At 37.1% G+C, this 72,089-nt stretch overlaps 2 protein-coding genes across 4 annotated transcripts in view; both read right to left on the reverse strand.

Annotated features, from left to right (window-relative positions):
* Positions 1–6,226: 6,226 nt before the first annotated feature.
* LOC106867305 (aquaporin-7) lies at positions 6,227–48,906 on the reverse strand. Of its 2 annotated transcripts, none has more exons than XM_089339809.1 (7): positions 48,286–48,906; positions 30,576–30,702; positions 24,072–24,209; positions 20,399–20,517; positions 15,251–15,468; positions 11,366–11,541; positions 6,227–6,769 (listed from the first exon to the last, which is right to left on the reverse strand). In XM_089339809.1, the coding sequence occupies exons 1-7, from the start codon at positions 48,361–48,363 to the stop codon at positions 6,711–6,713; spliced, it is 915 nt and encodes a 304-aa protein (XP_089195935.1). In that variant the 5' UTR covers positions 48,364–48,906; the 3' UTR covers positions 6,227–6,710. The 2 variants fall into 2 exon arrangements, with proteins under 2 accessions (XP_089195935.1, XP_089195934.1); XM_089339808.1 differs by lacking the exon at positions 48,286–48,906 and adding an exon at positions 38,816–39,114.
* A 19,099-nt stretch (positions 48,907–68,005) lies between these two features.
* The window catches only part of LOC106868002 (transmembrane protein 39A), a 58,295-nt gene continuing 54,211 nt past the window's right edge, over positions 68,006–72,089 (reverse strand). For both annotated transcript variants that reach the window (XM_052975713.2, XM_052975712.2), the window contains 2 exons: positions 70,382–70,502; positions 68,006–68,670 (listed from right to left, as the gene is read on the reverse strand). In XM_052975713.2, coding sequence (XP_052831673.1) covers positions 68,440–68,670; positions 70,382–70,502 — 352 coding nt within the window. In that variant the 3' untranslated portion in view covers positions 68,006–68,439. The remainder of the gene's footprint in view (positions 68,671–70,381; positions 70,503–72,089) is intronic.

Raw genomic sequence — 72,089 nt, forward strand, 5'->3', positions numbered from 1 at the left:
TAATTTCTCATATATGTATATATAGCCATTCAAGTGAGAAGTCACTTGAATGCTTAGCTGTATAGATGACTTGTCACTTGAATGGCTATATAGACTTTCCGTATTCCTGAGCGTCATACTAATACATCCTTTTGTTGTTTACACCACCTGTCCTCGTCTGTTGTTGTTTTTTGTACATTCTCCCATACATATATATACATACATACATACACACACACACACACACATATATATTGTAGTAGGACCAGTCAAGTGATCATGATGAAGCACAGTTGATTAGTTCAGCATAAATATAACTTGTACAAAAAATACAAACGACTCAATAGTTGATCAATAACATTTATTAATCAATGCATCAAATACAGTTAATCACACATCGAGATTAGACAAAAAATTCTGATTACAAGTGCTATACAACTCCATTTTAAAAGCAACAGATGTTGCTTATAATGTGATAATCAAATCTGTAAATAAAAGGGATGGAGGAGATAGTGCATCTTATGTAACATTACAAATGTTTGTAGCATTCTGGCATATTTTTTCACTAAGTATGAATGTTTAGTTGGAAATAGTCTGCTATAATGGAGAATGCAACAGAAAGCCAAGCAGGTAGAAAGAATAAAAAAACATGAGAGTGGAAATTGGAATTTTATTACTCATATATTTCTCTATGCTAAGCAATAATCATCCCAGCTTTCGGCACACCAACTGTCTCTTCTTGATGCCACACATATATATTAATGAGATTATAATCTACTGCAACCTCTAAAATAATTTGAGTATGCTGATAACAAAATGAAACCACATTCTTATCTATCTCGCTAAGGTAATTGGTGAGTAGGGTATGCCATTAGTTCATTACCAACTCCAATCTCCACTTCTGTTTCTAAAAAGTTTTTTTCTGCTGGTCATCTTCTCCATTACAGCAACTATTTTCAATTAAATAATTCATTTGTACTTGATGAAAAGACATTTGCAATATTATGTGAGATGCACTTAATGTGCTTTTATCTCTTCCATCCCTTTTATTCATACACATGTGCACGCATGCACGTGCACACACACACACACACACACACACACAGAGGCAGACAGATACAAAAGAATTTGTGTTACACATACAAAATAATTATCTTCGTTACACATAAGAGACAATAATTTTGAATTCTATAATTGGCACAAGGCCACATTTAAAAAAAATTATTTATTTATTGAAGGACAGTCAGTTAAATTGACTTCATTGCATCACTGATATTTATTTTATCAACTCTTGCAGAATGAAAATCAAAAGCTGAGTTTCAGTAGGATTTGAACTCAAAATGCAAAGAAATAGGTGCAGGTACAGTTGTTGTGTGCTTAAAAAGTTCTTTTCACACACACACACATAGTAGACTTCTTTCAGTTTCTGTCTTCTAAATCCACTCACAATGTTTTTGGTCTGCTCATTGAGCTGAAGACACTTGCCCAAGGTGCCATACAAAGAGGTCAAACCTCAAACTGTGTATTTAGTAAGTGAACTTTTTAACCATACAGCCATGTCAGCTTGTGGGGAAAAAATTCTTACACTAGAATTAGATATTTCATAACAAGTGTTTAAACAGTATTATTTACAATTTTTTTCTTTTTTTTTAACCCAGTTTTTAATAATTTAAGCCTCCCAATACCACCAGTTCCAAGTTATATTTGATCTCTCACTAAAACTGGAACCATACTGTTGAAGGGTATGAAGTCTGAAATATGTTAGCAACAACCACCAGCAGCAGGTATCTACAATCTATTGAAGGGGACACTATGCAATTGCCTGGTCAGCTAAAAATAGCAACCAAATTTCTTAAATCACAACCTATTTCTTTGAAAAAGGAAAGCTACATTAGATAGTTATATAGTTATGGATGCCTTAGAAAAAAGCAGCATATTCATGGCTGGAATGCATATGATCAGATAGAAAATAGTAGCTGTTTGTGGGAATAAAATGAAACAGTAGATATATAGATAGAGATACATTTTTTAACACACTCCTATATAGTACATGAAAGACATTCACTGCAGGACTCAGTCATGGAGAAAAATTTTTGTCTCTATAAAATTTCTTTGAGACTGAGTTCTGCAGAAAATGCCTTGAATGCTTTAGAATGTAGGGGCATGTTTAAAATAAATGTACAGATACTTATTTTGACCTTTAGTGCTTTGTGTGCTTCTATTGAAAGGAAAAATAAAAAGCAGAAGTGTAACAAACAGATTTGTTTTAGTGAAAGGCGAAACTTTCCTGAAGTGAAACTGAACTTATATCAAGTGTTCAAGGTACATGTAGTATTTGCTTTTCATGCAGGCATGGGTTAGATGGTTTGACTGGAACTGGTAAGCTGGAAGGCTACACCAGGTTCGAATCTGATGGCTGGATGCTCTTCCTTATGCCAAACACTCCAAGACTGTAATGGATGCTTTTTACATGCCACTGACATGGGTGCCACTTACATGACACCAGTATCGGCCATGACTACAATTTCATATGACTTGATGGGTCTTCTCAAGCATGGTATATTGCCAAAGGTCTTGGTCACTTATCATTGCCTCCGTGAGGCCCAGTGTTTAAAAGGTGCTTTTACGTGCTACTGGCACATGACACCAGCATTGACCATGACTACAATTTCACTTGGCTTGACTGGTCTTCTCAAGCATGGCATATCACCAAAGGTCTTGGTCACTTGCCATTGCTTCTTGAAATGTAAATGGATAACATGTTTAGACTTGAATCCCATCTCCAAGCTGTCCCATTTTATAAATGTTAATATTGCTAGCTTCCCAACCATGTAGTCCCAGTTCAGTTCTACTGTGTGACATCTTGAGTAAATGTCTTCTATTTTAGCCCCTGGCTGATGAAAGCCTTGTGAGTGAATTTTGATGATGGAAAATGAAAAGAAACACATACATACATAAAGTAGGGGTGCTTGTGTTTTGATATTGCTTTATAGTTGTAAATGGGTGTTACTATTGTACAAGCAATGTCGTTGTTTCCAATATTCCATGAAAACCTGTTTGGCCATGAGGAGTTACCTTGCTGGGAAACAGGAAGGGTATCTGGCTGTAGAAAGTCTGCTTCAAAAAATTCTATCTGGCCCATGCAACCATGGAAAAATAAACCTTAAAATGATGATAAATGTCAAAAATCAGGAAAATTTTCAAAACACTTCTGGATCCAAACATTTTAAACAAAAGATTACCAAGTGTATAATAGCATCAATTAAGTCTAATATATAATAAAATAGATTCCATTAAGATTATAATAGATTCAATTAAGTCTGGTATATTTACAATGTTTATTACAACAATACTGAAAAGTAAAATCAAGTTTGGTAGAATTATACCAGAAACTGGAACAATGATGCAATAAAATTTATCAAAACCATAATCCCTGTCTCTTAACTGTCATGCTTCTTTTCAGATAGAGTTCTTTACAAAAGCTGCTGAATATATATTTGGACAATGGAACATTTGAGCAATCACTTTAGTTATAAAGTGTTACCATGTTGCAGAATTATCAGTAATCATACTATCACAGAACTAACACATATTTATCAGAATGTAATGAAAAAAACCACAGGAAATGATGATGAGCAAATGAAATTTAATGAAACATTTCATGACATAATTGTTTAAATACATCGTACAAACTACTAATCTGGTTCATTGCTAACCATTAATTTTGAAAAAAATCCTTCCAAAGCACAGAATATCACTAAGTAAATGCTACATACTTATAAGAGATTTAACCCTTTTCTTCCCATATTTCTGCTGAAACACTTCTTTCATTTCGGTTAATTTTGAAATTTTTATGTTTGAAATAATATGAAATTCTGATAGAAGGTTTAAATTCAGATCACTTTAAAATAGGAAGTTTGTATAGAGCCAGGGGTGATCTCAAACAGTTTGGTATCAAAATGGTTAAAGTACCTCACAATTATTGGTGAGAATTACAAGATGTTACTGACAAACACTGCAACTCATATCCAAATTCTAGTTGACTCTATTTCACTTCACTTATGCAACTAATTACTTCTCTTGAAATAGACACAATTTCCATCTTTGGATTAGATTGAAACACCAATATATATAGATGTATATATATATGTATATATATATATATATATCATCATCATCATCATCATCGTTTAATGTCCGCTTTCCATGCTAGCATGGGTTGGACGATTTGACTGAGGACTGGTGAAACCGGATGGCAACACCAGGCTCCAATCTAAATTTGGCAGAGTTTCTACAGCTGGATGCCCTTCCTAACGCCAACCAATATATATATATATATATATATATATATATATATATATATATAGATATATAGTTTTAAAATAATAATAATTTACTGTAAAAAGAAAACAAATCCTGAAATTGTTTTATATACTCTTTTACTTGTTTCAGTCATTTGACTGTGGCCATGCTGGAGCACCGCCTTTAGTTGAGCAAATCGACCCCAGGACTTTGGAAGCCTAGTACTTATTCTATTGGTCTCTTTTGCCGAAGCGCTAAGTTACAAAGACGTAAACACACCAGCATCGGTTGTCAAGCGATGTTGGGGGGACAAACACAGACACACAAACATACACACACACACACACACACACACACACACACATATATATATATATATATATATATATATATATATATATATATATACACATATGTACGACGGGCTTCTTTCAGTTTCCGTCTACCAAATCCACTCACAAGGCTTTGGTCAGCCCGAGGCTATAGTAGAAGACACTTGCACAAGGTACCACGCAGTGGGACTGAACCCGGAACCATGTGGTTGGTAAGCAAGCTACTTACCACACAGCCACTCCTACGCCTATATGTGTGTATGTGTGTGTGTGTGTATATATATATATATATATATATATATCCTAATATTTTGTTTAGGCATAGTGATACTAATAATAATAATTTGGTGTTAGAACTTGATATACATATGCTAAAAAAAAAACATTAGTTGAGTACAGAGCATAAGAGATTTAACTGACGAGGGAACAAGAATTATGTGATTATGATGTTTACCATATAATTTCTTGTTCCCTTGTCATTTATATAATCTCATATATATGTGTGTGTGTATATATATGTATATATGTATTATATATATTCTAGTACAGAAAGAGAACAGGGTAACACCGTTAGTAGGAGAGGTTGGGGAGGTGAAAAGACGAGTGAAGTATTGCAACAGAATAAAAACAGGGGACACCAAGTAAAGTTAAGAGAAGCTAATAGACATTAAAAGCACTTATGAATAAGACATGAGAAAAATTTAGAAATTATTTATCCCTTTCTGATAAATTCAGTTAATATATAATTGCCACTGTTTGCTTCTACTTGACTTAAATTTTATAACTTTAAATTTTTTGTATCGCATAACTATAGATAAGTATGATATTATATGGCATTATTATATATTTATATATACATGCGTTTCTCTTCTTCCTTTTCTTTTTCTCCTTCTCAATACCCTATGATATTATATTAATCTCTTCTTTCCTTTCATTAAGATACAAAATATACACTACACCCCCCCCCCCCCCATGTTGGATTGAGGCCTTCTATAACCGGCTCTTTTTGTATACATGCTATCAGTTAACAGTTTATAGCTATTATCTCAACATGTATTTCTAATCGGTATATCTTTAACTCTGAAGAGATTCATTTTATAATAATCTTAATTTTATAAATTAATTATCTAAAGATTACTGAATTGAACCAGCTGTCAGAGATGTCATAGTCTCCTTATCTTTTATATATATATGTGTGTGTGTGTGTGTGTGTGTGTGTGTGTGTGTGTGTGTTTCTATCCATACCATTGCTTGAGAACTGTATTTATATCCCCTTAACTTAGTCGTTTGGCAAAACAAACCAATAGAATAAGTACTAGGCTTACAAAGAATAAATCCTGGGGTAGATTTCTTTGACTAAAGGTGGTGCTCCAGCATGGCCACAATCACATGATCAAAACAGGTAATACAATAACAAACTATGCCACTTTAATCTCGTTAGAGAAACCAGAAGTAAATATGTTCTGAAACATGGTTAAGGGGATAAAGGAATTGTTAAGAAAATAAACATTATGTAAGAGGAAATACTTATATGTAAATAAATTGAAAATAAAATAATATATATATATATATATATTAATAATAATAAAGGAGTTACGACGCAAAAACGTATATAATTAAATGAACATATTTATCTTCTTCAATATATATTTCAGTATAAAGAATTCATTAAGAGACTTAATAAATCAAAATTCTTTTACACATCTTCAGGAAAAAACACCAGAAAACTACATTCGGTTTAAAAATACAAACCGTTCATGGCGAAAAAATTTCACAATTACAAAAACCGAAAAAAATTTTTTTTAATTCTTGCAAAAAGAATGCTATTACTTACATGCATGCACCCGCACACACGCACACACACGTTCATGCGCGCGCACACACGCACACACACGTTCATGCGCGCGCACACGTTCACGCTCACATCCATATGCATGCATACACAAACAAACAAAATTCACAAGCCATAAACACACACACAAAAACACACATACACACACACACACATACATATATATATATATATGCGATGTTTCCAAACTTTCAGAATTATTTATAGGAATTCTCTTGATGCTAACCATTTTCAGACAATATTCTTCAATTTCTGTCCGTAAGATTCGATTCCATAAGACGCTGGCTGGATGCTGTGGCAGCAACTGAAAATATATTTCAGAAATGTTTTCTCGTTATAGTTAATAACTAAAAAATTAAGGAAAAGTTAGAGATTTGTTTATCTCTGTCCACAAACCATTTAATAGTAGATTTTCAGTGAAATAAAATGAAATATAGCATTTTTGTCATACATTAATTACTGAAATCATCAGGTAACAAAAAAGTTTTAAAAAAAAATATTCAATTTGACCCACCATCTGTTTGGAAGTCAAATTCATCAGGCAATTCTGAAAGAACTAAATCATCAAAATCTTGAACAATCACTGAATTCAATTGCAAGCATCATTTTTAATTCAAAAAGTCAGATCAAGTTTGGCAAGAATTTTAAGTGTTACATCCTCCTTCTAACTCAGATTCTAATATTCTCAAGAATGAAAAGATCAAAAAAAAAAAAAATTAATTCAATGAAGACCACTTCTAAGAAACCTGTGCTCCTTGTTAACATTTAAATGATATTTTGGTAGTTATAAAGACAAAGTTGCCAGGGGCTGTGTATTTATTTAGCAATTTTTAACTGTCATTCTGAGAAATGTTTTGTGTTTCCCATGCAGATGATTTCATTTCTAAGTTTTAAAAGAGCAATCTGGGCAAGTGTCTTCTACTATAGCCCTGGGTCAACTAAAACTTTGAGTGTATTTGATAGACAGAATCTGGAAGAAGCCTGTCATATATATTACATATGTGTGCTTCCTTGTCTTGGCATAGCTCATTAGTTGTAAATGAGCATGATCGTTATAATAATGGTGTTGTTCATTTCCTATCTTCCATGGAACATGTTTGACCATGGGAAAATATTACCTTGCTTGAAAACAGGTGAGGGTTACAACAAAAAGGAATCTGGCCACAGAAAATCTGCCACAGAAAATCTGCCACAGAAAATCCCATGAAACTCATGCAGGAAAAGTGGACATTAAAATGATGATGATAATGATGCTGTTAAAAAGAAGAATAAAAAAAACTTGGGCTGTAGAGAGTTCTAGAACCAAAGGAGCTAGATTAAAGTAATTGATCGATATAAGGGTTTGAATAAATAAAAACAAGTGGGATGACAGATGGAAAGAAGAAAATGCATTAAAGTGAATGGGGGAAGAGCAGTAGTGCTACATGTTAGTTATATACTAAATATAAGCAATATTGTTTGTATTTTTAGCATGAGCAATTTTATTTATGATAGAAAACAAAAAAAGTAATTTGGAAATGAAAATTTTAAAATCCTTTTTTTGTTTTGTTTCTCTTTTCGTCCATAAAATCATGAATTCTATGGTTAAAGGTTTACAGAAGATGACTAATTTATTTGTTAAATAGATTTCTTTTAATAACTTATTCAACATAAATTTTTTGCTTTCCCCACTTAAAATGTCTATCAATGCAAAACACATTTTTCAGTTTACTGAGTTTAAAACTACTTCAGTTGTCTGCCCATTAACCCTTTTGTTACTATATTTCTTATTTTTTTATTGCCCACAAGGGTCTAAACATAGAGGAGGCAAACAAAGACAGACAAAGGGATTAAGTCGATTACATCGACCCCAGTGTGTAACTGGTACTTAATTTATCAACCCCGAAAGGATGAAAGGCAAAGTCGACCTTGGCGGAATTTGAACTCAGAATGTAATGGCAGATGAAATACTTATTTCGTTATTGCCCACAAGGGGCTAAACATAGAGGGAACAAACAAGAACAGACGAACGGATTAAGTTGATTACATCGACCCCAGTGCGTAACTGGTACTTAATTTATTGACCCCGAAAAGATGAAAGGCAAAGTCGACCTCGGCGGAATTTGAACTCAGAACGTAACGGCAGACGAAATACCGCTAAGCATTTCGCCCGACGTGCTAACGATTCTGCCAGCTCTCTGCCTTGTTACTATATTTCTGTTGAACTACACTGCCTTTGTTTCATTTATTTTAGAAAATAATGAAGAATTTAGTGAAATAACTATCATTATTGAACATAAACTAACATGGAATTTTAATGTAAAGGTTTAATTAAGATAACTTGAAAATAGGAAATTTGTATTAAAGAATGTAGGGACAGTCCCAGATAAATTGACATCAAAAGCATTATAACAGGGGAAATCTTAGTTAAAATGTAGTTCAAAAACCAAGACTTCACAATTGTTTTCAACACTTTTACACACCTCCTGTTCAAGTGTTTCATCTTTGCTTTATGTACAACATTGAGCTGTTACTTCATGAGTCAATTTGGCAAGTGAACTATTATTCACTCATGTAGTGTATTGTCAAGCAATGCTCATAAAACTGCTGCTTGTTGACTGTGACAGGCAGTATTATGTGCCTCGTCCAGAAATGTAACAGTGGCAGTAGTGGTGTAGTGATGTGATGGTGGTGGCAACTTTGTTAGTGGTGTTGGTGATGGTCATTGTCATAAGTTGGTATTACAGTCAGAAACACAATGATTTAACTGTTATTACACTCTAAATAACTTATTTCAATCAGTTCAAATTTAGTCTTCACACGTATCAAATTTAGTCCTCACCTAATTATCTCTATGGGAATCTACTTTGGTTTAATTTCATTTTCAATACATCTAATTATTAATGGCCACTCTTATCCAAAAACCAATATTTGGGTTATTATCAACTTTCAGTTTGTAATGCAATTTCGTAAATAATTTCTTGCATTTCAAAGACATCTGGAAACTAATTTCTCTAGAAATTCATTGAATCTTGACCATAATTGCTCATTACAATGTCTTAATTGTATTGTTGCATTTAAAACCCCTTACAAGATAACCCCTTATAAGACTCAAACTATCATTCTGCTACATTTGTGCTAAGAAAGAAAAGAGTTGTTCCCTTTTTTTTAAAAAAATGGGTCTTTCAAAGTTCATAATTTTTGGAGTTTCCTTTTTATTCTTTTACTTGTTTCAGTCATTTGACTGTGGCCATGCTGGAGCACCACCTTTAGTCAAATAAATCGACCCCAGGACTTATTCTTTGTAAGCCTAATACTTATTCTATCTGTCTCTTTTGCTGAACTGCTAAGTGATGGAGATGGAGATGGTTGTCAAGTGATGGTGGGGGGACAAACACAGACACAAACAACAAACACATAACACATACATACATACATACATACATACATACATACATACATACATCATCATCATCGTTTAACGTCCGCTTTCCATGCTAGCATGGGTTGGACGATTTGACTGAGGACTGGTGAAACCGGATGGCAACACCAGGCTCCAATCTAATTTGGCAGAGTTTATACAGCTGGATGCCCTTCCTAACGCCAACCACTCAGAGAGTGTAGTGGGTGCTTTTACGTGTCACCCGCACGAAAACGGCCACGCTCGAAATGGTGTCTTTTATGTGCCACCTGCACAAGCCAGTCCAGGGGCACTGGCAACGATCTCACTCGAAAATCCTACGGGAGCCAGTCAGGCGGTACTGGCAACGGCCACGCTCAAAATGGTGCATCTCATGTGCCACCCGCACAAGAGCCAGTCCAGGGGCACTGGCAACGATCTTACTTGGCTTGCCGGGTCTTCTCACGCACAGCACATTTCCAAAGGTCTCGGTCAGTAGTCATCGCCTCGGTGAGGCCCAATGTACGAAGGTCTTGCCTCACCATCTCAGCCCAGGTCTTCCTGGGCCTACCTCTTCCACGGGTTCCCTCAACTGTTAGGGTGTGGCACTTTTTCACGCAGCTATCCTCATCCATTCTCACCACATGTCCATACCAGTGCAATCGTCTCTCTTGCATACCACAACTGATGCTTCTAATGCTCAGCTTTTCTCTCAAGATACTTACACTCTGACGGGTATTCACATTGACATTACACATCCAACGGAGCATACTGGCTTCATTCCTTGCGAGCTTACGTATGTCCTCAGCAGTTACAGCCCATGTTTCACTGCCATGTAGCATGGCTGTTCGTACGCATGCGTCATACAGTCTGCCTTTTACTCTGAGTGAGAGTCCCTTTGTCGCCAACAGGGGTAAGAGCTCTCTAAACTTTGCCCAGGCTATTCTTATTCTAGCAGCTACACTTTCAGCGCACCCACCCCCACTACTAACTTGGTCGCCCACACACAACAGGCTTCTTTAAGTTTCCATCTACCAAATCCACTCACAAAGCTTTGGTTGGCCCAAGGCTATAGTAGAAGACACTTCCCCAAGGTGACACACAGTGGGACTGAATCCAGAACCATGTGGTTCGGAAGCAAGCTTCTTACTACACAGCCACTCTTGTGCATATATAGTGAAATTATATTACTACATTTCTGCTGATATATGCTGTTTCATTACAATTGTTGAAAAATCTTGTAAAATAACTTTGTCATTATTAAGTTGGTGTGTGGTTCATAAATTTACATGAAATTTTGGTGAAAGTTTTAAATTTAGATCACTTTAAAATGCAAGACATTTGCTCAAGATACCACAGAGTGGACTTGAACCTAAAACCATGTGGCTGAGAAAGAAGTCATATAGTAAATATTTCAGAGCAGCTGTTGAAGATAAGATAATCTCATTGTAAACATATCAGTAGATTTAATAGAATAGTTTTGATTGAACTTTGCAGTTGAAAACTGGATCATATACATACCTTTTTCTAAAGTCATAGAAGCAAATTCACCATCTTTAAGATTTTTAGCTTCATCAATCTCTGGTTCAGCACTTTCCCAGTGAAAACCAACAGTGACGTCATAGATCAATATTCCTAATATTGCACCAATGTGAGGCCCTAAAATTGGAACCCAAAACCAGTTGTAGTCTCTGAAACTGGGAAAAATAAAAGAAAAACAGTAATAACACTACCAGCAACAACAACAATATCAATATCAATAATAATAATAATAATAATAGGGCTGCTAACAACTGTTAAAGTGTTCAGCAATGACATCAGAATGGATTTTGTAAGCAACTTTTGTAAGAGGAAAGCTCAGTCAAACAGCTTCCATTAAATTAGATGCCGATGCTGCCATCAAGGAGCTTGACCCACAAGAAAGTTATAAATACCTGGGGATAAATGAAGGAAATGGTATACAACATGCTACTATGAAGGAAAAAATAAGAAAGGAGTATTACAAGAGGCTAAGACTCATACTAAAAACTGAACACAACTCAAAAAATTGCATCAAAGCCATTAACACTCTGGCATTTCAGTAGTCTAATATAGTTTTAACATCATTAACTGGAATCTTACAGAGCTCCAATGCCTGGATAGGAAGTCAAGAAAACTACTAACATCTAAGAACATGCACCACCCAAAAGCAGATGTTGATTTCTGTACCTACCTGGAAGTAATGGAGCGAAAGGAATGATGCATGTAGAACTGTGCTGTAAGACCTCCACAGGTATATATCTAGTCCAGAGGACTGGATGCTGCAGCTTGTGTGCAAATATGAATGCAGTAAAAAATCACATTCTATTGTCAAGGAAGCTTGCAATTTCACAATTAGATGAAGGACCTGAAACCACTGCCACAAAACAAGCAAAACAGATCAAGTAAACTGCTAAAAAGAATGGGCAGAAACAAATTGAGGAGTGGTGGAGCCAGAAGCCTCTCCATGGACAGTATATACTTTGAAGTCGAAATACTGATGTAGACCAAGCAACAACCCATCAGTGGCTGAGAAGCTCAGGACTGAAAGCAGAGACGGAAAGTTTCATATTGGCGACATAATATCAAAGCTTGCTTACCAAAAACTACCAGGTTAATGTTCTTCAAAATGGTTCAGACCCTAAATGCAGATTCTGAAACACATTTGACGAAACAATAGACCATCTCATCTTGGAATATCCTGTGCTGATACCAAACAAATATAAAAATCACCACAATAGGGCAGGACAGTATTTACATTGGAAAATATGTTAGTACTACAAAATCAGCACTCCTGCTTACTGGTATGAACAACATCCTGAGCCAGTCATTGAAGGTAAAAATGTCACTATCCTCTGGAATTTTCCAGTCAACACTGACAGAACGATCCAGGCTAATCAACCAAATATCATTATTAAAGACAGGGAAGAAAATACTTGTAGATTAATAGATGTAAGTGTTCCCACAGTTAAAAATCTATCTGTAAAGGAATTTGATAAATTAAGTAAATATAATGACCTGGAAATTGAAATACAAAAGATGTGGCATCTTAAAGTGAGACACGTTCCTGTTATTGTAGGTGCCCTACGTATGATTAAAAAAAAGGGATGTCAGAAACATCTAAATAATATCCCAGGAGAGCCATGTCTCGAAGAAATCCCAAAGATTGTGCTGACAAGTACTGCCCACATCCTTAGAAAAACCCCTTCAATTTAAATGTATGTGTTGTATGACATGAAGATATTTTGTTACTGCTCCTGCCACTGCTCCTCCCCAAGCCTTTAGTCATATTGTAACATCTTTTATCCTTCACTTGCCCTAGGATGCTGGGTGTATCTTGGCAAGTGATTGTAACAAATATGCAGATTAAAAGTAAAAAATAATGTTTCTAAATTGAAAGCACTTACCAAAATCATCATCATTTCATTCAATCTACCTCCTCCTCAGTTTAATATTAATTTTTTTAAACTAGAGGTAGTCGATAGCTTCCGCTATCTGGGCGACCAAGTTAGTAGTGGGGGTGGGTGCGCTGAAAGTGTAGCTGCTAGAATAAGAATAGCCTGGGCAAAGTTTAGAGAGCTCTTACCCCTGCTGGCGACAAAGGGACTCTCACTCAGAGTAAAAGGCAGACTGTATGACGCATGCGTACGAACAACCATGCTACATGGCAGTGAAACATGGGCTGTAACTGCTGAGGACATACGTAAGCTCGCAAGGAATGAAGCCAGTATGCTCCGTTGGATGTGTAATGTCAATGTGAATACCCGTCAGAGTGTAAGTATCTTGAGAGAAAAGCTGAACATTAGAAGCATCAGTTGTGGTGTGCAAGAGAGACGATTGCGCTGGTATGGACATGTGGTGAGAATGGAGGAGGATAGCTGCGTGAAAAAGTGCCACACCCTAACAGTTGAGGGAACCCGTGGAAGAGGTAGGCCCAGGAAGACCTGGGCTGAGGTGGTGAGGCAAGACCTTCGTACATTGGGCCTCACCGAGGCGATGACTACGGACCGAGACCTTTGGAAATGGGCTGTGCGTGAGAAGACCCGGCAAGCCAAGTAAGATCGTTGCCAGTGCCCCTGGACTGGTTCTTGTGCGGGTGGCACATGAGATGCACCATTTTGAGCGTGGCCGTTGCCAGTACCGCCTGACTGGCTCCTGTAGGATTTTCGAGCGAGATCGTTGCCAGTGCCCCTGGACTGGCTTGTGCGGGTGGCACATAAAAGACACCATTTCGAGCGTGGCCGTTTTCGTGCGGGTGACACGTAAAAGCACCCACTACACTCTCTGAGTGGTTGGCGTTAGGAAGGGCATCCAGCTGTAGAAACTCTGCCAAATCAGACTGGAGCCTGGTGTTGCCATCCGGTTTCACCAGTCCTCAGTCAAATCGTCCAACCCATGCTAGCATGGAAAGCGGACGTTAAACGATGATGATGATGATACCAGCCTAAGTCCAAAAGTACAATTGGAAAAACCTATACACACCCAAAATCCAGCATCTCTTATATGATATCTGATTGTTAAAATTCACGTTGATGTACTTAAATTTTACAAAATACATCAACCCAAATCTCTATTTTCAATAACTTAGTTACAGAAGCAAAGCAGTACTCCTGATCCTTTTCAGGGCTTCTGTGATTGGTGGAAGTTATTCTCAAACCAGGGACCTACTCTGAATGTTTATAACAAAGTAGACACTGCTAAAGACATCCAAAAGTCAGCAGTGGTGTTAGTTTATGTGACAAATTAAGTCTACCAAACAAGAACAGAAAAGGTTCATCCAATGATCTTCCACATTGTTTCCCCCTACCAAATTACACTCACAGAGTTTTGGTTAGTCTGAAGTTATAATAGAAGACACTTTGGTACTGTGCAATGGGATCAAACCACATAGTTGGGAAGCAAATTTCTTAACTGTACAGCCATAACTGCTTTCTCTGTCTCAAACACCTTTCCGCTTGTATCATCTGATTCAAATCATACATTTGTAAAAGAAAATAAATTTTTTATCACATCTATTGGTCAGGCTCATTTTGTCAGTTTGCTTGTAGCCAGACAATCACAAAATTCCAGGAGCTTATATCCAATGAATGATACTCTGATACTCTCCTCAGACACTACCATAAGTAACCTGTCTTTACTTTTCTGACAAATGTATACAATAACTTCTATCTCTCTGTATCTTTCTTTTCTTCAGAGATAAAGACATTTTGTCAACCATAAAATCAATCACATTCAAGCTGATACACATTAACATTATCTCTTGGACACAGTAACCAGCAGAGTCCCTCAACTTTGTGCTCTATTGTATTTGTACAAAACTATAATAAACAAAACTGTAACTCCTGCAATATTATCTCAACATAATTTCAAGACTTATGGAATACACACCTAAAGACTTCAGTGCCCCAGCCAGCCATCAGGGTAAATAAGCGAGGTGACAAGTCCCTTGCAGGGTTGATAGCATATCCACAATTGAAACCAAAAGTTACACCAATTATAAACACAATACTTCCTATAGAAAATGGTAGGAGGCCTTTTTGAGGTTTCATATTTTTGCCATCCGTTATTGCAGCAATGCATAAAGTCAGCAACCCAGTGCCAACAATCTAAAGAAAGAGAAAAACAAAACTTTTACAGAAATAAGAATAAAATAAAACATGCATTTGCATCTTGAAAATACATTACAAATTGCTTTCTGAATTTATTACAAAATCATCAAGTCTTGTAGATCATGTCATTAATAAATTGTTTGTGGGAGAGAAAGAGAACGCAAGATATTTGACTACTGCTTCTACTTTAGGAACTAAATGTTTTCTTTTACCATCACTAATCCCCTTTAATCACCACCACTAAACTCCTTCAATCACCACAACTTATCTCCTTTAGTCACCATCGCTAATCTCCTTTAATCACCACCACTAATCTCCTTCAATCACCACCAATAATCTTCTATAATTCCTTATAAACAGACAGAACAGTAAAACAACTTCAGCCTTTCATTTCACATCCAACTGATTAACATATTTAATTCTTCATTGCTTTAGGTCTCTGAGCTGTTGAGGATATGTATTGATCATTCCTCCTATGAATGCCATTTGGTTTGTGATTGGTCCTAGGTGTCGTGGAGGCGCAATGGCCCAGTGGTTAGGGCAGCGGACTTGCGGTCATAGGATTGCGATTTCGGTTCCCAGACCGGGCGTTGTGAGTGTTTATTGAGCGAAAACTCCTAAAGCTCCACGAGGCTCTGGCAGGGGATGGTGGCGAACCCTGCTGTACTCTTTCACCACAACTTTCTCTCACACTTACTTCCTGTTTCTGTTGTGCCTGTAATTCAAAGGGTCAGCCTTGTCACACTGTGTCATGCTGAATATCCCCGAGAACTACGTTAAGGGTACACGTGTCTGTGGAGTGCTCAGCCACTTGCACGTTAATTTCACGAGCAGGCTGTTCCGTTGATTGGATCAACTGGAACCCTTGACGTCATAAGCAACAGAGTGCCAAACAACGGTCCTAGGTGTGAAGCTGACTATGAAAGGTTAGAAAAAATTATAGGAAGACTGAGTTAATGAACTATCTTAATTCTAACAAAGAATAAGCAGTAAACATTTAAGACATTGAAGCCAAGTGAAGAGTAAAATGGAAAACATGTGAAAGTTGCCTATCGGGATTCAGAGTAAACTAAATCTGTTTATATCAATGGCAAAATGTGTTTATGAATTGATGTTGATATTTGTACTATTGTATGTTTGCAAAAATATGTGCAGATTCAGTGTGTGTGTGTGTGTGTGTGTGTGCGTGTGGTGTGTGTGTGTGTACTTGTGTGTGCTTGTATGATAAACTAATGGAAGAGACTTTATTCCAGGAGTGTTAAGCAATGATCAGTGGGTTGGATGTGCCCTGTAGCAAGGTTTTGTTCAGTCCTGGCTCAGTTTTATAATGAAAAAAATTAATTTTATTTTTTTAATTTAAAAAAAATTTAAACGGCGGTGCATCAGCATGGCCGCAGCTCTCAGCTGAAACTATAGGAAAAAAAAAAGTCAAAGCTCAACAAGAGTTTTGATGAACAGTGGTTCTGGTTGGTCAAATCAGTGCACCTTAAGGAATCTTTTCTTATCTTAACCAATTAAAATGAAATTTATGAATCCATGTACTAAACGATGTGACTTATTTCCTCTTCACTTTGTCTATATATGTGAAATCAAAAGGAAGCTTTTGGTGTTTTTGTCAAATTTATATGTGTTCATCCAAATGGATTCTACTGATATGAATGATATTGAAAGGTGAAATGGTACAAGCTTTCTATCAAGCATTGGTCTTCTCAAGAACTACATGCATTCATTTGGACAACTTCTAACTCTGTTCTCACTCTAAACTCTGAAGTTTTTCCCATGCATCTCTGCATAAAGACTTCACTAACACCTCATATTCTTTCCTCTATTGTTGATAAAGTTGTTATAATTCATATTGGCTCTTATCCATATATTTTGATTAATGTTATGAATAAGGTTTTTATGAATAATTGTCTCTCACAAGATTTAGCTAATGCATCAATCCAAACAGTAAAACCAAACAAGTTTAAAAGCCCTGCTTTACACAATGCTTGACCTGTTAGAAATAGCAATTAAATTTCTATCATATCACTCCCTACTAAAGGAAAAAATGCACATGGTATAATGCAGTTCTGAATGTATACTGCCTGAAGATGATAGAAGTCACAACTAGTGTTGTATGTAAGCTGTGTGCTTGTGTGTGTGTGTGCACATATTTTATAACAAGTGCACACAAGAAAACAAATTGTGTGCACACTGGATTTCCAAGACGAAATCAAATTTCTTTAATTGAAGTAATTTGAGTGAAGGTTACTCATATGATTGCACACAAACTTTGAGGAAAAAGGCAAAATATGCACAGAATACAAATTTCTGCACACAGACACCCAAAGCCAAAAAATAGGAACATTGATCATAACTGGAATAATTTTTATTAAAGATTTTGTCAGTGAGCACTGACCTGTCATTGAAGTAGGTTCATCTTTGAAAAAGGCAAGTCCCTCAGTGAAAAGAACCCTTTAGTAGAATTTTATAGCTTAATATGCTTGGATGTGATTTGATGCAATTGTGGTTGTCTCTTCAGACCATATTTGATTGTTGCAAAAAGGTTTTATCTATAATATTGTTCTATGCATTCCTGCATTACTGCCTGTTTGTCTATGTGTCATGCTTACACCAAAGGAGGTAATAACTTGAAGGGAGAACTATATATATATATTTAGAGAGGGGGGAGGAGAAGAGGAGACAGAGAGAGGGGGGAAGGGGAGAAGAGGAGACAGAGAGAGGGGGAAGGGGGGAAGAGGAAACAGAGAGAGAGAGAGAGGAGAAGGTCTTTATTATTCTGCATTTTTGTTTTCAAATTGCAGGCACATAGTAAACATAGTAAAAAGATGTCATGAAGATTTAGAAATTTATGCATTAAACGATATACCGATAGATAGTTACACTAAAGTGAAATAACCTTAGTTAACAAATAGCTGTGGATTTATCTTTTACATGTTCTAAAGCAAAGGCTGAGGCACTGCTATTATTCATTTTTTTTTTTGTTATTTGGTTTAAAAACTTATTGGTATTATGAGAGTAGACAGACACAGAAGGGAATACAGATATGATTGGTAATTAGCTAGATCGATAGATGGGTATGTAGGTGAGTTTACAGCTATATTAACAGGTATGCAGATGGATATATACATTAATAGATATACAAGTAGATATGTAGCTGAACTGAACTGAAATGAAAAGAAACAAAAATAATCTCAAGTGATAAATAATTTTGATTGAGCCTTGGTTGGACAGTGGTCAGACAAAATGACAAAGGTCCGAGATACCTGGTGCCTTGCTGTACTCAAGAAGACCCATCTTCCACAGCAGAAGTGTGAAAGCCACATCCCTGTGGTGAAGAGGACTGGCCTGCAAGAGTCCTGTGCTGGTGTCACATAAAAAGCACTTGTGCTGGTGCCATGTAAAAGTGCTCATGCCGGTGCCACATTAAAAGCACCCAGTACACTCTAAAGTGGTTGGCATTAGGAAGGGCATGCAGCTGTAGAAAATCAGACTGGAACCTAGTGCAGCTATCTGGCTTGCTAGCTCTGCTCAAACCATCCAACCCATGCCAGCATGGAAAATGGATGTTAAAGAATGATGATGATGATGATATATATATATATATATATAAAAGGCGGCGAGCTGGCAGAAACGTTAGCACGCCGGGCGAAATGCTTAGTGGTATTTCGTCTGCCGCTACGTTCTGAGTTCAAATTCCGCCGAGGTCGACTTTGCCTTTCATCCTTTCGAGGTAGATTAAATAAGTACCAGCTAAACACTGGGGATCGATATAATCGACTTAATCCGTTTTTCTGTCCTTGTTTGTCCCCTCTGTGTGTAGCCCCTTGTGGGTAGTAAAGAAATTATATATATATATATATATATATATATATATATATATATATTCTATTATACGTTTCAGCCTAAAGGCTGTGGCCATGCTGGGGTTCCGTCAGTGTAATCACTTTTTCAATGGCCAATTTTATGTGATTGGCTTTTGGTGAAGGAAGGAATTCGACACTGCTGCCCTCTTATTTTATCATTTTAATTAATCTTTTATTTCTTTAAACTATAAAGCACAACATATTTGTCAAACATTAAAAGAATGAGAATAAGCAATACCTTCGAAGTTCATTTTGATTATACTTGAAAGTACAGTTTTGATTAAATGATAGGATTTCAAAAGGATTTTTGGAAATTCTTTTCTTGTGTTTAATATAAAATAATGTTTTCTAATATAATGACTTACACTGTGGAATTTCTACAGATCCTGCTAGTTTGAAATGATACTGGAATATGGTCAATAAAAATTTGCAGTTAAGTTTTCATAGCAGATATGATTTACTAGAATTTTAAAATTATCTCTTTACTTTTGCAGAACTAATAGTTTGTCTGTTTGTTGCTTCTAAAATTGCCTGCAGTTTATGACACTTTATCCTGGAGGTGATTCACCCCTCAACCAGTTAAGAAACAAACACACCAAAACACTATGTTATATATAAACGATATAAGGTGGTGAGGATCAGACCAAATCCCAACACATCCAAGATGACAGGACTGTGGTTCATGCCAAGCTATTCAACATCAACTACTACTACTACTACTACTACTACTACTACTACTACTACTACTACTACTATTACTACTACTACTACTAGTGGAGGTGCATGGCTTAGTGGTTAAGGTGTTGGACACATGATTGTAAGATTGTGGTTTTAATTCTTAGACCAAGCAATCCATTGTGTTCTTGAGCAAAACACTTCATTTCATGTTGTTCCAGTCCACTCAACTGGCAAAAATGAGTAATCCTGCAACAGACCAGCGTTGTGTCCAGGTGGTGAATTTATATGCCATGGAAACCAGGAAACCGCCCTACTACTACTACTACTACTACATGTTAATGCAAATTCATAAATAAATTATTCAATGTTTGGGTCCCTACCTGATCTACAAAGCACCTGCCTGTAGAGACAAAGCTTTTAGGATATGTAGCAAAGACACCAGCTGAAGCATTCTCCCCAGTCACCTGCCTTATTCCACCATCAAAATTGTCAAGGCCATCTAAAAGAAGCAGAAGTGCACATTTGGAGTTACTGCATGCACAAAATTTTCAAACATTAAACCTTTTGTTACAATATTTCTCTTGAATTACATTACTTTTGTTTCAATTGATTTTGAAAATAATGAAGTATTAAGTAAAATAACTTTGTCATTATTAAGTTGGTATTATCATAAATTAACATGGAATTTTGATGGAAATTTTAACTGAGATTACTTTAAAATATGTAGCTTCTGTCATAAACCAGGAGCTGTCACAGGAGGGTGGTATAAAAAAAGCCAAAACAATTTACCATTAGGTAATTTGTTACCAGATTGGGAGTTATTAGTTTAAAGAATGGTATTAATAGTGAGCTGCTAACTTTTTATGAAAGCATCTATTAAATCACTTGCTAAATTGACTGTAAAAACAGACAGGTTAATGTTGTACCAAAAACAAACATTTTAGCTTTAAATTATTATCTATCATTATCATTTATTGTTACTAGACACTGGAAGGCAGCAAGCCGGCAGAATCATTAGCATGCTGAAGAGAATGCTCAGTAGCATTTCATCCTTCATTGCATTCTGAGCTGAAATTCTGCCAAGGTTGACTGTCTTACGTCTCTTTGGAATCAATAAAAAAAGTACCGGTTAAACACTGGGTCACCAGCAAAATATGGTTTTTGGTATTTGTTGCAACTCTTTACATTCTGAGTTCAAATCCTGCTGAGGTCAATTTTGCTTTCTTTCCTTGCAGGGTCAATAAAATAAAGTACCAGTCTTGTATTGGGGGCAGTGGTATTGACTAAATCCCTCCCCTCAAAATTGCTGGTTTTGTACCACAGTCAGAAACCATTATTTCTAGAGATTATCTCATTGCCAATTACTAGATTCATTTCACATTCCTTACAATAACAGCTTTTTATTTCCCACTCTGGAGTTTTCTTCAATGATAGGCTTTATAGAGTAACAAAACATTCATTTTATACCAAAGTATGATAAAAAGAAAAACACTGCAATCAAGAAGTGTCAACAATAATTAGAACCAAGTAACTTATATTTCTAATTAGTGCTCAATGTAATTAGTGTTTAGCCTAATTCCCAGCCACAACCGTGAGCTGGTTTTCATACATGAGTTTCTAAGCTCCGTGACTAAGCCAATATTACAGCAACCATGTTTCAGCTGATGAGATAGCGAGTGCAAGATTATATTATCAGTCTTACAGCAGTTGACCAGGGATGCATCTAATGAGAAGTTGCATTGACCAGGTGCTATCCTGTAAACTGAATGGTCAGAAATTTATACCTCTTACTTCTACCCTTGTACTGTTCAGTTTGCCTAACAATAACATGGCACACCAAAGTTGGGACTGGTTAATAATTTGATAATTTACAGTATTAGGGGTAATTCTTAAAAAAATTTTTGGTTTAATCAGAAGGTAAAGAACAACCTCCACAATCATTTGTAGAGTTTCTGAGACTAATAAGAGTCTGGTAATAATGAGGATTCTATAATATTGGGTTGGAAAGAAGGTAATTTCGGTTTTTCAGTGTGAAATGAAAGTAATTTCTTTTTTTTTCATACAAAGAATGAACTTTAATCAATTATGTATTTTCCTTTTTGTTCGATGACCTTTTGCCATCTTTCTGGCAACTTCATGATTCTGTGCAAATGTAATTTCAGGTCATCATCATTATTGAAAGTTTTACCATTCAAAGAATTTTGTAAACTTTGAAATAAATGGTACTCAGATGGTGCAAAGTCAGAGCTATATGATGGATGTGACATCACTTCCCAACCAAGCTCCAATAACTTTTCACGAGTTGGCAAAGATGTGTGTGGTCTAGCGTTGTCATGGTGGAACACAATTCCTTTATGATTTGCCAATTCTGGCCGTTTTTCTTTGATTACTTCCTCCAGTTTCATTAGTTGTTGACAGTAAACATACGAATTGATCGTTTGGTTCCTTGAAAGCAGCTCAAAATACATTATTTACATTTGATGAGTATTTGTCCTCATTTTGTTTGTTGTTAACACAACGTTTCGGTTGATACACCCTCCAGCCGTCATCAGGTGTCTTGGAGAAATTTCGAACCTGGACGCCTTTCCTAACACCAACCACCCAGCAGAGTGGACTCAGTGCTTTTTACGACATGAGCACAGATGAGGTCAGTTTTGGTATGATTTTTACAGTTGGATGCCCTTCCAAATACCAACCACTTTACAGTGTGAATTGGATGCTTTTTACATGGCACCAACACTGGTAGGGTCACCAAGTAACTTGCAAGACAAAGATCCTTTGAGAGGGAAGGGGGTATTGGAGGAGGTGATCTTGTGTCAGATGATGAAAGGTTAGAGTGTGATAGAGAGACAGAAACAGGTATCTTGCTGTAGAGGAAGCACATGGTTACCCAGCCGGAGAGAAAGAGAGAAAGTGATCAAAAATGAGGACAGAAACAGGTGTGCTGTTGTAAAGGAGATATATGGTTACCTACCCTGAGGGAAGAGCAAGAGAAGAGAGAGTGTGGGAGACAGCAAGAGTGCAAGAGAGAGCAGGAGAGAGATGGTAGCGAAGTGCCGGACATATTCACAAGTGACTGGGATCAGAATATAAAGGAGATAGTAAAGGAAGAGAGAGATAAATGGTGGCACATGTCAGGGCATACCCTCAAGGTATGGAAATCATAATATAAGTGGCAGGGTATTGCCAAAAAAGCGTGAGTATAGAGTGGGGTTGAAGAATGCAGTGAGTGGTGAAAATCTGGGTATATATAGGGGGTAGGCAATTACTGGGTAGCAACAATACGGTGAGCAGGGCCATGAGGATTGGGGAGTGAGAGATAAGCATAGTGCATAAAAGAGGCAATGTGAAGAAGAGAAAAGATGTAGTTTGGTTTATTGGGGTAGTAGATGTGGAAAGTTTTATTGTTATGTGTTGGTGGAACACACAGCGCTTCTAGAACTCAGTCATTTCTACAGCCGCATGAAATAAAATGCCTGGTCTGGGAATTGATTGTGAGCCTGAATACATATGGGATGAGCTTCTTCCAATTTTTATCTACCAAATCCTCTTAAAAGGCTTTTGTTGACCCTGAGGCAGCTGGTTGGACAAAACTCAAAGCCACATGGTTGAGAATCAAAGAAATAAACTTCTTTAGTGGTTAAGATGTTAAGTTCACAATCGTAAGGTCATGTTTTCAATTCCTAGACTGAATAGTATATGTCTCTTGAGACAAACACTTCATTTCATGGTCCATTCCACAAGGCTGAGTACCAGCCTAGTCGAGGGGAGGGGACTGGCAGGATTGTTAAAGTCTTGGACAAAATACTTAGTGTTATCTGTTTCAGCCCGCTTTATTTTAAGTTCAAATTCCATCTAGGTGCCAATGACCCAGGTTGATCACCCTACTACAAAAGCACCCCATCCAATAGACCTATAACCTGCAAAAATAAATTAGCAATGACATGCTGGGGTTTTCATCCAGTAGTGTATCAACAATGGCCAAATGGAATTCACTTCTTTGCAAATGAATTCTGAAATGATAAGCAAGAGAAAAAGGATTCTTTGACATACCTTTGTAAACAAAGTACACAAGAGCAGCACCAGTAAAACTTGCAAGATACTGAGCTATAAAATACACTGGAACATGATTCCAAGAGAACTTTCTGAAGATAGCAAGTGCTACAGTGACTGCAGGATTCAGATGAGCTCCTGTTAACAAAGAAAATGTCAGATCAGGATAGAATATATAAAGAAATATTATTAGTTTTTCATACAATTATCCTTACCTTTGAAGATGATATATTTTTTTCTTTTCTGTTATTTATATCTTGTCTGTGGTCATGTACATAGTCCTTGGGTGGATGTGAAACAGAAACCTTTATTTCTCAATCAAAGGTAATCATGTTTCTTCACCATTGATCACATATACATGTACAATTAGTGATCTAAACGATAAAGGTATTGTTACCCCTAGTTTAAAAAACAGATTCCTAGTGCAAGTCTAGTTTTGTACTCTGTACAGATCTGATTGACCTATTCAAACATAGTGTTTTATCTTCCCATCTCTCTACTTTTTCTTCTCATCCTCTTATACAGTATAACCCTACCTCTTCATTGCATTCATTATCTTTGGCCGCATTCTTCTTCCCCACCAATCATCACACTGACTGATACAGCTTGGGGATTCCAAGATGGTTGATTTCTGACATAGGCAGAACACAATAAATTTGAAGGGCTATTTAGTCAACCCCAGTCTTTGATGTAAACATAAAGCAGAGTTGACATTTACAGAATTTTATCTGAAACTCTACTATTTCTGGCATTCACCACAATGAATAAATGCACATAAGCACACATGTTCATAATGACAAGACACATTGTGGGCATTCAATTGATCCAGCATGCTATGTCTTGTTGATTCCCTGAGAATTAAGTTAAAGGTATACATGGGTGTGGATTACTCAGCTGCTTACATGTTAAATCAATTCAAAGAGTAGGTCATTCAGTTGATTCACCAGTTGAATAGTCATTGTTGAATTTGACAAAGGGGCCACTGTTTTATCTCTCTTTTCAGCTCCACCCTGGTTACGCATACCCATTCTTCTATCATTCAAGTAGCCATGTAGCTCATTTACAGCAAGCGACCTGTTCAATTCTGGCAACTTCTTTCATACTTTAACCTCTCATATCCTAACATAAAGCTGTTCCCTTCTCATCTCAGTCCAAAGAGATCTTAGTCTTGCAAGCTGCATAGTAACCTAGTGGAGGCACAAAGCATAGTGGTTAAAGTGTTGGACTCATGATTGTAAGATTGTGGTTTTGGTTCCTAGACCAGGCAACACATTGTGTTCTTGAGCAAAACACTTCATTTCACATTGCTCCAGTCCACTCAGCTGGCAAAAATGAGTAATCCCGCGACTGACTGGTGTCCCATCCAGGTGGGGAATATATATATGTCACGGAAACAGGGAAACTGGCCCTTATGAGTTGGTATGACTCGAGAAGGTAACTTTACCTTTTACCTTTACATAGCAACCTCACTAGTGCTAGTGTTACAAAAAAAAAGGAAAAAAGATACCCAGTATAAAGTGGTTGGCATTAGGAAAAGCATCTAGCCATAGAAACTATGCCAAAGTAGACAATGGAGCACAATTGAGTCCTCAGATTCAGTTCATGTGAGCATGGAAAATGGACATTGAAAGATGACAATAAAGACAAATATATAATCATTTCTTACATAGGTAGAACACAATAAATTTATAGTTGACATTTATAGGATTTTATCTGAAACTCTACTATTTCTGGCATTCACTACAATGAATAAATATACATAAGCATACATGTACATAAGGACAAGACACATTGTAAACATTCTTTCACCAGAGAACTTTGATGGTTCATTTTATTGGGACATTTCTGTAGGTCCGTGGTGAATCAGCTAATTCTTGTAAGCGTTTAATAAAAATGTCTTTATATTCCACACAAAACTTGTCTATTATTCCTTTAAGCCTTTTGATATCAGTTCACCTGAGATTGCCTTTGGTTCCATGATACAAATTTCCTTGTTTAACTCTTTAGTATTCACATTATTTTGTCAAAAGTAATGCTTATTTATTCACATTGTTTTGAATTAATCATGCATTTTCATGTAGTTTTGCAATTTTGAGGAAACTGTTAAGTTTTAGAATGATATTGGTGGGGTTGCCATGAGAGGCCAGATCTCACCAGTTTGAACATAAAACAGGTAGAATATTTTGGCTGGATATGGCTGGTTTAAATGTGAAAGGGTTAAGTTGATCAAAACCTACCGCCAAAATTTTATGTTAATTTATGTTCCAAACAGCTTAATAATGACAGTTATTTTACTAGTTTCTTTGCTATTTCAAAATTAACACAAAGGCAGTTTATTTCAACAAAAATAGAGTAACACAAGGGTTAAAAAGACTCACACCACTCTCCTTTTTTTTCACAATAACATACATAATTATTCTGCTTACCCTAACAACTCATGTCGCTTAACCCTTTTGTTACTACATTTCTACTGACATACACTGAGTTTGAAAATAATGAAGTATTTAACAAAATAATTTTCACATTATTAAGATAGTATTTGAAGCATAAAGTAACCTGAAATTTTGATGGAAGGTTTTAATTTAGATCACTTAAAAACATGACATTTGTCTCATAGAACCACGGGTAGTCTTAAGCAGGTGAGCATCAAAGGAGTTAAAAGGCCATAAAAAAAACAAGAATTATTCAAGTAGATCAACTACTAAATTAGAATGATATTGATTAAATTCCCATGTCTTCTTGTGGTTACTAGGAAAAAATAAAGTAGGTATTTATTATTATTACGTAATAAAGATAAAACTGAAAAGGTCAAATTTGTATTCTAGGAACAAAATAAGGATAATCTTTAAATTAGGCTTTACATACATTATTTACATTTGATGGATATTTGTCCTATTGTTTGTTGTTAACAACGTTTCGGCTGATATACCCTCCAGCCTTCATCAGGTGTCTTGGGGAAATTTCGAACCTGGGTTCTCATTCCGAAGGTATTTTTTGATGTTGTTATTATTATTATTATTCAGGTCACTGCTTGGAATCTAACTCGGAATCTTGGGGGTAGTAGCCTGCGCTCTTAACCACTATGCCATATGCCCGTGGGCAATTACAGAGTGAATTTTAGGGCTTATAAATCTAATATTTTCCTATCCTTCCTTAATACCAGTTCCCATATGCTGTTCATATCTGCACTCGGTCTGCTTAAGCGGTTGTTGTGTCCTAGCATATGTGCTGCTTCTTTTAGTTTTCGTATTTTCCAGTGGTGTTCTCTGTCTATTATTTTAACTTCATCCCACAGAGGGAGGTGGTCTCCACTTTTCCATACATGATCAGCTATACCCAATTTATCAATATCTCCTCGTGTCACAGCTTTGCGATGTTCATCTACCCTTATTTTGAGGGGGCGGCATGTTTCGCCTTCGTATAACATCGCAAAGATTCTGAATTCGATTCCAAGCAGTGACTTGAATAATAATAATAATAATAATAATGATAATAATAACTACAACATTGAAAAATACCTTAGGAATGAGAACCCAGGTTCGAAATTTCCCCAAGACACCTGATGAAGGCTGGAAATGTTGTGTTAACAACAAACAAGATGAGGACAAATATCCATCAAATGTAAATAATGTACATAATTCCTCATCTCTTAAATATAGAACTTAGGCTTTACATATCTTGGATTACATTATTCAATATGTTGCCCTCTTTTCAAAATGGTAGGGTTGGAACCTGGCCATAATAACAATAAACAGGGTGTAATTTAAGGGAGATTTGATTGCTATTTCTAGCAGGTTGCACTGCCACATGGAGGCTCTTTCTTTAATGCTTTGTGTGTATGTATTAACTACAGTTCTAGTTATTATTTTGTATTTGTATTTTTAAGTTTAGTACTTATTCTATCGGTCCTTTTAGCCGAACCACTAAGGTATGAAACACAGACAATGGAAAATAGTAAATAACTTTCCCAGTTATGACAATACGTTTTCTAATTCTTTGGTTAGTGGAATGGCCTATTGATTAAATTGTGTAAGTGGCTGAATATTCCATACTTGAACAGTTAACATTTAACTGTGTGGTTTAACCCCATCCCCCTCCAGCACCAAATGAGTCCACTCACATGTGTGTGTGTATAAGAAAAGCCATTTACTAACAGAAAAGTATGCTATTAAAGAAAAGAATTTGTGAAAATTTATGCATTTTTTCATTCCTTCCCCTGTTAATAATTTTAAAATATTGTTGAGCCTGAGAAGGTCATTGCTGGAGTTTATCCACAGTGATTAAAAACAAAAAGGTATGTAAAAGATAATTTATTTTGATAGTATATTTAATAGCATACTTTTCTGTTAATAAATATGCTTTTTCTTACACACACACACACACACACACACACACACACATACAAACTTGCTTGGTGTGGAGGTTAAGAATTTAAATTTAAAAAAAAAATTCTGTATTTGACATATACTTGATTTTACATGATTAATATATCTACTAATTCATATTTATAATGTATAATTTATAAATTTTAATTCTTAATATTACAAAGTATAATTTTTATTCTTAATTTTTAATCTTTAACACTTAATTGTATTGCTTATTTTTAAAGGGACATAAAATTAGATATAGAATATTTTAAAATAGAACCTGAAGATGTGTTGGAATAATTGTAAATCTGATGATTGCATATATGTATTTATATATGTATATATATATGTGTATACAGTTGTGTATATGTATATATATTGTAATCTTCCAATACTGAAACACGTGTAGTTCCTTCATATTCAATAAATTTAAGTATTAACTAAAGTAGGAGATAATTACCGAAGTATAATATATACCTTACTGGTAATTTTGGTTAGATCCTATAAGTATTATTTCATGATGCACAAACTGATACCATGAGTTTACTTTCAGATATACTCATTAGGTTATTGTGTGTATTATCTTAAATAGAATACCTGCATATCGATTAATCCCCCAAAATTGAATTAATATTGACTTTTATCAGATACTTTGCATATTTAGTTAGAGAACAGAATGTTACAAACTGTTGTGGAAGAAGTTTTTGTATGGTGTGTATTTTGTGTGTATGTACTTTTGTTCAACTTTTCAAACACACATGTTCTAGGCTAATGCATATAAAGAAAGTTGCCTTTAGCAATGGTGTTGACTATTTCTAGTTTAGTTTCATATTTACAATCCTTATAAAGTATTCTTCTTTTGCCTTTCACAGTTGGTCATTTACGCCTTTTATTTTGAAAAAAGGGAATATTTTGAATTTTCCATTTGCACAGATGTCTAGATGTTTACTGCATGGAACATTTCTAAGAGGTGAATCTTAAATTTTCTGATTATGAACATTTACAAAGCTGGTTAGTTTTGTTCCTGTTTCTCATCACATTGTGGACATATGATGCATTAGATGAGACTTTTAGTTTGCAATTCATGTTTATATTCACTTTCAGTTCCTTCTTATTCTTGAATTTTTTTATTGTTCTTTGTTCAATTATTACTTGCACACCACAATGAAGGACTGCATTATCTTTTTCTCTGATGTGAATCTCACCTTTGTTTGGAGTCTCTTGAGATTTGTTGACCATTTTTGGTTGTTGATGATTTGTGATGTTTTATTGTTGGAAATTCAATGATTGATGTTTTGATGGTTGATGTGGAATTGGGAGGTATCATTTGGTTGAATGTAAGATGTTTCCAGAATAATGAGTGACTACAAATGGAATATTTACATTTGTGTTTTTGTTTTTCCATAAGGCAGAGATTGAGATTTCTTTTGCTTTGGTTATGGCATGATTTATTAACTTTTTGGGGTATTTCTGTTTTTGAAGGAACATATTTAGGTGTCTTTTGCGTCTGTAACTATTGACCATATACATCTTACCATTTGAATGGTGTGTTCCCTTTTGTATGGGAAGGGTGGCAAGATCTAAAATCTGAATATTAGTGTGTGTCTGTGTCCTTGCAGCAAAGATTGGCTGTAAATGTCTCATTTTCTTTCATTTTCATTCATTAGAATGTCCAGAAAAATGTCTAGTTTATTAAAGTGTTTACAGAAAGGCATGCAAGTATTTTGAAAATACCCCACAAAGTGACAACCATTCCCCGCATAGTTATGAGTTGCCCTTTGGCAAGGTATAGCACCCATTAAGCTACCCTGCCAGGTATTCAGCAAAATCATGGGGGTGGGGGATTGTGAAGAGGCAGCGGAAGAGCTCAGCTGAGCCAAAAGTGCTTCTTACATTGATGCTGAGCAGAGGAATCATAGAAAATCCATGGTTAGGATCACCAAGCTCTCTCAAGAGAGTAGCAGCAATGCATCCATAGGAGTGCTGTCCATTGTTGCATAATCAGCTAATGAAAGATTCACTATGACTCAGGCTCCCGATTCAAATTCATAATAGTGGAATTGGATGGCAACAGAGAGTCATGGGAATCAGTGAAAAAAAAAGACCAGAAGGAAATGAAAACATTCATTGCACTTACCTGATACTTCTGCAGATGCATAGACTCCAAGTGTCACTGCCATACCCCAGCATGCATTAATACTGAAAAAATCTCCATCAGCCTTCTTGCTGAGTACAACCTGTGCTACACCAGCAAGTCCAACCAACTGAAAATTAATAGTAATAATAATCATTTCAAATTTTGGTACAAGGGCAGCAGTTTTTGAGGGGAGGGGAAAGCCAATTACATTGACCCCAGTGTGCACCTTGTAATTATTTAATCAACCCAAAAAGGTTGAAAAACTAAGTGGCATTTGAACGCAGAACATAAAACCAGAAGAAAAGCTGTTCAGCATTTTGTCCAGTACACTAACAATTCATTCTACCATAATAATAATAATAATAATAATGATGATGATGATGATGATACCACGATGCAATACCAGGCAGTGGCTCTCATGGTTTCTGATCTTAACCGATTGGAAATGTTATCATGTACATTGTTTTGTCTTGGTATAAAAGATGGGCTACAGCAAATATTCTGCTTAATACCACGGATTTGCTTGTCAGTTGGATGCCCAGAAGACGACCAGCATGGAGGAGAAAGGTCTGGAAGATTAAGGATTCTGTGAATGGACAGAGATTTAGAGACATATTACTCAAAGCTTTTGACGAAGGGGATACAGCATCACATGATGTGGAAGACAACTGGAGGTTCCTACAGGACAACCTGTTGAGATCTACAGACCTGATCTGTGTATGGTGCAAAGTCCCCTCTCGAGCCAAAGTAACGTTGTGGTGGAACAATGTAGTTGACAGGGCTATTAGGGAAAAGAAACAGGCATCATCACCCAGTGTTTTAAATCTGGGTTTTGTCCATGTTAATGGGGTGTATCCAGATCTACCTCAATGCCATAGCAACTGAGGCAGGCAGGCGCAGCCCACCCGAACCTTTCGACTGGCTGGTGCCCATTTCCCTTGGTATCATGAGGCTTTTTTGGAGCTGGATTTTCTATGGGAAGGATGCCCTTGCTTACCCCCAACCTCAGTTTCTCCACACACACACACACAGAGGAATAATATAACACAAGGATGGAAGATATCAGGCTTTAATAGTAGTTCACAACATTTGTTTCTGCACCATACTCCAGCTTGAAATTGCAGAGTTTATATTCATATACCATTATACAAGATCATTCTTTATAATTAATACATAGTTGAATATTTTTCTTTAACAGTCATGTGTGGGTACTTCATCAACTGGAATACAATTAATTCCTGCTGGATTTTTCTGAATTCTCTGGGTTTGTGATATACATTACTTCCCACTAATCAAATTATCAGACTCTGGGTTAGACATAAGTAATATTACAATAATAGCACCATCAACAACAACAATAACAGAATTAAAGTGACCTTCAAAGTATTCATAATATTAAGAAAACAGAAAAAATAATAACAAAATAATCTTATTTATCTTTGAGTGATAGTTGCAGTTAAATAAAAAAAAATAATAAAGATAGAAATATCAAAAAACTGAAGATGACATTTAGCAAGTAGTGAATGAAGTGTATCAATAGGCTGAAACAAAAGAAATGAAATAATTTTAAATAAGTGTTGTAATCTACCATTAAAGCCTGATATCTTCCATCTTCGTTTCATATTATTCTTATATTAATCTTATGCAAAGAGGAGTGCTTCATGTGTATCTAACCTTGGAAAATACCTTTCTGTAAGATAACATGTGGTAGCTGTTATAAACCCAAACTGGAATATCTAAGTTTAAAAAGTTTTAATCAACTAAAAATACAGTAATCTCCAATACAAACAAAGATTGTTAAATTGTAAGCAAAACTAAACTTCTACGCAACAAAAGTTTTATGCAGCAAGTTGCTACAGTCTCGACGAACTAAAAACTAACACTGAGCACATTGTGCCGTAAACAGAACAGAACTCTGTGCAGTTGCACTGCAGGCAAATAACAGCAATCGAGACAATCAAGGTCACATGATCAAAACTAAAGTCACAACAGTAGCCAAATAGCAGCATAAGAGCTTTTAAATGCACATTACGAGGTTTTTATCCAAATTATACATTTGGCAATATGCTGTGCTTGAGAAGATCCGTGATGCCAAATGAAATTATAGTCATGGCCAATGCTGGTGTCACATAACTGGCACCCATGCCAGTGGCACATAAAAAGCACCTATTACACTCTTGGAGTGGTTGGTGTTAGGAAGGACATCCAGCTGTAGAAACCATGCTAAATCAGACTGGAATCTACAGCTTACCAGTTTCAGTCAAACCATCTAACCTATGTCAGCATGGAAAGCAGACGCTAAATGATGATGATGATGATGATGATCGGCTCCACCTCTGCACCACAACCAGTACCCACCTGTCCTATGTTCCAGTAGGCCCTCATTGCTCCTCCCACCAGTAGTCTCATCCACATTACTGCTTGCATCAAAAAAATCTGCACTACATACTTACTCAATTAACCTCATGACAATGGTTTTTTAATCAAGCAACCAGGTTGCACCAACGGTAACCATCTCAGCTGAGATCAGAAATTAGCGTGTGACAACAGTTTAGTGTATATTTATGTCAACCACTTTAACTAGTTTACAGTGGTGATTCATTTAGTTGCCTGTGCACAGCAATGGTAATCGCACCAATTGCGGTCAGCACTAACTGTAGGATAATGTTCGGCATATATTTACGTCAACCGCTTTAGTGCAAGTACTGTTTATTTACCTAAACTATATCCCTGTGCAGGACACTCATGTTGTATTATTCCTGAATAAGATCACTTAACAGCACAAGTTAGATCAACTTTATGTATTCACAGTCATGTAAATTCAAAAATTGACTTTAGTGTGGTAGAGTTCAAAACAGGATACCACACACAGTGGAATATCACATTGTGAACAATGGTATCTAGTTTCCTTACATTTCCCTTTTGCTTTACATAGTGTGCATCTTTTTGAAGCATCTGTCTTGGTGGTGGGGGAAACAGTCGTGGAAAATGTCCATGTCCCTTCATCATGTGGTGAGGAGAGAGTTTGGTGTGGGTACGTCCACACATTCTGTACTTTGGCAGGTTTAATGCTTCTATCATTTCACGGAACAATCAATTCCTGAATATCAATCCATCTCCCACAACACCAAGCATCTGCCAAATCAAATATCAGTTCACGACATACATGTCAACTACATACAAGAAAATTTTTTTGTACCAATTCGCCAATTTTCTCAGTGATTTGTGTCATCAGCTGATCTGAGCAATTGACTCTGCCTATCCCTTCATTGTATGTAGCAACTACACTCGGTTTCATTATGGTGTTACCATCCACATCTTGTTTCCTAGCGTCCTTCATGCTTGCAGAATGCATTGTGGATAACATGCAGACGTTTTTCTCGTCACGTCACACTTGGGCGAAAATGCCACTATTGGAATCTTCCCTTGAATTTCCACAAACTCTCATCCGTACAAATGTCCCGTGTGGGGACATACACCATTCTGAAATTTTCAGCCACCTCGTCAATGATAGGATGTATTTTGTGCAGCCTGTCATCCTGGTTCTCACCTGAGTTGAAACATAGATTTCGAAGAAGCACCAGAAATTGATCATGTGGCATCGTTTCTGGAAAGAAAGGTGTCAACATGGCTGGATCCCAATTCCAATATGACACCAGGATCAGTTTCTTCACAATGCCCATCAGCAGGGCAAGCAGAACTTTGATTTTGTCCCCTGTGGTTGGAAACCAATTACTGCCATGTCTGGGTCTGACATGCTGGGAATGGTTTTCAGCATAGTCATTCATCTGTCAAAAGCTCATGGACAGTAAATTCAACAAAACCGGACACAATGATGAAGTTGACAGAGCTGGAGTGGCAGGATGTGACAATGATGCTGATGGAACCGGAGTAGTAGAATGTGAGGAAGCAAGAGTGGCATGATGTGATGATGAACACGACAAAGCTGGTGTAGTGTGAGGCAACCATAAATTACATGCAGGACCAAAAGATTCAGCTGCAACAGAATCCCTACGAGCACTGGCAATATAAGATGACGAACATAGATTGGTTTTGAGTTGATCAGAAGCCATATTGCTAATGTGGGATAATCACCAAAACTACAGCTTATATAGGAATAAAGCCTACATCTGGGTTGTAAATATTTACATGAAACATTGAATCAGCCTATTGGGTTGTAAATATTCATATAAAACATCTAATCGGCTTATCAGTTGGCAGGTATACCAGTACTAACTCGGGTGACAGGTTCTAAATCAGGCAGCGTATAATTATGTTGACTGGTTTAAAGTATGCACATTGCATGCATAAATTTACATCAACCGTTTTAACAGGGTTAACAAACCACCTACTCCTTTCTCTCTACTTGCGGGAACAACCGATATGTCATGCCTGTTATCAAACACTCATTGAAACCTTCTTTTCAGATATATAATACCATCCCCCTTCTTATGTTCCCTCCCACATCCCTTTCCCTTTCCAGTTTCTCAGGGTTGGCACTGTCAATGTACGCACACTGAAAGGTAGGTCAGGTGAGATTGTTGAGATATTTTTTGAACAGAGATGTGTTGATTTGCGTTGCATTCAAGAAGGTAGAAAGAAGCTTCAGCCAGGTTCCTCACAGGTAAAACATGTAGGTATAAAATCTTCTGGGAAGGTAACAGTGATGGGGTAGGAAGTGTGGGCATACTTCTCACAAAGAAATGGGTGGATAAGGTCATAGAGGTAGTCAGAGTGTGTGATAGAGTACTTAAGCTCAGGCTAGTCTTGCAGAATAGCACAACAACAATTATCTCTGCCCATGCCTCCCAGGCAGGGTTACTGAATGAACAGAAGGACTGCTTTTATGATATTCTTCTGCAGGCTACCTCAAAGACAAATGACAAGGATCTTATCTTTGTGGCCTGTGATTTCAATGGACATGTTGAACAGAGACGGTACCTTCCACGGAATACATGGGGGTCATGGAATTGGTTCCCGAAATGAAGAGGTACAGTGGTTCTGTGACACAAACAACTTAATGATCTGCAACACTAACTTCAGGAAGCCAGCCATTCACCTGCTTAACTATCAGCTGGGTGACCACACTAGCCATGTTGATATCATTCTCACCAGACAGTGAGATACATGGTTGCTAATAAATGCAAAGACCTTCTGTGGTGAAGAATGTACCTGCCAGCTTAGATTAGTCATCAGTGATGCTGTAGACAAGGCCATTAGAGCAAAGAAACAGACCTGGAAGAGTGGTGGTAGCAGGGAACTATATCAGGTAGCTAGGAGGGAGGTGAGAAGATAGGTGTACTTAACCAGGGGAGAAGCAGAGAGGAAGAAGTTTGCCAACGTTCTGTGTTGTGAGTACCAGAAGCTTGTAGTATTTCGGATTGCAAGATAGTGTGTCAGAGAAAATCATGATGTGGAAAGAGAGAAATGTGTTTGTATGGATGATGGATCACTGGCAGTTAATAATCCTGCAAAGAAGGCAGCTTGGAAGTGCCACTGTGAAAGGCTACTAAATGTGGAGAACTCATGGGAGGAGAGTCTGCCTAATGTGGATCCAACAGAGGGACCAGCAATCTGAATAGACAGTAGCATGGTAGACAAAGTCATGAAGACTGGAATAACCACTGAGATGCTTAAAATATCTGGTGGTATGGGTTATGGTCTAGTCACACATATAGTTAATCAGGTTGTACACGAAGGAGTCATACCCAATGATTGATGCAGCAGCACCATAATCAACTGTTACAAAGGTAAAAGTGATGCTTTAGATAGAAATAATTACAGAGGTATCAAGTTGTTGGATCAGGTGATGAAAGTCACGGAGAGGGTCATTGCCCAACTAATTAGGTACAGGGTTAGTCTAGATGAGATGCAGATTGGTTTTGTGCCATGGAGAAGTACCACTGATGCTATATTTCTGGTAAGGCAGCTGCAGGAGAAGTACCTAGCCAAAGACAAACCTCTGTACTTGGCTTTTGTTGACATAGAGAAAGCCTTTGACAGGGTCCCCTGATTCCTTTTCTGGTTGTCAATGTGAAAACTAGGGATAGAAGAGTGGTTGGTAAAAGCTGTACAAGTATAGCAACAAGTCTAGCAATGAATTCAGGGTAGAAATAGGGGTCCACCAAGGATCAGTCCTCAGCCCCCTTTTGTTCATCATAGTCCTCCAGGCAATAGCAGAGGAAATTAAGATGTCCTGTCTCTGGGAGCTCTGTGCTGATGACTTGTTCTTATTGCTGAATCACTACCAGAACTAAAGAAAAAATTTCAGGTGTGGAAGCAAGGTCTAGAATTGAAGGGCCTTAGAGTTAACTTAGCAAAAACCAAAGTCTTAGTGAGTAGGAAGGCAGACAAATCACAAATATCCTTAAGTAGATGCCCTGTTTGATCTGTAGGAAAGATGTAGGCAGAAATTCCATTATATGTACCCAGTGCAAGCTATGGACACATAAAAGGTGCAGCAATATCAAAGAAAGGTTAACTGGGAAAATAGATTTTGTGGGTAGAAGGTGCACAGGTACAATAAACACTAAAAATGTACAGAAAATAGACTCACTCAAATGCTAGGTGCGTAAGCTAGAGGTAGTTGACAAAAGAGAAAGTTTATATACAGGATGTTTGGGCTAAATTTGACAATTTTTTATACCTCCCTTTTTTCAGGAACAGCTTGATGTATTATCTGAATAGTCAATGGCATTTAAGAGCATAAAGATTAAAGTAGTGGTTGAGAAAATGTCAGCCGATATGGAGGACTAGTAGCCATCTGAATATTGGAAAAGAGTTACCTGTATCATGATGATTTGTGCTTGGTATGAAAATGCTGACATCATGACTGCTGCTCAATGCTCCATGAACACTATAAAGGTTGTAAAACAAGGAGAGCTGCAATGCCAGCAGAAAAAGACATAGCAGGCATTCTGACTACGTCCACATGCCAGAATTCATCTCCACATCTTTGAACGGAGCCTTAGGTTCAATTCAGATGGCTAGGTGAAGCTGCTAGAGACTGGTCAATCCGTGGCTGGAGAGGGTTGATGCTGGAAGGCCATATGTGTGGTAGCAGGTTTTGGTTCTTTACCATACTTCCAGACAGAGTCAGAAGTCATTGTCAGAGTATTTCTATGACTTCACCAGCCCTAATTTATGGCCTCCTAATTCCCCCGATAGTAATCTCTTAGATTACTATGTGTGGAGCACAATTGAGAAAGACACCAACAACTCTGTCTGTAATACCAAGTTTGAGTTGATGGCCAAGATCAAAAAGGTGTTCAGAGACTTTCCCAGGGATACAGTGAGGTTCTGAAGCCATCTTGAGGCCATAGTGGAAGCTGAGTGCGGCTACTTTGAGTAAACTGTTATCTCCCAACCATAATCTAGTTGGTAATTTTTGAATTTTTAAAATGCTTTTCTTTTTGGATGAAATGTTTTTTTCCCCCTTTTACAGAAACTCAAATTTAGACCAAACACCCTATATATATATCTAAAAAACACAGGTGTTTATCTTTTTTTTAGAGAAAACTATTTTTTGAAAATATTTTGGATCAGATGACTACAATTATTATGTCTTTTCTGTATATATATTATTCAGAAAGAGCCATAAAAATAACATCAATATGATGATAGAAGAATCAGTAGATCTTTTCTGAAAAGGAGATTATTTCAGTTTGTGATCACAAATTGAAAGTGGTTATATCTCAACACTATTTGAGTACTATCCAGGAATGTGTTGACAAGGCACTCAGGCACCAACACCCCTGTTCTTGTGACTTCTTTATGCTAACAATTTTTTTTTTCTTTCCAAAATATCAATTGTTAATGATAATGTTTCCACTTCCAATTTATGATCACAGACTGAAAAAAATACCAAGAAGAAAAAACCCTTGAAACATCAATCATGAAACTAAAATGATTCATGCATTTCTCTTTCTGAAAACATTAACTATGTTAGTTTAAATAAAAAAAAAGAGTAATGACCGAGAATCGAAACTGAAAGAGATTTACTTTCGAGAATAAAAGATGAACCTGAAATATTTTTGTTGAGTGTTGGTGATGGATGGGGGTAGGGAACAAACATTCATCAACTACAAAAACAAACTATGCGATCATTTAAGTTGTTAGAAATAGCAGTTAAAACTCCTTCATATTACATTGAATATAATATAGCCCTGCATAAACTTATAAAGGGGAAAAGATGATCTGGAGTTTGAAACAATCTAATAACAATTTAATTGATTACTTACCAAGAGTAGGAAAGTACCCAGAAACTCCGCAAGAAAGCATCTAGCTAGTTTGTTTCTAATAGGCTTAAATTTCGGCATAGTTTCAACGAACAAGCATGGAATAAATATAAATTAAACAAAATAAACTTCAATAACTTTAAATGATTCTGGTCGTTGTTTCATGTCACCACTAAATTTTGTTCATTCAAGCTTAACTTGGGGCTGATCTATGTCACTTCGAATGTCTTTGGTTTGTTTTTCTTCTCCCACTCCTACTCTTTCTCTTGTTTTGCTTTCCCCTCTTTCTCTCTTCCTTCTCTGTTCTTTCTCTCCCTTCTCTCACACTCTTTCCTTTTCTTTCTCTTCGTTTTCTCTATCCCTCTTTCTCTCCCCCCCTTCCTTCTCCTTGTCAACACTTGTACTTTGATCTTAACCTATTATCTTTTAGCATTCTTCTCTTCAGGCCTCTTACATTCTTCTTTCGTTTGCCATTTTAAATTTTTCATATTCTTCTGTTTCCTTTCTAATTCAACCTCCCACTACTCATATTAGTGTTTCAGTTGTTTGTGTTTATTATTTAACTCCCCCCTCTCCTTTTATCTCTCCACCTATTATCTCACTTTTCTCCTCAAATTTGAACTTCGGGCAGTAAACGCATGCACGCACAACATATGTAAATATGTATCGTTGCCAGTACCACTGGACTGGCTCCTGTGCAGGTGGCACATAAAATACACCATTTTGAGCATGGCCGTTGCCAGTACCGCCTGACTGGCCTTCGTGCGGGTGACACGTAAAAGCACCCACTACACTCTCGGAGTGGTTGGCGTTAGGAAGGGCATCCAGCTGTAGAAACTCTGCCAGATCAGATTGGAGCCTGGAGTAGACATCTGGTTTCACCAGTCCCCAGTCAAATTGTCCAACCCATGCTAGCATGGAAAGCGGATGTTAAACAATGATGATGATGATGTATGGGAATCTATGAGTCTGAGTGAGTGTGTGTGTGTGTGTGTGTGTGTGTGTTGTTCATTAAACTTAAAGGCCAGTGGATTGGCCTTGCAATATTTCTTCCAGCCTAAGGGTGGTAAGCTGGCAGAATCGATACTGCACCAGGCAAAATGCTCAGTGGCGTTTCATTTATCTTTACATTCTGAGTTCAACTTTCACCATGGTTGACTTCACCTTTCATTCTTACATTCTTTCTTGGTCATAAAATAAATACCAGTTGAGAACTATGATTGACTTACCTGCTACCCCCAACTTGCTGGCATTGTGCTGAAATTTGAAACCAATATTTTTTACAACCGTTTATGTTCTGTGTTCAAGTACCATCAAGGTCAACTTTACCTCTCATATTTTTGGGGTCAATCAAATAAAATGCTAGCATCTAACCCCGTTCCTCTAAAATACTGGTTTTGCACCTAAATTACAATCAGTTCTTTATTAAGCCCTTCAGTGATTCTCAAAGTGGGTGGAGAAAAGATTCAAGGGGGATATTGAAGATATATCGTTTACCTTTTACTTGTTCCAGTCATTAGACTATGGCCATGTTGGGGCACCACTTGAAGTGTTTAGTCCAATAAATTGATCCCAGTACTTATTTTTAAGACTGGTACTTATTCTATCAATCTTTTCCCAAACCGCTAAGTTACGGGGATGTAAACAAACCAACACCAGTTGTCAAGCAGTGGTGGTGTAGTGGGAGACAAATATATATATACTAGCAGAGATACCTGGTATTGCTCAGGATTAAAATGGCATAGTTTTTTTATTGTTTTGGTCATGTGACTGTGGCCATGCTGGAGGAAGGATGTATGGATAGTAGCTGAGAGAGAGTGGAATACAGTTGGTGGAAGTGCGTGAAGATGGTAGGAGAGCTGCAGTACAGTTGATGGCTTGGGCTCGGTGGATTGCCAGGTCGACAAGTGATTTAGAAAAAACTGTCACATCATTTTGTAATGGGATTCAAAATCCAAACCAATGCTGCAAAGTCGTTGAAGGCAAAGAAATTGAGAGAAAGGTATGACAGATTTAATGTGTTTGGGGTGAGAGGAAGAGTAGTAGAGGTAGTATTTACTTACCTCTACTCTCTCCATCATCCTTTTCCTTCTCCTTTCTGTTTCACATTAGCAGTTTGTGTTATTCTGCATCCATTATTCAGCTGCAGCCTGTTTTTTAAGCTGAGAGGATGTAAATTCTGTTTGACTTTTTTCTCTTTTTCTCTACCTCCTGATGAAGGATTGAATCTGAAATGTTGGATTTCTATGGAATTTCTATCAACACCCTTCTTACATATCGAGCAGGGCCATCTCCTAGAAGGGACTTGTGATTTGTCTGTTTTCCTACTTACTAAGACTTTGGTTTCTGCTAAATTAACTTTAAGGCCCTTAGGTTCCAGGCCTTGTTTCCACACCTGAAATTTTCTCTCTAGGTCAGGTAGTGATTCAGCTATAAGAACAAGGTCATCAGTGTAGAGGGGCTCTCAGGGACACCTGGTCTTGAATTCTTCTGTTAAGGCCTTGAAGACTAAGATAAACAAGAGGGAGCCGAGAACTGAGCCTTGGTAAACTCCTACCTGTACACTGAATTTGTTGCTGTACTCATTGCCAACCTTCATCTTACTGACAGCATCTCTGTATATGGCCTGTACAGCTCTCACCAACCAATCAATTATCCTTAGCTTTTGCATTGACCACCAGATAAGGGATCAGGGGTCCCTGTCAAAGGCTTTCTCCATGTTGACAAAAGCCAGGTACACAGGTTTATTTTTGGCTAAATACTTCTGCAGTTGTCTAACCAGGAATATAGCATCAATTGTGCTCCTGCCTGGCACAAATCCAAACTGCATCTCATCTATTCTAACTCTCTTCCTAATTAATTGAGCTATGACCCTCTCTGTGACTTTCATCACCTGGTCCAGCAATTTGATGCCTCTAATTATTTGTAGCAGTTGACTTAATGCTGTTACACTAATCATTGGGTATGACTCTCTCATGGACAACCTGATTAACCATACAGGTGACTAGGCCATATCCTACACCACCAAATATTTTAAGCATCTCAGCAGTGATTCCTGATGGGTCAGGGGCTTTCCCTGTCTTCATATCCTTAATTGCTTTATCTACCAAGCTACTATCAATTCGGATAGCTGGTCCCTCAGTTGGGTCTACATTTGGCAGACTCTCCTTCTCCCATTCATTCTCCACATTTCCAAGCATCTTTCTTTGCAGAATCATTAAATGCAAGTGAACCATCATCCATGTGGACACATTTCTCTCCTATGACATCATGATTTTCTCTTACACCATTGTCTTACAATCCAAAACACTTCAAGTCTCTGGTTCTCAGATTACAGAACATTAGCAAATTTCTTGTTTTCTGCTTCTTCCTTGACTAAATAGATCTGTCCCCTAGACTCCCTTCTGGCTATCTGAAACAGTTCCCTGCTACCACCACAATTCCAGCTCTTCCAGGCCTGATTCTTTTCTCTAATGGCCCTGTCAACTACACTGTTCCATCACTATGTCAGTGGCTCTCAGCAGGTTGTCCTGTAGAAACCTCCAGTTGCCCTCCACATTATATGTTGATATATGCTCTTTTTTGTCAAATGCTTCAAGTGACACATCTCTAAATCTCTGACCCCTCAGATGATCCTTAAGCTTCCAGACCTTTCTTTGATATATATATCATCATCATCATCATCATTGTTTAATGTCCGTTGCATGGGTTGGATGGTTCAACCAGGGTCTGGGACACCAGGAGGCTGCACCAGGCTCCAGTCTGATCTGGCAGTGTTTCTACAGCTAGATGCCCTTTCTAACGCCAACCACTCCATGAATGTAGTGGGTGCTTTTTACGTGCCACTGGCACAGGGGCCAGACGAGGCTGGCAGCAGCCACAATGGGTTGGTGCTTTTTACGTGCCACCGGCATGGACGCCAGTCAAGGCGGTGCTGACATCAGCCACGTTTGGATGGTGCATTTTACATGCCACTGGCACGGCTATCACAACTACAATTTCCATTTGATTTTTATTTTGATGTTGATGTACTTGACTCAATAGGTTTCTTCAAGCACAGCAGGTCACCTTACGATCCAAGGTACTTTTGAATGGGCTGGGTCTGGTTATGCGAAACTGGTGTATTTTATGTGCCACCTGCATAGGAGCCAGTCCAGCGGTACTGGCAACGATCTCGCTCGAATGTCTTTTCCCGTTGGTAACGATCACGCTCAAATGGTGCTATTTACGTGCCAGACAGCTGGTGCTCTGGCAACGATCACACTCGGATGGTGCTCTTAGTGCTCCACTGGTACAGGTGCCATCACGATTTCGCTTGCCCCAACAGGTCTTCGCAAGCAGAGTTTAGTGTTCAATCAAAGAGACGTTGGCATGGGTGCCAGTCTACAAATTTAGTTTGATTTCGATTCCAATAGACACATCATCATCATCATCATCATCGTTTAACGTCCGCTTTCCATGCTAGCATGGGTTGGACGATTTGACTGAGGACTGGTGAAACCGGATGGCAACACCAGGCTCCAGTCTGATTTGGCAGAGTTTCTACAGCTGGATGCCCTTCCTAACGCCAACCACTCAGAGAGTGTAGTGGGTGCTTTTACGTGTCACCCGCACGAAAACGGCCACGCTCGAAATGGTGTCTTTTATGTGCCACCCGCACAAGCCAGTCCAGGGGCACTGGCAACGATCTCGCTCGAAAATCCTACAGGAGCCAGTCAGGCGGTACTGGCAACGGCCACGCTCAAAATGGTGCATCTCATGTGCCACCCGCACAAGAACCAGTCCAGGGGCACTGGCAACGATCTTACTTGGCTTGCCGGGTCTTCTCACGCACAGCCCATTTCCAAAGGTCTCGGTCCGTAGTCATCGCCTCGGTGAGGCCCAATGTACGAAGGTCTTGCCTCACCACCTCAGCCCAGGTCTTCCTGGGCCTACCTCTTCCACGGGTTCCCTCAACTGTTAGGGTGTGGCACTTTTTCACGCAGCTATCCTCCTCCATTCTCACCACATGTCCATACCAGCGCAATCGTCTCTCTTGCACGCCACAACTGATGCTTCTAATGTTCAGCTTTTCTCTCAAGATACTTACACTCTGACGGGTATTCACATTGACATTACACATCCAACGGAGCATACTGGCTTCATTCCTTGCGAGCTTACGTATGTCCTCAGCAGTTACAGCCCATGTTTCACTGCCATGTAGCATGGTTGTTCGTACGCATGCGTCATACAGTCTGCCTTTTACTCTGAGTGAGAGTCCCTTTGTCGCCAGCAGGGGTAAGAGCTCTCTAAACTTTGCCCAGGCTATTCTTATTCTAGCAGCTACACTTTCAGCGCACCCACCCCCACTACTAACTTGGTCGCCCAGATAGCGGAAGCTATCGACTACCTCTAGTTTTTCACCCTGGAATGAGATAGAAGTTGTTTCCTGTTTGTTTGCAGTCTTTATTGCACCTGAACATCTGCCACAAACAAAAACTAACTTGCTAGTTAACCTGCCTTTGATGTTGCTGCACCTCTTATGTGTCCATAGCTTGCACCGGGTACATCTTATAGAGTTACTACCTACTCCTTTTCTACATACTGAGCAGGGCCATCTACCTGAAGGGGTTTGTGTTTTATCTACCTTCCTACTTATTAGGATTTTGGTTTTAGCTAGGTTGACTCTAAGGCCCTTCAATTCTAGACCTTGCTTCCACACCTGAAACTTCTCCTCTAGTTCTGATAGTGACTCCGCAATTAGGGCAAGGTCATCAGCATAGAGGAGCTCCCAGGGGCAACCTGTCTTGAACTCCTCTGTGATTGCCTGGAGGACTATGGTAAATAATAGGGGGCTGAGGACGGAACCTTGGTGGACCCCTACCTCTACCCGGAATTCATTGCTGTACTCATTTCAAAAAAATTAATTAACCCTATACTCGAGTTTTGCTATTAATGACCAAATAAATTAATTTGGCATCTGTTGCTCATCAGTAGGGTTGCTAAAAGATGCATAATTATGTAGCTAGTATACGTACCGAAAACACGAAGTAAACATGTCCACTGACAGCTCCATCTTTATACATTATGGATTCAACATTTGAATATATTTACTGATGTACTATTCTGACTACGCTCAGGCACTATGGTTGAATCCATAATGCATAAAGATGGAGCTGTCTGTGCTCATGTTTACTTCATGTGCACAGACAGTAGTGGGTGCTTTTACGTGCCACCGGCACGAAGGCCAGTACTGGCAACGGTACTGGCAATGGCCATGCTCAAAATGGTGTATTTTATGTGCCACCTGCATAGGAGCCAGTCCAGCGGTACTGGCAACGATCTCGCTCGAATGTCTTTTCCCGTTGGTAACGATCACGCTCAAATGGTGCTATTTACGTGCCAGACAGCTGGTGCTCTGGCAACGATCACACTCGGATGGTGCTCTTAGTGCTCCACTGGTACAGGTGCCATCACGATTTCGCTTGCCCCAACAGGTCTTCGCAAGCAGAGTTTAGTGTTCAATCAAAGAGACGTTGGCATGGGTGCCAGTCTACAAATTTAGTTTGATTTCGATTCCAATTTCACTTGCCTCAACAGGTCTTCACAAGCGGAGTTTAGTGTCCAATGAAGGAATGTTACGTGTAAGTGGGCTGGCTACATCCCTGGCAGAGACCTTGGATTTTGGTCTTACTTGGCTTGCCGTGTCTTCTCACGCACAGCATATTTCCAAAGGTCTCGGTCACTAGTCATTGCCTCGGTGAGGCCTAATGTTCAGAGGTCGTGCTTCACCACCTCATCCCAGGTCTTCCTGGGCCTGCCTCTTCCACAGGTTCCCTCAACCGCTAGGGTGTGGCACTTTTTCACACAGCTATCCTCATCTATTCTCGCCACATGTCCATTACCAGCGCAATCATCTCTCTTGCACACCACAACTGATGCTTCTTATGTTCAACTTTTCTCTCAAGATACTTATACTCTGTCGGGTATGCACACTTACATTACTCATCCATCGGAGCATACTGGCTTCATTCCTTGCGAGCTTACGCATGTCCTCAGCAGTCACGGCCCATGTTTCACTGCCATGTAGCATGGCTGTTTGTACACATGCGTCATACAGTCTGCCTTTTACTCTGAGTGAGAGTCCCTTTGTTGCCAGCAGAGGTAAGAGCTCTATGAACTTTGCCCAGGCTATTCTTATTCTAGCAGTTACACTTTCAGCACACCCTCCCCCACTACTAACTTGGTCACCCAGTGTATGTATATATATATTTACGGCAGACTTCTTTCAGTTTCTATCAAACAAATCCACTCACAAAGCTTTGGTCAGCCCAAGGCTATAGTACATGACACTTTCCCAATGTGCCATGCACTGGACTGAACCTGGAACGACGTGGATGATTTTTTTTTTAAGGAATAAAATCATCTTTTTTTTAAGATATTCATAGCTCAATGATTATTCTGTCTTTTAGTTTATAGTATTTGAGGAAAGAAAAAATAATCCCATTGATAAGAAAAAAGAAATGAAAAAATCAATTAAGTAACATTGAAAACATTCATAAAAATTATTATTTTCTTTTTCCAGGCAACAGTATTTAAGATATATAGAGGATAGGGAGTGAGAGTGTGTAACATTTGAGATATAATTTGGATGAAATATCCACTAGTGACATTTGAAACTAAAAGAAGATCTGGTGGAGCAGGACACCCACATAAGTTAGATTTTCTCTGTTTTGTTAGGGATTTTCCAATTTTTTTCACCATGAAATGATAGTGGGGGTGGAGCATCTTTTTATGAAAAATTTTTGGAAAATTTGTGTTCACCCCATCACCTCTCACTACTTCACTCCGGACCAATTTCAGCCAGTTTTATTGGCACAATGCACTTAAAAACCATGGTGGGGAACCTTAGCAATCACTTGATATTGGTCTCAGAACTGTCAATTTCGTTCGTTAGTTTCCTTGAAAAATTTTTCTTATTTTACTTTTGGTTTCATGATGTATCAAAGGCAACATTTGCTTTGAAGTTGGAAAGTTAAAGAGGAAAGAGACAGGCGCTCGTACGTGCATGTATGGCCGTGTCTCAGAAAGATAATGGGTGTACGTACGTGTGTACACGTACATACACGCGCGCAAGCGCCCCTCTCTTTCCTCCTCTTTCACTTTCCAACTTCAAAGCAAATGTCGCCTTCGACACGTCATGCAACCAAAAGTAAATTTTAAAATTTTCTACGGAAACTAACGAACGAACAGCTGTAAACATTTCACAGTTCTGAGACCAATACCGAAACCTGTGATGAAAAGAAAAAAAATGGTAAATATTTCCAGAGGTATGTGATTTAAAGGAATTTGGCTGTTGTTTCTAGCACATCCCACGACGACCTTACTCGTTTCCTTGTCACTCTCACATGTATTGATGTTTTTCAGTATTTTCTTTCCTGTAGACACATTTTATGGAATGATGATGCAGAAGTAGCATACAGATGGGCCATTGCTGGGATATAAACAACAAAAGAAATTGTAATTTAAATTAATAGCTCACCCTCCACCTCGAACCCAAGCGAGGTTGTGTGTGTGTGTGTGTGTGTGTGTGCAGGAAAATATTTACTAACAGAAAAGTATGCTATTAAAATTATCTTTTCATACCACTTTCTTAAATCACTGGATAAATCTCAACAATTACTTTCTCAGGCTCTTCAATATTTTAAAATTATATACAGAAAATGTAGAGTGGAGTGGGAAAAAATCACAAATTTTCAGTTTTTTTTAACAGCTTAATAAAAGTATTTTCATATGTAGAAAAATATGGAAAAACATCAATACATCTGAGTGACGAAGAAACAAAGAAGGTCGTCATCGGATATGTTAGAAACAACAGCCAAATCTTCCTTAAATTACATACGTTTTCGTCTGAAAATATATAGTTTTTACCGAAAAGGCATCTTCCATTGTTTTTTTTCATATAAAGATGCCCCCAGCCCCTATTATTTCGGAGGCTGTAACGAGAAATAAATTGGAAAAGTCTCCGTCGAAACTTATGAGGGCGTCCTGATCCGAAAATCTGATCCGCAGATTTACATTCAAATAACAAAGATAAACTTGTTCTGTTGTACCGTGGAGTGTATCCTACTTTAAGAAAGTTAAACTTGAATTTCATAAAAATGTTCCTGGCATTGGATATTGGTTGGAAGAAACACTTACACACATATACATAAGCACACATATTCACAAACATACATACACACGCACATACACTCACACACACGCGCAAATAGTTACCAGCTCACAAAAAGTAAACGATCCTGTGTGCGGTCGTTCAAACGGCTAAAATTAGCAGCCAAATTCCCTCAGTATCACACTTTTTTGTTTGTTTTAATGGATAACATAATTATACTCTTAGATTCACTGTTGAATAGTCAGGACTGGAACGCTTTTAATCATAAGTTTGCACTTTCAGAAATCGGGGCTAAAACAAGAAGAAAATAATTACTTACTACGAGTATGAAAGTACCCAGAAACTCCGCTAGAAAACACCGAACTAGCTTGTTCGTAATACGAATGCTTTTTGGCATTATTTTGATTTCACTTCTCCACAAAGAATAGAAGAAAGTTCTGTATTCTAAGATGATTCTGGTTGCTGCTTGTCTCTCACTTCTGAGGTCGTTTCTGAAATTGATATGGTTCTCACAACACACTGTAGTTTGGCGATTTGAAACCCATCTCAACAAATATCAACAATTAAAGAATTATTTTGTTGTACAAATCCGAAATTAAATGAAACAATTTATTCATTTAATTGTCTTTTTCATCGAAGTGCTGGAACTCCTCCCAGTTTTTTTTTAGTATTTTTACCGCCACTTTTAGAATTACCAAGTTCTGTGTTTCTGTACTCTGTTGCTATATTCTTCCTGTATCAAGTTCTTATATTGCAGCTCCTTATTCTCTAGTTATCTTAATGCTTTTTCACTCCTCTTTCTCTCTGTTCAAATTCATTTACTATATTTTCTTCTCCCACTTCTATTCTATACACGCGCTCTAATGCTCTCTCTTTCTCTCTCTCTCTTTCAGACACACACGTACTCACATACACACACATAATGTATGTAATATAATACATAATCATATATTATATGTATGCAGGCGTGGCTGTATGGTAAGATATTTGCTTCCCAACCACATGGTTCTGGGTTCAGTCCTACTGTGTAGTACCTTTGGCTTATCTTCTATATTAGCCCCAGTCTGACTAAAGCCTTGTGAATGAATTTGGTGAATACCTGTAGACAAGCTTTTGTAAAGCAAACTTCAGTGTTTATACCTGTACTGAATTTATATATATATATATATATATATATATGTATGTGTGTGTGTGTGTGTGTCTGTGTATTATGAATAATATGGGTGGCTTATAAGCAATTTAACAACCGAAAGGCAAATTTATAGACATCACTAAAGTGACAGAGGGTACTAAGTGGTACCAACATTGCTAGAAATAAGAGTAAAAACAACTTAATAGCCACAAATGCACTCTAATTACTTATCAGTAATTAAGATAGTGCGTTTGTGGCTATTGAGTTGTTTTGACTCTTATTTCTAGCAATGCCGGTACCACTTAGTACCCTCTGTCACTCTAGTGACATTGATAACCGATGAAGAATTATGGACCTTCTGTTTGTCTCCCGTTCGTTTTTACATTCAGTATTACATTATGTTGTTTGTTTATTTACCTTACAGTTTTTCATTTATATATATATATATATATATATATATATATATATATATATATATATATATGTATATATATATATGTATATATATATATATATATATATATATATATATATATATATATATATGTATATATATATATATATATATATATATATATATATGTATATATATATATATATATATATATATATATATGTATATATATATATATATATATATATATGTATATATATATATGTATATATATATATATATATATATATATATGTATATATATATATATATATATATATATGTATATATATATATGTATATATATATATGTATATATATATATGTATATATATATATGTATATATATATATATGTATATATATATATATGTATATATATATATATGTATATATGTATATATATATATATGTATATATATATATATGTATATATATATATATATGTATATATATATATATATATATATATATGTATGTATGTATGTATGTATGCAAATATCAAACAATGAGAATGAATGTTCAACACTGCATTGGTAGATAAATTCTTTATTTGTGTACTAAGCCCTAATACACAAATAAAGAATATATATATATATATATATATATATATATATATATATATATATATATTGAAATTTTAGTGCCAAGCAGTGTTTAAGCATAAGCAAAATTTAGGTTAGTTAAAATATGTTTGTGACATATTTCAATTGCTAAAAGGCAAATTCACTGCAGTTACCATAGAGAAAATATCTCTCCTGTAAAAAGGTGTAAAAACACCTGATTTGTTCAGTGTCACCATGTATCAGGAATCGAAGACATCAATGTTTTGCGTTTTTGAATCTTGTCAATGGGATGTACCGAAGAGATGATTCTTTATTATGAATAGTTACATTCAAACATAGAAAGGACAAAACAGGACATTACAAAACATTTAAAGATGATTGGTGAGCTTATTTGATAACTTTAAAAATATTTTATATATATATATATATATATATATATATATATATATATATATATATATATATATATATATATATACTCCAAGAAAGTCAGGGGTTGTGAATCCAACCCACTAAGGGATAATATCTATCCAATATACTGCCGGAATGATACCCAATTACTATTACACTAGTGTTTTTACCAAGTGCAATAAGTGGGTGCGGATAAAAGGAAATTTTACCCTTAATTTATATAGCAATAAGAAAATGGAGGGGAATATGTGGTACTCATCAACTTGCAGACATTGTATTATGTCAATTTACCTGTAAATTGACATAATACAATGTCTGCAAGTGGATGAGTACCACATATTCCCCTCCATTTTCTTATTGCTATATATATATATATGATTAAAAATTTTAAAACACTGACTGTGGTCCAGAAGGCCAGAAACTGCACCCTTCTGCCATGTGATTAAGTAGGGACAGTCACTCCCAACTTCTTCACAACATCCTTCCATCTTTTCTCATATATGCCTCACGACAGACATCTTCTCTCCAGCCCTATCTTGCTCCTCAGATGGTACCTGAAGAAATATAGCAAGCTTGGGCTGGAGATAAAGGTTCCTGTTGCGACTCCTTTCATTCTGGTCCTCCAAGTATACTCTTTCATAACGGCGACTGTACAGAGAAAACATGCCTCACCTTCCCTTGAAAGTTCAGTTGGCAGTACAGTCTTTATCACAGACTCAGCTGACAGCTGTGCTAACATTTCATCATTTTCCTCGATTGGGTGATTTCTCAGCACAAATCAGTCAAGAGTCAAAAAACTCATAACATCGATGTCTGGGATTCCTGATAGATGGCAACACCGAACAAACTGGGTATTTTCACATCTTATTACCAAAAGAGAGATATTTTCTCCACAGTAACTGCAGTGAATTTGCTTTTTAACAGTTGAAATATGTCACAAACATATTTTAACTAACCTAAATTTTGCTTTTATACATATACATACATATATATATATATATATATATATATATATATATGCGAGTAAAGATAAATACAAAAAAGGTGGGGTTTTTTTGTATGATTGTGTATAGAGGAATATATTATTTTGCTTAAAAGAGTTCCAACACCGTCTGTTTTTTATGTTTTATTTATATTCCTGCAGAACTAATGTGGGGTATAGAATATGGAATATACAATATATAATATAATATACAATATAAAATAAAATAAAATAAAAATGAATGGCACCATGAAAGAAAGTATTGAATGTAGATGAAACTCAATATTTCATCTACATTCAATACTTTCTTTCATGGTGCCATCCATTTTTATTTTATTTTATTTTATATTGTATATTGTATATTCCATATTCTATACCCCACATTAGTTCTGCAGGAATATAAATAAAACATAAAAAACAGACAGTGTTGGAACTCTTTTAAGCAAAATTATATATATATATATATATATATATATATATGTTTGTGTGTGTGTGTGTAGTGTGGCCGTTGCCAGTACTGACTGACTGGCCTTCATGCCGGTGGCACGTAAAAGCACCCACTACACTCTTGGAGTGGTTGGCGTTAGGAAGGGCATCCAGCTGTAGAAACTCTGTCAAATCAGATTGGAGCCTGGTGTAGCCATCTGGTTCACCAGTCCTTGGTCAAATCGTCCAACCCATGCTAGCGTGGAAAGCGGACGTTAAACGATGATGATGATGTGTGTGTGTGTGTGTGTATATATATATCAATTATAATCAAAGATAAAATCTATATAGGGTTTTATCAAGTAGCTAGCATGTAAAAATCAATTTAGGTAAAAATTAATACAAAGTATTTGATTTTATATATAAAATTATTACAAGGGCAACTACTGAGTAATGCCACATGCTAGAAAAAGATGCTGGTTATTCACCCATGGCTGAGATGAACAAACTAGACTTAACTTGTGTGAACATTTGTATAGGCACTGTCGATACATTGTGTTTGTATGGTATGTATAAATGTTTATAATTGTGTACTTTTGGTTAATTCATACCGAGGACGGTAAAGTGGTATTACATCACTAAACTAGAAATTGATTTATGGCTAAACTTTAAAAAAAATCTTTTTTGTTCGTTCCTTTGCTTTCAGCCCATGTCTATGTAATAAAGTAGTTTTAGAGCCATTTGGCATCTTCTTCTAGTATATGACATTGCTCAGTAGTTGCCCTTATTATAATTTTATAATTATATTTATAAAATTAAAAACTTTTTATGTATATGTATAAATAATGGGAGAGACAGAAAATGAACTTTACAAGACTCTTTATTCAGAAGCACTACAATTGTTTCGACTCATCATGCACCATTATCTTACAAGTAGATATTTTCTTTTCTACTCTAGGCACAAGGCCTGAAATTTTTGGGGAGGGGGTCAGTTGATTAGATTGACTCCAGTACCCTGAAAGCATGAAAGGCAAAGTCGACCTCGGCGGAATTTGAATTCAGAATGTAAAGACAAATAAAATACTGCTAAGCATTTCGCCTGGCATGCTAACATTTCTGCCAGCTCGTCACCTTACAAGTGAAATATTCTACAAACAATTGTCATACACCACAGGTGCAGAAGCATCTCCTCAGGTGATGTTTAAAAAAGTACCTTTTCTACTCTAAGCACAAGGCTTGAAATTTTTTTGGCAGGAGGGGACCAGTAGATTAAATCAACCCCAGTATGCAACTGGTACTTAATTTATCGACCCCGAAAGGATGAAAGGCAAAATTGACCTCAGCGGAATTTGAACTCCTAGCATAAAGATAGACGGAATGTTCTGCCAGCTTGCTGCCTTCTTACAAGTGAGACGTTGTACAAACAATTGTCATACACCACAGGTGTAGATGCATCTCCTCAGGTAATGTTTAAAAAAGTACCTTGCTTTTAATTTGTGCCGTTTCATTTATTTCTCTAACAATACACTTTGGTTAGTGTAGCATACAATCCATCTCCATAAGGAATTGAGATATGATGAAATAATCCTTCTCTTATAAGCGATAAGATAAAGTATACAAGGATAAAAGAACAAGGAATCAAAAAATAAAATAGTTGGCTGTCTTTCCTAGCATTTTGTGAGACCACGTCATTTTATTTTGCAGTTTAGCTCTGGCAGTTAATCCTCCTGGGGCAGAGGAAGAAATGGAGGCGACACAAGAGAGGAAGAGTACTAAGTACCAGAAATTGGTGGAGAATTGCTGCAGGAATGGGTGGAAGGCCAAGTGTTTGCCAGTGAAGTGGGGCAGTTGAGGATTTGCAGGTTGTTCAATGAGTAAATACTATGGAATCTTATGCATTACTGGAGTGAGAAGAAGAGACATCAAAATCAATCTAGAGGCTGCTGAGAATGCATTTCAATAGCTCTTGATGAAAAGAGATGGTCTGTGGGGTCAGTAGAATGCTACATGGACACAGGCATAGGCTTTTGGTCAGGAAAATCCTGCTACTAGAACCATGTAACCCAATACTTCTTGTTTAATAGCCAGGTGGTCAGTGGACACTGCTGGACTTAAATCAAAACCTATCAAAGGATGGGTGAGCTCATTGTGTTCCAATGGCTATCTACGTGAGTCGTGTCTCAGGAAAAAATCCTGCACTTGGGCTGACAAACCATACAGTTGGTAAGACTGTAACCACAAAATCTTCAATGAAAAACATACTGTACTCTTGAGATGGAGTTGATGTCCACAAGTGGTACAGTGCAGAGTAAGAAGGATCAACCTTGGTGAGGTCACTTGGATCAGGGTGTATATTGTAAGACCCATAAAACTGGATCTTTTCTGTTTGGCTGCACCTGGGGAAATTTCAAAGTTTAGCGAAAATTTTAAAATTTGGTGTATTGATGTAATTTTCCATGCTGAATCTCAGGAGGTATTTTACTTTTTCCAGAAACATTTCAAAAAAAAAAGTTACAGACGTTTGAAGTTTGATAATTTTGACCCAGTCAGAAAACAGGATTTGGTAGCGGTCATTTTGTGCATGACTGCATGGGTTCTCATTCTGAAAATAGCACACGTTATAATATGAAACTGTAAACAAATCAAAATCTGCTTTATCCACGACATATAACTCCTCATAACTTTATTATTTTTTGGAATTTTCAGAAAATGTTTGCGAATTTGTGTTTTACACATGGGAATTCATACAATTATGTGACCACCACCTCAAAAAAAATTGGGGATGTGTGATTTAAGACCTATTTATCAGTTATTTTTAGCACATGTCATGTCATGCAACAGAGGGGCACAAACAGCAGAACACAGCATCGGCACACACACGGTTTCATGTAGAATATATTTGTCAACACATGTGCTTGTTACTATGGAAACGGGTATGAATGTGTTTGTGGCTTACGAATAGCTAAAATTACCCAAAATTTGCAAACTTTAAAAGCTATTAACTCTTTATTTATTGATTTATGGCAAAAATGAATTTCATGTCAATGAGTAGCATACAAAACTACACTATTACACCAAATATGAAATCAATTGAAACAGAAATTGAAGAAATTGAAAAGTGGCAGCCAAACAGAAAAGACCTGTAAAACTCGGTGACTCCAGGATGCAACACTGAATTTGCTTATTATCTGTGAGGTAATCGTTAGTCTTGATTATAGAATCACCTTGCATTATACTACTGCTGCTGCTGCTGCTACTACTACAACCATCACCACCACCTCTTCTCTCTCTCTTTCTTTCTCCTACCCCCCTCTCTCTCTATATATATATATTATACACACACACACACACACACACACACACACACACACATATATATAGAGAGAGAGTATTTACAGCTGAGATAAGAAAACTGTCAATTTTGTATTTAGGCCAATGCTACAAATGACAAGAATTTTGAAAATACAGTGAGAAAAAAGAAAGAAGAAAACTGCAATAATTCTACAGTGTAAACAAAGTTGAACACAAGAAGTATACGTAACATTCTCTATTCATGACCTTCTACTACCATCACCACCACCACCACCACCATCACCACCACCACACTAGTTGTTGGGAGTATTTCTTCTGATAAAGAGGACTTAAACAGGAACAATGATTTATAATGTTCTTCTTATTCTCAAGCAAGTAGTTAGAGTTTGCAGACAGAAGAGTCTTCCTTGCCAAGGAGGTTTCAATATTTTTTCACAACCATCGGAGCATAAAGTACTCCTCATTAATGCAGGTTTGTGAGATGGTTGTGATCTGTAAGCAGTTTTGAGTAGGAACTGGAAAGAGAAGTATGAACACATAATGCACATGTGCTCACTGAGTTCGTAAAATGGAAGGGAAGAATAAAAACACAATGCTGCAGACGCAGGAGTGGCTGTGTGGTAAGTAGCTTGCTTATCAACCACATGGTTCCGGGTTCATTCCCACTGCGTGGCACCTTGGGCAAGTGTCTTCTACTATAGCCTCGGGCCGACCAAAGCCTTGTGAGTGGATTTGGTAGACGGAAACTGAAAGAAGCCCGTCGTATATATGTATATATATATATACATATATATATGTATGTGTGTATGTTTGTGTGTCTGTGTTTGTCCCCCCAACATCGCTTGACAACTGATGGTGGTGTGTTTACGTCCCCGTAACTTAGCGGTTCGGCAAAAAGAGACCGATAGAATAAGTACTAGGCTTACAAAGAATAAGTCCTGGGGTCGATTTGCTTGACTAAAGGCGGTGCTCCAGGATGGCCGCAGTCAAATGACTGAAACAAGTAAAAGAGTAAAGAGAGTATGTCAAAATAAAACGGAAGAGAAAAATAAAACTATTTATATGATGATCTGCATTCCACACTTGACACCATTATCATGCAGCTTTGATGCAATTTTCTTTTTAACTGATTGCAATGTTGAAGAGTTACTTCTGACACTCTTTCTACTAGTTTGTATTTAAATCACTTTCTTAACCCTTTAGTATTTAAACCAAGCCATATCAGGCCCAAATATCCTGCTGGCTTTCTGTTCAAACTGGCCAGATCCAGCCTCACACACACACACACACACACACCTTACAATGTCATCTAAAAAAGAAATGAATGTCTTCAAAATCTCAAACCTATCAGCTAATGCATGATTAATTCAAAACAATGTGAGTAAATAAGCATTACATTTGACAGAGAAATATGAATGCTGAAGAGTTATCATATTTCTGTTGAAACAAGCTTCTTTATTTTCAATTAATCTTGAAATTGTCATTATTATGCTAATTGTTAAGGTGGCACTTGTTTCTGTCTTCATTCTTGATCTTTCTCTCTCTCTCTCTCTGGCTGGGTAACCTTGTACCCACTAATATAGGTAGAGTGTGTGCTGCCCAGGGTGGCCCTTCCATTTGCCGCCCCCAGACCCCACAAAAAACACATATTGCCTACAGCAGACCTAAAAGTGCCGCCCAGGGTGGACCACCCCTACCCCCACTAGCTACGCTAGTTTTTGTGCCTGCTCTACAGCAAGACACCTGTTTCTGCTTCTCTGTCTCACTATAACCTTTCATCATCTGACACAAGATCACCTCCTCCAATATCCCCTTCCCTCTCAAAAGATTTTTGTCCCGCAGGTTACTTGGTGACCCTGTCAGTGCTTGTGCCATGTAAAAAGCACTAAGTCCACTCTGCTGAGTGGTTGGTGTTAGGAAGGGCTGTAAAAATCTTGCCAAAACAGTTGCAGAAGTCTGATGCAGGCTTCTGCTTGGCAGGATCCTGTCAAACTGTCTCATCCATGCCAGCATGGAAAGCAGGTGTTAAATGATGATGATGATATATATATATAGTTTATGTTTAAAATTAAAGTTTAGACAGGAAATTTTAAAATGTAGTATCCAAACCTTGTTTTGGGTATGTCCCTAGTAGAGTGCTTTGAGAGCATGTTCATCACATACAGCTACCAGGTGTCATTTGCGGTACTTGCACTTTAGTCACAGGATCTACAGGGAAGACAGAGTGTATTGTAAGCTTTATTTAGCACAATGCTCATTTTGGCTTACATTTGCGCTGCTCCCTTGTGGGGGAAAAATGATATAATGGAATTACCCCATAGTGCAGAAGAAACCTCATCAGGTTACATTTAATTCCATTATACCGTTTCCCACCCACTAGAGAACAGTGCAGATGTAAGCCAAAACAATCATCATGCTAAATAAAGCTTACAGTACACTGTCTTCCCTATCAATTATTTAAATATGTGCATATGTTTGTGTAGTTTACTTTTCCTTTAAGGGGAAAAATCAACAAAAAAGTACTCCATCTGGCAAGAGATAAATATTGTTTTTATGTATACAGTATCTAGTTATGAGTGACTAATAGTTTCATACTTTGGTGATGTTATGTAGGCAGATTTTAATAACACACCTAGTTTCTCCAAGTAATCTTTGGGCTCTGAGCACATAATCTATACAAGTTACAAATCAAGACAATAGAGCAAGAGAAATCATGAGGAAAAAAATGAGAGGAAAATGGATGCAAAAAGTGGAAGAGTGAAAAAAAGAACAGAAAAAGGAAGGAAAACAGAAAGACAATTAGAGTTATGTCCCCTTTAACAAGAAAGCCATAAAGCTAATTGGTGTAGAATCAATGGAGTGGGGTCTAAAGTTTGCAATACAGCTGCTCAAATTAACTTCAATATGGATATATTATGTTTAAAAACACAGTAGCTGATGAAAATAATCCACCAGCATTGGTGAGAAGGCTAGATGCATATTTCTGCCTTTCTAGGGCTGGCATCTCCAGAGAGATACCACAGTTAATTTGGCTTTGTATTTTATAAATATAGTCTATGCATTTGTATTTGTATAGGTAATTTGATGTATTTGTATAAGATATGATGCACAGGATTTGTATATATCCGGAAAGCTAATTGCAACACTGGTGGTTGTTCAGTCACCATTTTTGTATATCACTTGTGACAAATTTTTCACAGCATGTGGTTGCCAAAGAGTACATGCAACTGACAAAAACCAATGAGACAGAAATGTGCTCCTAGCATTCTCACCACTGCTGCTGGATGATCTACATCTATTTCTTGATATCTTCTATCTTTTACTTGTTTCAGTCATTAGACTGCGGCCATACTGGGGCCACCACCTTGAAGAGTTTTCATTTGAATGAATTCACCACAGCACTTATTTTTTAAAATTTAAACCTGGTACTTATTCTGTCTGACTCTTTTCTTGAACTACTAAGTTACAGGGATGTAAAATTATCAACACCCGTTGTCAGGTGGTGGTAGGGGACAAACACACACACACATTCTTTTATTCTTTTACTTGTTTCAGTCATTTGACTACAGCCCTGCTGGAGCACTGCCTTGAAGGGTTTTTAGTTGAATAAATTGATCTCAGGGCTTTTTTTTTAAGCCTAGTACTTATTCTCTGTCTCTTTTGCCTAAATTAAGGGGACATAAACACACCAGTATCGATTGTCAAGTGATGGCAGTGGGGGGACAAATACAGACACACACACATAAATATGTGTGTGTGTGTGTAACTGAAAGAAGCTCATCATATATATATATATATATATATATATATATATATATATATGACAAGCTTCTTTCAGTTTCCGTCTGCCAAATCCATTCACAAGGTTTTGATCAGCCTGAGGATATAATAGAAGACACTTGCCCAAGGTGCCATGCAGTGACACTGAACCTGGAACCATGTGGTTGGGAAGCAAGCTTCTTACCACACAGCCATGCCTGTGCCTATAATATATTTGTGTTTTTAAACACAATACATCCATAAGAGATATTATCACCAGATGAATATTGGAGTTAATTTGTCTTTTCATGATGTATTTGCTTTAAGTATGATATACAGATGGTTATACAAGAATGTATGTGTCTACACACATATGCGTATAATGTTTTTATATACATACACATATATATATATAAGAACAATAAGCACTGGAAATGTGCAGAGAACAGGGGAGGGTGAGCTGAGAGTGTAGCTGCTAGAATAAGAATAGCCTGGGCAAAGTTCAGAGAGCTCTTACCTCTGTTCTCAACAGCAACCTTTCTCCTCCCCTTCTAAAAATACTTTGTTAGGGATATTTTGATCCTTCCCCTTCTTTCCGTCCCTTTAATAGATGTTGTGACAGACAGACAGACAGAGATTCACTTCTCTTTTTTAATGTATGATTTTTTATGGTTATTAAGTCAGATGAGGAAGGGTATCTCCTGTGACTCCTTTCAGGGACTCTGAGACTGCTGGGAGGAAAGAAAGGAAAAATATACTCAGATGTGGGACTTGTTCAGAGTCATAGATTCTGCTAGCAGCTCTTAAGCCAGAGGTCATGGTGTTTTGCTGAGCAATGGATTAAATTGATATTGTTAATGTGTTCATTGCACCATTTGAAAAAAATATGTTTCCATCAGATGAATAAAAAATGGCTTTACTTTGACTACAAACATACTTTGCTAATAAAGACAGTAATCAAGATTAATTGACAATCAATGCTTATTGATCAAGGTGTTGGTTTCTCTTTGGATGAGAATCAAGGTGTGGGTTATGTTTAAATGAGACACAAGGGACACAATATGCTAAGATCATATTTAATTCTTTAAGCTTTTAACCTTCATAGCAAAGTTATGTAGATCATTGTATGATGACAAAATACTCTAGACATAAAAGGTTTATATGTTGTCCACTGCATTTATTTGAATTGTTATTGCTTAATCTCATGATACAATTTCTATTCTTTTGTTTCAAATGATGTATCTGTTAATTTTCTTGTCACTATAATCACTAACTGACAATTAATACCTTTTCTTAAATTCTTTTTTTTTTTTATTGTATACTACACCATTAAGAAGTTGCAGTCTCTCTATTTTGCAAGTTTTTTTCATCCTTAAACTATTATGGGGAGTGGCAGACATAATACTTTGCTTTACATTCTGAGTGCAAATCCTGATAGTATTAACTTTGATTATAAAATAAGTACAGATTGATATAAAATATGTACAGCAGTCGATATTATCAATTATACTCTTCTTCTTCTCCTTCTCCTTCTCCTTCTCCTCCTCTAGTTTCTAGAATAAGAACTGTCAGGAGAAAGTTCAGAGAACTCTAGCTGTGATTTGAAACCATTGAAGAAATATGCCAACATGGCTCTAAACATATTCTATAAAAACTTAGGGGATAAAAAAATGAAGAAATTTCAAGAAACATCTCTTGTAGGAACATGGTACTTCGTTATGCAAACACAATATACTATAAGATAGATTAAATGTTTTCATAAATCAGTACCACATTCTATTGCGTCAGCAGTGCTCGTACATTATTTTGTTAAGGTTATTACTACAGATATTCTAGAGAACTCATAGCCAGCACTGATTTTTGCTACAATGTTTTGTATCATGATTTTTTTATTTCTTTATTGCCCACGGGGGCTAAACATAAGGGGGCAAACAAGGACAGACAAAAAGGGATTAAGTTGATTACATCGACTCCACTGTGTAACTGGTACTTATTTAATCAATCTCGAAGGGATGAACGGCAAAGTCAACCTCGATGGAATTTGAACTCAGAATGAAATACTGGCAGATGAAATACCCCCCAAGCATTTCACCTGGCATGCTAACGATTCTTATTTCTTTATTGCCCACAAGGGGCTAAACATAGAGGGGACAAACAAGGACAGACAAAGGGATTAAGTCGATTACATCAACCCCAGTGCGTAACTGGTACTTAATTTATCGATCCTGAAAGGATGAAAGGCATAGTCGACCTCAGCGGAATTTGAACTCAGAACATAACGGCAGACAAAATACCGCTAAGCATTTCGCCTGGTGTGCTAACGTTTCTCCCAGCTCACCTCCTTATCTTATAGTATATTGTGTTTGCATAATGAAATACCATGTACCTACAAATCTTTAATGTTTACATACCAGCCCCAGGAATGTGTCTAATATATAAATTGGTATAGCCAATAACTTAACGCTGCTGTATGTGGTGGTTATATAAGCAATGTGTTCAGAGGCACACATTGTGGGTTAGGTGAGTGCTGAAGAAGGGGCAACAACCCCCAAAATATAGCATATACATTCATTACCCACTTTTGTCTTCGATCACATTGTTTACATCTGATGTCTCGATATAAAACGTAGTGGCAAAAATCAGTGCTGGCTATAAGTTCTATAGAATATCTTTAGAAATAACCTTAACAAAACATCTCTCTTAATAATCAAATGAAGCATATGTTCCTAAGATTATGGAGGAAAGGCCATGGAATTTGAGGTATTTAAGGACTACTATAATGAAGCATTACCAACTGGGTTATACTCCAAACTGGCAATACATTGATGTATACATATTTCTTGTTTATTCTTTTACTTGTTTTAGTCATTAGACTCGTGCCATGCTGGAGCACTGCCTTAACTCTTTTGATACTAGCCCAGCTGAAATCACCTCTGGCTCTATAGTACAAACGTCTTGTTTTCAAAAGTTCTGAATTAAAATCTTCCACCAAACTTTAGTCACAATTTATGTTCCTAACACTAGCTTAATGATAACTAAGCTATTTTACTAAATTCTTGGTTATATTTAAAATAAATTGAAAGAAACACAGAGCATCTCAACAGAAATATGGTAACAAAAGGGTTTTAGTAAAGGTTGTTTGCCAACATAACATGGCAGTCCTGGTTTAGGACAAATGTTGCTGTAATTTAGCCCCAGGAGACATCGTCTCCAGCTGGCTATATGACACGATCTGTGTCCTTATATTTTTGAACAAAGGAATCTAGCACCCCCACTCAGCTCAAAACAATATCTGTGTATCGCAATTTCCGGGTTATTTCCCTTCATGAGCACAGAATAATTGTTCGGCTAGAGATGGCACTGCCAAATTCCCATTCGAAATATATAGTTTTCAAAGTGACAACTTGTCACTAATCTATAAATTAGAAAATTACTATTTTTAAATTTCACAACGAGAGATATTCAGAAACAGTACTTTGTAGTAAAGACTGTTTGCCAACATAACATTGCAGTCCTGGTTTAGGACGAATATTACTGTAATTTAGCCTGTGGTGACATCGTCTCCAGCTGGCTATATGACACGATTTGTGTCCTTATATTGTTTTGAGCTGAGTGGGGGTACTAGATTCCCTTGTTTGAAATCCTAAATTCTTCAGTTTTGGGGGTGAACCATGCTAATAGCATTTCTCCATGGGCCCCGAATGTGTGCTTAATATGTATCATTACCCTCCATTTTCTGAAAAACTGTCTACATGGGCTATTTTCATTCAAAAGTTATTAGCATGGTTCATCCAAAAACTGAAGAATCTGAAATAAAAAAGGACATTACACAGAATAATGAAAACATAACAATGGTGTTGCCATAGTGTGCAAACCAGCTGAGAAAAGTTTTATCAAAATCAACTCACAGAAAACTGAGAAACCCTAAATTTCACTCCTAAGCTATTAGCGTGGTTCTGGGTGTATATATGAGACTATCTAACCCATGCTAGCACGGAAAATGGACATTAAAGGATAATGATGATGGACAGTTTGACCCAAGCTGGCAAGCTGTACAAGGTTCCAATCTGGTTTGGCTTGGTTTCTAAGGTTGAATGCCCTTCCTAACAGCAATCACTTTTAAAGTGCTACCTGCATGAGTTCTTTTATGTAGCGCCGACATAGGACTCTTGCAGGTGGATCTTTTCACCAGGGGATGTGGCCTTAACATTTCTGCTGTAGAGGATGGGTCTTCTTGAGTACAGCAAGGTGCCAGGTATCCTGGTCTTTTGTCATCTCGTCCAAAAGATTCAGTGTTCTGAGGTCATCCTTCAGTACTTCGTCCTGTGTCTTCTTGGGTCTCCCTCTTCCACAAGTTCTGTCCACTTTGCGTGAACGGCACTTCCTTATGGAGCTTTTGGCATCACATGATCAAACCAGTACAGTCTTCTCTCTTGCACACTGCATCTAATTCCTTTTATGCCTAACTTTTCTCTCAATACACTAACAGTCTGTCACACATGTACACTTACATTATACATTCAGCAGAGCATACTAGTTTTATTCACATATCTTCTACATTCAGGGCCCATGTTTCACTACCATATAGAATTGCTATTCATATGCATGCATCATACAATTTTCCTTTCACTCAGAGACAGAAACTCTTGGTTGCCAACAAAGGTAAGAGATATCTGAAGTTTCTCTGCCCTATAACACTTTCTGTACATTCTCTCCAACTACTGTTTTGGTCCCTTAGGTAGCAGAAATTATCCACTACCTCTTAAGAGCCTTCAGGGCATTTGAGAAAATCAAGTTTCCAAGTATCTGTAGTTTTTATGGCTCCTGTGCATCTTCTACATACACTATATTCTCGGATGATCTTTGTATTATTCAACTGCACATCTTGAGTTCAAAACTTACATTGAGTACAAAGTATGGAATTCCTGCCTACATCTTTCCTACAAATCAAGCAGGACCACGTACCTGAAGGGGATAGGGTCTTGTCTGTTTTCTTGCTTACTAAGACCTTAGTCTTTGCTGAGTTAACCTTAAGACCCTTAGATTCTTCTAGGTTTTGCTTCCACAACTGGAATTTCTTTTCTAGTTCTGATATAGAATCTGCTAGGAGGGCAAGATTGTCAGCATATAGTAGTTCCCAGGGGCTGCTAGTCTTGAATTCCTCTGTATGGCCTGGAGGAGAGTGATGAAAAGTAGGCGGACTGAGGACTGACCCTTTATGAACACTTACCTGTACACCAAATTCTTTGCTGTGCTTGTTAATTCTCACCTTACTGACAGAACCCTTGTACAGCTTTCACAAGCCACTTGTCTATCCATAGCCTTCTCAGAGCCCACCATATCACATAGCAGGGGTACTTTATCAAAGACTTTCTCTAGATCAACAAATATCAAGTATAATGGCTTATTCTTGGCTAAGTAGTTCTCTTGCCTGACTGAAAATGGCATCAGTATTGCTACTCATTGGGGCAAGGCCAAACTGCATTTCATCTAGCTTAACTCTGCTCCTAATTAATTGGGTTATAACTCTCCTTCTAATTTTCATCACCTGATACAGGAGTTTGATGCCTCTATAATTGCTTCTATCTATGGCGTCTCCCTTACCCTTGTAACAGCTTACAATAGTGCTGCTACACCAGTCACTGGGTATTATGCCTTCCTGAATAACCTAATCAACTATATGGGTGACCAGTCCATATCCTACCATACCAGATATTTTGAGCATCTCAGTAGTGACTCCAGATGGACCAGGGGGTTTTCTGTTTTTCTGTCTTTAATTGCCTTATCTGCTGGTGTCTCTGTTGGGGTCACACAAGGAAGAGTCTCTTTATCTCATTCATTCTCAATATTCAATAACCTTACATTGTAACCCTTCAATGCCTCTTTCTTGTTTGAATCACTAAGTGCAAGCATACTATTATCCATTCATACACACTTCTCTCGGGCACACTGTTTTGCAATCAGGAACACCTCATGTCTCTGATTTTCACATTGCAAGACATTGGTAAACAGCTTTCTTTCTGCTTTTGCCCAAGCTAGGTAAATTTGACGTCTAGCTTCCCTTTTAGCTTTTTGAAACGATTCTTTGCTACCCAATCTTTTCCATTCTTTCTAGCCCTGTTATGGCCCTATCCATGTTGCTGTTCCACTGTCATGTCACCCTTGGTCTGGAAGAAGCTTTGCTCCAACCATAGATTTGGTCTGTCACCTATTGAAACTTCCAATTGTCCTCTACATCATACATCTCTATCTCTCTCCTCCTCAGCAAAGACTTCATTAAGAACATCTCTATGCCAGTTTGAAGGATCCTTGAGCTTCCACAACCTTCTTTTTCATATCAGCTTGTGTCTCTGGATCTTTCTGGTCCTAAGTCTGAGATCACTAACCACTAATCTATGCTGCATTATACATTCTTCCACTGAGGAATAGTTTGCATTTACTAACATAGACCTATCCCTGTGTCTGGTTGATCTGATTGGTATACCCACTAGATTGATAAGTGATGAAATAGTTGGTAGGTTTCCTGAAGTTATTATTGCAAACCAGTAAGCCATGCACATCACAAAACTCCAGCAACTTTGTCCCCCATCTCATTTCTGGAGCCAAAGCCATAACCTCCTGTACACCCTGAAATCCATATATATATATCAGTATGTATGTGAGCGTGCGTGTGTGTGCATTCACTTGCTTAGATTTGTATTCTACAAAAGTTGTTAACTATGAGTGTTGTTATCACATCTCCTTTCAATAAATCCTCATCTCATTTCACACCTTTGAACAAAACATGTAAAATAAAGGGTCACATACAACAAGTAACATTTAGTGACAATAAGGGCATCTGGCTGTAAAACAATATCTCAATAATATATATGTCTATTCCATACTAACATGGAAAAATGGACATAAAACAAATGAAGGAAAAGTTTGATTTAAGGTCATGACAGATCCCACATACTTGCCCGGGGGGCTGTACAGTGGGGTTGAAAACCAGGATGTTTGAAACAAACTTCTTAACTGTACCGTTATTTCTGAGCTGCATTTAATTCACAATGATCTGTAAAGCCAGCAAAGATCATGAGAACTGATCCTCCTATTCTTATTGAAAAGAAATGAAGTAATGTCTATTTACCAGTAAATGGGTAGCAAGGAATGGTGCAATTCATCAGTGTAAGAAGTTGGATACAGCATAATTTATAATAATATTGCTGAAAATATCTATTCCACTTGGTAGACTTGGCATCTTAGATAGTGAGCAAGAAGTTTGTAAATGCTTACATATTTTGGAAACTGGAATAAATTTGGTGGCAATGGTTAGAGTGAGATATACATGAAAGTTCTTAGAATGGAGAAGTGTACTAATGAGAAAGAAAGTTGTTGCTGTTGAAAAAGGTGAAGTTGCATGCAGAAGGAATCCATGGGAGTGAGACATGGGGAATGAACATGGAGCAGACTAAGAAAAGAAATGAGAATGGTTTGATTGATGAGTGAAATATTATTGGGAGAGGAGAATTAGTGGCAGAAAGGGCATCTGATTGTAAAACAGCATCTCAGTAAGATATATTAATGAATTTTTGAGAATGATAGAAACTGAGTCAGTGAATGGATGTTGTGAAGAGAAATGAGGAAGGATGGAAATGACAGGGTGAGAGGAGTGATGAAAATGAATGTGGAAGGAAGTAGAAGAGGAACAGGAAGACTGAGTAAGACACAATGAAAGATGGTGGAGGTAATGAGCAGAAGAGGGTTGTGTAGGGAGATGTAGAGGAGAGGACAAAATGGTATCAAAATACTTGTTCAGCACACTGTAACATTTTTGACAAGAGCCAAGAAGCTTCTACTTGGTGACTCAATCTGTTAAAATAATAATTACATCTCCCTCAAATCACATTCTTTCAAAAAAAAAAAAAATGATGCATTGGATTATCTAGTTCTAGGCACACTATTTATAGTGGTGGGGTGGACAAATTAAACATAGGCATAATGTCTGATCATGGATTTTCTAGATCAGGGCTGACCATGGGCTAAACAATTTTCAGATCACAATTGTCTGATAATATATTAGAAATAGAATAGATGAAGGCTGCACTGAAAAACAGATGTCACATTTGGGGATGACTGCAAAGCAAGATATAAAAGAGAAAGAATGACCCAACAACCAATGGTAAAGGGAATGTAATTTGGTAAAATTACATTCAGGAAAAAAACCAACACCACTTTCATCCTATGAGAGTAGTAGTAGTAGTAGTAAGTAGCAATGATAGTAGATTTTGTTAAGATCCTGGTCTTTTCTGATTGAGGTGACTTAGGACCAAAGATATTTCAGCTATGACTATCCAGTCTTTAGAAGCAAGTGAGTGTCACCAAGACATTGTACGGTGCTGTACAAACTACTGTAACAATTCTTCTTGAGCTCCTTTTTGCTGTGCTTAATTTTGGCTGAGAATAAAAGTTGTTAAAGCATCAGTTGAATTAATTGATTTATGATAACCATTCCAGCCTTCTATGCAGTGAGTTCATATGCCATGAGGTCAATTTTGTCTTCTATCAGGGTCCACAAAATGTACCAGTCGTGTACTAGAGCTGATTCTTTTCCTTTCTCTTATTCTTTCTTTCTATCTCCTTCTCTCCATCTGGAAGAAATCAGCAGTGGCCAAACCAGGAGAGGGATGGGCTATGCCAAATCTAAAAATGTTTGATACACTGTATGTTATGATAATATCCTCTGACTCAAAGAGGTAAAGGCTGAAATTATAGCAAAGCATCCAATCTTTGTAATCTTCTGGACTACCTTGTCCAATGGGGAGGGGTGTGGTAATTCAAAGAATTGCTTTTTTTGTGAAGACAAGTGAAAATAGGTAGGGTTGATGACAGGAAGGCACCTGCCTGTTAACATCTGCTTCCAGAAATTTCATTTAATGTATACCTACATAGAAAAAGCAGATATAATGATGACGATGAGGTACAATACTGAAGACAAAGCAAAAATCGAAAAGGCGGAAAAGAAAAACAAACTTGTTGACTGAGTGTAGTGCTTTTATTGATTTCTTCATAAAAGAAGTATTAAAAAATATAAATATTTTTGGTCCCTATATCACATATTATTTAGGTTTTTATTTTATTTAGCAGAGCAGGAAGAAAGGAAAAGATACTGTTTTACATTTCACAACAATCTGTTAAAAGGTTAAAAGTATTGATTTCCTCAGAAGCTCTTTCAAAACCTTTTTGTTTGAAACTGGATTGAATTCTCTTGGAAAGAGATATTTTAAAGTTTGAAAAGAAAGAAAAAAATTGGTAATCAATTTAGCTGCTGGAATTATTTTCTTCCTCAAACAGCTTTTTTATAACCAGGAGGGAAAAAGAAGACTGAGTCAGAGAAGGATTTTCTTTATGACTGGCCAATGTTTAAAGTGGACTTCTTATATTTCATATTATATCACTTCCAAATTGTGTTGATTAGTGAGAGTTATCGCCCTTCTCTTCCTCATCTTTATATGTGCTAGTCAATATGACTCGGTCGCGGAAGAGTTTGAATAAAGTATAATCGCAGCAGAAAAGCATCAATGCTAGTGATACAATGTGGTTCCATTCTGTACAGAGGAGAAGCCGTACAAATTGGTAAATCACCAAAGTGAAAGACAGAAACAGCAAATAATTGGTAATTCTTAATGGCCAGTGGAAAAGAAACTGGAAAATGAAAGAACAGTAAAGAAAGAGATAAGTTTATTTTTGTCTAGACTGATGTGAACCAATTATACAGTTAAATGATCAATACAATATAATATGCTAAATGTTTTTGTATATATATGTACATATACTTTGTTTTTCATGAGTTAACATCAGCAACTGAAGCCATTGAATGTGTTCCACTTTCTATGATTTACTTTCTAAATCAATGGTTCTCAGATGATTTGACCAGCATTACAAGACATAAAAAATTTCAGTGATACTTAGTAAGCAGCCTACTGCAGTATCTGCAGTCTATACTGAGAAATGACTTGATCTAAGTTAGGGCTAGATTAGAAACGCTTTGAAATTACAGACTGAAAATTCAGAAGGCCACAGTGTGTTAGTGCCTCCTTATATCTACACAAAAATGTTGTTCTTCATGAACTTCATGCATGCATAAATCATACTAGTATAGTATTTTAGGAATGATAAATATAATTTTCTTATTTTCCTGTTATTTTGGCATTTTCATTTGAAGAATGCAGTGTTCTGACTGTTAGCAATGGATGTGGGTAGTTTATTCCTTGCTTTGATAGGTCTCAGCATAGAAAAAGGTTTCTAAAAGTCATAGGTACTTATCAATTGAATTCAAAAAGGTGGCCAGCCAAAGTTGCTGTTGGAAAGACAGTGAATAATCTTGTGGGCTTCTTCCCAGTCACCTGCTAGATGTTAAAATTTTAGTGTCAATATCCAGAGAAGCAAAACATTCAAGATATGTGATATGGTATCTGCCTTGTTGTATGTCTCTGAACAGCTACCACTAGATCAATATTCTGTACAAGATGTGGGGTCCAGACGTCAGATGTAAACTAAGTGTGGATGTATAGAGCTTTAACAGTTTAGCATTCAGATTATTGTCAAATGTAATGCTTATTCATTCACATTGTTTTGAACTGATCTTGCATTATCTTGTAACTTCAAGATTTTGATGATGTGATTATTTAATTTTAGAATGATATTATAGGGTAGGTGTGAGAGGCCAAATCCAGTCAGTCTGAGCATAAATCGATAGAATATTTGGACTGGATATGGCCGGTTTAAATAACTGGTGAGCAGCTAACAACAGTCTTACTGAGTGATGCTAAGACACCTTGTCAACAGAAATTTTGTTTTACATTTTTAGATTATGAAGTGGCTAATTAGAGACCGACTTGGTACATGGGTAGCCACACCCATACAAACCTAACATTAATAAGTTAATGAAATACTTGTTAATATTATCTGGTTACAAGGCAGCAAGCTGGCAGAATCATTAAGTATGCTAGACAAAAATGCTTAGAAGTATTTTGCCTATCTTTACATTCTCAGTTCAAATCTTGCCAGATTCGACTGCCTTTCATCCTTTCAGGGGTTGATAAAATAAGCACCAGCTGAACACTGGGATTGATGTAATCAACTTAACCCCTGCCCCAAAACTGCTGGCCTTGTGACAAAATTTGAAACCAATATTACCTGGCTGCCACTGTTCAAATCAGTCAGTTGTTCCTACCTGTACACTGTTCAGTGAACTAAAAGTAGAGCTGGGGATGAGACTTGAGCCACTAGCCTATCAGCTAGTAAGCCCAGTACTTACTGAATCAACCATCTATATTCTCTATAGTTATACATTAGCAAAACAGTTTATACATACATAAAAAGGGTAAATGTGTAGAATAGAATAACTACTTACATAAAACCGACTGTGCATACTATTACCAGGTTCAGCAGTAATATTAATTCCTTCAGCTCGGAACAAACCTCTGACATGTTTAACTAATACCCCAGGAGGCCAGACTTGCAATTCAGACCAACTGAGAATAATAAAATACATAAAAAGAAAGATTAAAAAAATAAACTAACATTTCATAACACAACAAAAATAGTTACTTTAAACTTAATTTTTCTATATTCTATCATCACTCCCTCTCTCTCTCTCTTTCCTATTTTTCTTCAGTTAAAGGAGCCTCTTGGAACCCCTTTAGACTCTTTAGTCTTGCAAGTTTTGTGAAGAAGCAACCTCACCACTGTTGGTGCCATGAAAAAAGTACTCAGTATACTCTTTAGATTGGCTGGTTTTAGGAAACCCTATCAAAACAGACAGTAGAGCATAACAGAACTCTCTGCCTTGTCAGATCCTGTTGAACCATCTCCAACCAAAGCATGGAGAACAGATGTTAATGGTGATGATGATGATCATATGCATTTATTTTTTACTTTTTTCTGGTTTATGATAAAACTGAACATTTTTATTGCAATTATTTTTTGAGGTTTTATTTTGCTTCTTTTTCACCTGAAGTATTTAATATCATTAATCCCCAAGGTTGACTTTGCCTTTCATCCTTTTAGGGTCAATAAAATAACTACCAGTTCAAACTTGCTGGCCTTGTGCCAAGATTTGAAACCTGTAACACTAACCACCCAACGGTGAAGTGAAGTTAATGCCAGTTTACAGAGATGTAGACCGGGGAAAAGAAATTTAAGTCCCTGACAAAGGAGAATGATACGACTGTTGACAACTTAAAAGGTTATAAACTTTTAGACTTAATCATCTTTTGTATATGTATGTGCAGGCAGCTGATTAGCAGAGTCATTAATTAGATTGTCAGGTAGATCACTTTGTGGTAATCAAACTGACTCTCTAGGCGCCAAGTTAAAATTCTGCCAAGGTCAACTTTGCTTTCATGAATTTGAGGTTGATAACTAAAGTACCAGTGTAATAGGGTCAATTCTCCTCTGTTTCTTAATCTTTCTGTCTCTGATTTTCTCTCTTCTGAAAGAAATCTGGCAGTCAGACCTAGTGAGGGATGGGCTTTGTCAGGTCTAAAACTACCCAACACATGTTACATGTCATGTGTGTGAGTGAGTGAATGTGTTTTGTTTACATTTCAGCTTTTCTGAAAATTGCAATCAACAAGTGTTGATGTTGTTGTTATTTCTTTTATCAATAAATCATACACTGGTCTTGTACTTCAAAGATGTGCAGAGTAAGAGACCCTTATCTGAAACCGATAGAGGTCAGTAACAGAAGGGCATCCAGCTGTAAAACCTCAATGGCATAGATCTTTATAAGCCATACTAGCATTGCAAAAGGAACATAAAACAAATGAACAAGTCTTATCTAATACAAATATTTTAGTCAGTCAACCACTCTGGATTGGTAATTTATTTTATTAACCCTGAAAGGAAGAAAAGCTAAGTTGACCTTAGTGAAATCTGAGAGAGTTGGAATAAATACAAGGTATTTAGTGAATTTACTACACCAACATTTACAATGAAAAATAATCTCTAAACTCAAATTATGAATTAATTCCTAAGATTTTAAAATTAAAATCTTAAAACCTTGACAGTTAATTCATGATTTTATTTGTTTTTATAATTTACAATGAATCATCATCCTT

The sequence above is a fragment of the Octopus bimaculoides genome, chromosome 22 (assembly GCF_046866305.1).
Source record: "Octopus bimaculoides isolate indiv1 chromosome 22, ASM4686630v1, whole genome shotgun sequence".
In the NCBI taxonomy this organism is placed as follows: domain Eukaryota; kingdom Metazoa; phylum Mollusca; class Cephalopoda; order Octopoda; family Octopodidae; genus Octopus; species Octopus bimaculoides.

Coding starts and splice junctions, on each gene's coding strand:
- LOC106867305 (XM_089339809.1), bottom strand. CDS start 48,363: ATGCCAAAAAGCATTCGTATTACGAACAAGCTAGTTCGGTGTTTTCTA. Junction 24,210..30,575: donor TGCATCTGCAGAAGTATCAG/GTAAGTGCAATG, acceptor CTTTGTTAACAG/GAGCTCATCTGAATCCTGCA. Junction 15,469..20,398: donor GCAGGTGCTTTGTAGATCAG/GTAGGGACCCAA, acceptor CTCTTTCTTTAG/ATTGTTGGCACTGGGTTGCT.